The 61150-nt window shown below is 40.7% G+C and overlaps 1 protein-coding gene across 2 annotated transcripts; it reads right to left on the bottom strand.

Annotated features, from left to right (window-relative positions):
- Positions 1 to 4866: 4866 nt before the first annotated feature.
- Positions 4867 to 34735, bottom strand: MOCS1 (molybdenum cofactor synthesis 1). 2 transcript variants are annotated; one of them, XM_059841239.1, is made up of 11 exons: positions 34658 to 34735; positions 26870 to 27002; positions 26070 to 26237; positions 21101 to 21265; positions 16592 to 16653; positions 16235 to 16346; positions 15830 to 15942; positions 15093 to 15203; positions 14165 to 14285; positions 12851 to 12898; positions 4867 to 8878 (listed from the first exon to the last, which is right to left on the bottom strand). In XM_059841239.1, the coding sequence occupies exons 2-11, from the start codon at positions 26934 to 26936 to the stop codon at positions 8010 to 8012; spliced, it is 1836 nt and encodes a 611-aa protein (XP_059697222.1). In that variant the 5' UTR covers positions 26937 to 27002; positions 34658 to 34735; the 3' UTR covers positions 4867 to 8009. The 2 variants fall into 2 exon arrangements, with proteins under 2 accessions (XP_059697222.1, XP_059697223.1); XM_059841240.1 differs by having other exon boundaries at positions 8733 to 8878; positions 12836 to 12898; positions 34658 to 34733.
- Between the last annotated feature and the right edge of the window lie 26415 nt (positions 34736 to 61150).

Here is a 61150-nt window from a genome sequence, read left to right as displayed (position 1 = left end):
TTGGTCTGCCTTCCCAGAGAGCTGCCTTCCTCATGGCTGAGGACATGGGTGGCATTTTGCCAGGCTCTCCTGCTGCTCAGCGAGGGTGGGGGAGTCCGGGACCTGGGGGAACCCTGTTCTGCTGCTGTTGGGAGCACAGGAGTGCTCACTTGCTTGCTTGCTACTCCATCCAGCTGGGTTTAATTTTAGAAACACTGTGCTATCTTGGGGCATCTTTTTCCATGGAATGCAAGTCTTTAAGTAAATAAATAACAGCTTTGTGGAGGCGGAACGACAGCCCGTAACCGCACTGCAAAACACGCACCGAGCGAGTTGAGCCCCATTTCACTTGCATGTGGAAATACTTTGTACAGAAACAGTGGCTGCGTTGCCTCCCTCTCTTGGTTCAGCCCCCTCCGGAGCTGGCCATGTGCATTGATTAAAAAGAAATAAAAACACCTTGAAATACCAGCCTTGGAGAAGTGGAAATGAAAACCCCTCCAGCTGCTGGGGTTCAGCTGGAGTTCTCTGGCACAGGTTTGCTAAAGCTTCAGTTTCCTGGTGATGGGCTATTACTGATTGTGCCTTTGCTGCATATGGGACATCCCAGAGGGATGTGCTCTGGGGCATCCTTAGCAACCCAGGAGAGAAATAGCAGGCTATAAAAGATGGCAGGCAAGAAAATTGTGTTTAAATGCCCCTCCCAGTCTGGCTGGCCAAGAGCCTTCTGCATGCAGACATGTTGCTGATGGTTGAAGGTCCTGGGTGTGTGCCTCAAAGGATATTTGCTGGCTGGAAAATCCCATTAAAGCCATTTTACCAGAGCAAGAGCCCATTTTCATTGCTCAGATCCAGCAGCTCTGACATGGCATCTGCTGCATGAGCTGCTGCTAACTTTGTTCCCCTGAGTCAGCAAGGGAGGCTCTTCGAAAGCTCCCAGTCTGAGTAAGACTTGCCACGGTGGCCTTCCTCTGATGTAGGGACTTGGAGATGCCCCAATATATGCAAGGTGGAACAAATGGTGTAAAAATAACCCAGGCTGACAGCTACTCGCTCTGCTCCACTGCTGCTGCACATTGCTGCTGCTGGGACAAGACAGTGCTGAGATGGCAGGATTCTGTGCTTGTAATGAAACTGGGTCAGGAGCACCCATCTTGGGTGCATTAGGAGTTGGCAGTGTTGATGCTGGTTGCCTCCACAAAGCCAAAAGGGTGGCTAGACTGTGCCTAATCATGGAGATATGAATGAGCTCTGCCAGGGTCTTTGAAACAAGTGGGCTTGAAGTCAGCAGCTGTGGCTTGGAAAAAGCATCATGTAGCATCCTGGTGCCATATGCAGATGGGATGCCTGAAGAGGTTTTGCTCTAGTCTCTCTCTTCTAAGATGAAAAACTTACCTTGTCCTTCTTCCTGTAGCTCTTGGCAAGAGCAGTTCTGGGCATGACTGTGATAGTTTTGTGTGTTTGTTCAGAGATGGATATAGTATTTTAATTCACTGCAGGACCTGGGGATTACTAGCTGTACCTCAGCTTTTGCTAGCTGTACTAGCTTTTGCTAGTCTTCCCAGCAGGCTACAGGGACAGGAGGATTTTCCATGTGATGTGGTTCTGTCTCCTCTTCCTCTGCAAACTACCCAGCTAAGCCATGTCCTTTCCTTGGCCTCCTCCTGCTGCTTCCACTGATACTCTGAAGGGAATTTTATTTTTTACAAACCCTTGTGAAGGCCTTCTCTTGTGGGGCTGGGCAAGCTCTGCCCATGTTCTCTGTGAGCCCAGGATCAGGGCGGCCCTGGCAGCAGCTTGTCTTTTCCACTGATCCCAATTAAGATTCAGTCTTGGCAGAATGAAGCCTTTTGAGCTGCCAGCTGCAATAGGAGAGATGAGGCTTCAGGGGCAACAGAAATTATTCCCTTCCCTCAGCTCAGCTCATTTCTTGGATCTGGGCTGAGGATGGCCCCAAGGGTTGATCTGCAGAAGCCAAATGAGCCACACAGAGCTAAAACATTTCCATTCAGCGTCAGGCCCAGGGTGGGGAAGTGCAGCTCTCTGAAGCACTGAGACTGTGGGTGGCAGCTGGGGAGGGGATGGAGGGAGCGAGGGATGGACGGGTGGTGTAACTCCAGGCACTGCCTCACATAACAGCAATTCCAGCTGCAACTGTGCATGTGGGGAGCCTTGAGTGCCCAAATCACCCCAATAATGAAACCTAAGTTCATTAAGGCTGCAGTAGTTGCAGGTCAGGGCTGTGCAGCTGACCCACCCCCCCAACTCCCAGCAGCAGATGCTGCCTGGTGTGACACTGCACAGCTCTGCTGGTGTTGACAGAGCTTTGCCACAACCTGCACCAGCAGGTAACTGGCCTAGGGCACTACCTATGGAGCAGCCGTGTATCTGATAGCCTGTGTTGTCTTCCAAGCATAATATTAACACAACTTTACAGCTGCCTGGCCCTCCTGCTATCTCCTCCTCTTCCTCCCCTACCTCCTGTCCCACTGCAGCCAAGATGCCTTTGACTTTGCAAACACAAACTCTGCTTTCGCTGGCCTCGCATCCTTTCAGCTGTGCACCCTGAAAGTATCAGGGGTATAGAAGAGAGTGTTTCTGTTGAACTTAATTTTAAATTCATGCAGGAAGAGCTTAGTAGTACTAAGAGTTCCTGGTTTTGAGCGGACTGTCCAGAATTTGAGATCATGCCCGCTCTGTTGGAGTCATTGACAGAGTAATTGTGTCTGCTGTTAATTTGGAGTTCTGGAAGCAAACCTTAAGAAATCATGAAACTTTATTCTGTGGAGCAAGTGTTGTGGACGGCATCTCAGAGAGCCATGGGCAGCAGGCAGCTTGCCTGATGGCCATGGCTGTGCCATTGCTGTTGGCTTGTGCACACACAGCTGAGCAATGCCTGGTTTGTTGTGCTTCTCTGCTTGGAGGAAAGCTCAGCAGTGTGTCAGGGCATCCATCCCGTCCCTTTCTGTGGACTTGCACTCAGCTGCAATTTACTGCTACTATTTTGGGTACCCTTTACTCTCCAAAGGAGCAAACAGGGTAAATACAAAGATAGAGATGCTAACTGGAAGCTTTCTAAACATGGCACTGACAGGGAGCATGGAGGGACAGGGGAAGGTAGAGACAGCTGGATTTGTGTCTCAGCCACCCACTGTTTAAGCTTGCTGTTTCCAAAGTGAGAATCTGCTCTTATAACAGAGTGCACTGAGTTCACCCACAGCCCTTCAGGCACAGCCTTTGACAAAGGATTCAGCCCTTCATCCTGTGCCTTTCTGGCAGCATGCCAGGGTGTTGCCTGCCATCATCTTGACTTTGCAGAGCTCCTCCCATCCACTAGTTTTGAGACCTAAGTTGAGGCTTTTACCTGACATCTCTAAAACCTGAAAACCTGGCCAGCCCACTTCAACCAGCAATTCCTCCAACGGATTTTAGATTCCCTGAAATGCTGAGCTTCTCTTGGAGCGAAGCTCTGGTGCGTGGAGGGAGGTGAACTAACTGTGTTTCCGTTTAACTAATTAGCAGCTCTGTCTTGGCCAACGCACACACGATGCACCAGCCATTTCTCAGCTGTTCCAAGCCTGCCTCACTCTGCTGAGGCAGCCAGAGGGAGACGAGAACCAGCAAAGCGCCAAGGAAGGGGCAGGACCCAGGGCCAGATTCTGTTCAGTCAAATACCATGTAAAGCTGAGTAATAGGGAACTTACAGGGAATCACTGCAGTGGCTGAAAATGGCTAACAAAATTCATTGCTCTTTTTATTGTTCAGCTGTTGTTGCTTTTAGAATCTGGTTTTGAGCACTTCCCATTGAGAAAAAAAAATGTCCCTCCCTGAGGTATTTCAAGCTGTCTTTCCCCCATGGCCCATTCTCCTTCCTGAAAGCACTGCTCTTTTGACATAGATTTAATCTCTTTAAGAATTCCTAATGACCAGCTTCTGCCAGCTTCTCCTTTATATGCTGCATCCAGTTTTTAATAGGACAGTGTGAGGATGGAGTAGTGTCAGGATGTGGGCATGAAGAAAAGCCAGGCTGAGATGCCCCAAAGGATTCAGCCTGGATTAGCAGTGAACAGATTGTAACACACAAATGGGCCATGAGCTGGGACAGCCGAGTTTCCAGCAGGCAAAAGCTCAACTGTGTATGCATTGTGAGGGTTGCCATGATCTGCAGTATTTATATTTTGAGCTGTGTTTAACATGCACAAAAGTGCAACTCGAACTCTTATGGCACCCTTCAAGAGAAGGAGGTGGTAGGCTTGGTGCTTTACTCTGTTTCTGCCCCTAGAAAAATGATGTGCTTATTTTAGGACTGACAGCATTTGGAATCTTAAAATCTTTTAGATTAGAAAAGACCTCTAAGGTCATTGATGTCTTCTTGGTAGCAGGAGACTTGAGAGCTTTCTTGGAAGTTCAGATGGATGAGAACGGGAATTTCTCTTAAGGCTTATTTGTGATACAGAAGGGATGAACTTTTATACAGGCACTTCTCTGAACCTTGGTTTCAGTTGTGGTCACTCAGACTAGAAGGAAAATCTCTGAAGGCCCAGTTCTGCAACAAAAAGCAATGATGTTATATACAGCCACTGGCTCAGAACAGGTATGTGGGAGAAACTGGAATAATGACAAGAGATGATAAATTCTGACGTTAAACCCATAGGATTACACATTTTAAGAACAGCCAGATTAAAATGAGTTTCTCTCAATAACAGCAAAAAAAAATAGGTTCTTTATGGTAATAAGTTATTATGACTGATCCCTTGCTAATCGCTGACTAATCATGCAACTTGCAAAGTCTGCCTTGTTGCTTGTCCTGAGTAACTATTCATAGAAGCTTTTGGGTTAAAACCTAAAGATAAACAAAAAGGATATTCAAAGTAATGCAAACTACACTCCATTGCAACTAGTATTTATTAAAATACAGTGGACAAAAAAAGCAAGCCTCCAAAAAGTAGTCATCAACATTATCAACATATATCACACCATGGCCCACCCAGCACCACAGAAACACAGAGCGCTCTCAACCCATTTCTCTTGCAAAATGTTGACTCATGTTTGGTTCATTACCTATAAATGTGCATAGTTTAAAGTCTTGATAATGTAACATGAGCATAAAATGGCACCAAAGTCAGTTTGCCCTGCACTTCCAGCCACTCTCAAACCAAGGTAGTAGTGAAATGTGCGTAAGTAGCAAGATGTGTGTGGTGGTCATGCGTGTGCTCAGTAGTCCCTGGTATGGCCCTGAGTCCTTTGTGTGAGCATTACAGCATGACAGCAAACTTGAATCATATGCCCAAAGCATTGTTTTATTGCTACTGAGTACACTGAGTTTCTTTTTCATTTTAAAAATTAGCTAGAGCCTGGGGTAGGCCAGGAGGGCAGGGTGTGTTGTGCGTGGCGAGGGGAGGTAAGTGCTTGTATCAGTCAGTAGACTTAGCAGGTTACACCTGTGCTTCCTTTTCCTGGCACTTTGTTTCCAAGCTGAGCTAAGGAAACTTTTGTGCTATGGGCACAGCATTTCCACAGATGAACGCAATCTCTTGTACCTGCAGGATTGGGTGGGACTGTTGGTGTCAGTATGGCAGTGCTGGCTACACTCCTGGGAATGACAGGCAGTCAAGACTGTAACAATGCGTGTAGATTGTCCTGGCCCTGGCCAGAACATGGGTAATTTTTGCAGGAGCCAAGAGAGGGAATGGCTAACAGCATGGGGGGTTATTATGGGGACCAGGGGAGGGGCCTCTTCCAGTAAGGGAGCGGTCACATAGTGCCTGTTCTCTCTATTAGTGAAGGTGTTCCTGCTCGTTTCCTTATTCTATTGCTGCTTCCAGTAAATTGCTCTTATCTGAACCCATGATCTTTACCTACTGTGCCTCTAAATTCTCCTCTCCAACCTGCCATAGGGAGGGAGGAGTGAGCAAAAATGGAACACTAAATTGGGGAATACCATTCCTAAACCACATCATTATTGCACAAATGCTTATGGATTTTGGGCACCAAGCTTTCCAGATTTCTTTCCCTTTCAGGTACAGCTGCTGTCTGTTGTTCTCTGCACCTTTCTCACAATGACAACAAAAAAGAATCAAATCAATTCACCTGCAATGGAAAGAGTGCCTCTTGTTGTAGCGAGTGAAGGAGATTTGTGAAGGATCCGTAGCAAAACCTATTGCCTCCTCATCTGAGACCTGTGCTTATTTTACATGAGCAGGATGTGCATGGCAATGTGGTGTGCTCACAGTACTTTAACCACTTAAGCTTAAGATGATTTTTTGGTAGTGTCTTTGACCTAACTAGAGCTGTCTTTAACCCTGTGTGTATGGAGGGAGCACCCTGAATAATGTGCAGCTTCACATTAGCCATAAGCAACTAGTAACACCCTGTTTAGAGCACTTAAAATTAACATTTGAAAAGCAGCCATTAATACTTACAAGAATGCTGAATAATTTCTTCTCTAGGACAGTAATTACCAAGACTAATTAATGCTACATGACTGTGGCCACTGCTACATTTATGGGGACACTTAAGTGCTCCAAGGCCAGAAGACTTCATGAAAAGCAAATTAGAGAAACATGCAGGAAAACACTCTGGCAGAGGCAATAGTAACTACCTTCATTTTCCAAGTGGCCACTAGTATTAAAGTCTGTTTTATCTGTTAGAACTACACAGGTTGCTGGTTACTAGGAGCTGCACCATAGCATTAAAAATTTGGAGTCTTCTAGGGCTTGATGCAACATCCTCTAAAGTCAGGGAGAGCTTAATACTTACTTCTGTGCATGGCAAAATTAAACCCTTAAGCATGCAAACAAGGCATCCATGTATTTCAATGCTAAGGTCAAAATGCTGGAACATGCTTCTAACATTGTAAAATATATCTTTCAGATTAGAAAAATAATTCTTCCAAACCCAGAAATCCTCTTTCTGCATCATGTTTTACAGAGCACAAGGCAGAAAACTGGGCAGCTGCCTTTTTTTTTTCCTTTTGAAACTGATTATTTGGGTATTTCCCATTGCATGTGTCTCTTATGATGAAAGGCTGAGGGAGCTGGGCCTGTTCAGCATCCAGAAGAGATGACTGATGTCTCAACGTATATCAGTGTCTCAGGGGAAGATGCCAAGATTATGGAGCCAGGCTCTTCTTGGTGGTGCCAAGCAATAGGACAAGAGGCAATGGACAGAAACTGGTGCACAGGAAGTTCCTCCTGAACTTTTTTACTCTGCAGGTGACTCAGCACTGAAACAGATTGCTGAGAGAAGTTATGGAGGCTCCCTCAAGGGAGATATTCCAGTCTGGAGACAACACTGTGCCATGTGCTCTGGGTGCCTGAGCAGGGAGGTAGTTCCAGGTGACCCACTGTTGTCCTTTCCAACCTTAGCCATCCATTCTGGGATTCTTTGATTCTGTAAAGGGAAGCAGTAATACTGCAAAGGGATGGGAGCTGCCCCTTAACTCAGACTGTTCCATGTTTACAATCTCTATGGTGATGTTCCCCAGCTGTGTTCTTCTCACTGTCACCCTCTAAATTCAAAGAAGAAGATAAGAGGAAAGACAAACACAATTCTGAAATCTTAATCCGTGACTTAAAAATAGTTGCCAAGTAACAGCACTTTCAGCAGTGGCTTAATTTCCAGAGCTCACAGTTGCATGGTGTGATGACAGCAGGTGTATTTCACAGCAAAAAGCAAAAAAAAAAAAAAACACAAAACAAAAAACAAAACCCAAAAAAACCCAACAAAACCAAAAAGCTCTGTGATATAAGCAGGAATCTTTCCTCAATATCATCATGAGGACACTGAAATGGGGGTACTGGCAGAGTGGAGAAGTCTGTCCTCTAGAAAATACGCATTGTTTTCAACAGGGATAAGTGGCTCCACTGTTCAAGTGAGCTGACAGAGTAAGGCAATGCTAGAGGCATGGGGTTGCTGTACTGTACACACCTGCTGAGGTCTCCAAGCCCACCAGCTGAGCAAAAGGACTTCTGTAAGAGGCTGAACAGAAACAGTGGTCACTTGGAGGGCTGGAGGTATCTGAATATTATCTAGACCCTTGAGAAGTCTCCCCTCTGCCCACCTGTCTTACTAATCAGTTTGAGCTCTTGGATGATGATGTCATGAGTGACTGCTTTGCACATGTCGTACACCGTCAGCGCAGCCAGGCTGGCAGCTGTGAGAGCCTCCATCTCCACACCTGTCCTGCCCCAGGTGTGACAGGAGCTGCGAATCACTACTGCATGCCTGGCCTCATCCAGGCTCAGAGAGACCTCAACATGGTACAGAGGGATGTTGTGACACAATGGGATCAACTGGCTGGTCAGCTTGGCTCCCTGAATTCCTGCAATTTGGGCTACTGCTAGCACATCCCCTTTCTTCACCTGGTTTTGCTTCACCATCCCAAATGCCTTCTCACCCAGGAGGACCACGGCACCAGCAACAGCACTTCTTCTGGAATCTGGCTTCGCTCCAACATCAACCATTGTGGCCCGTCCTTCCTCATCAGTGTGAGTCAAGTTGTCAGAGGCATGAGGTACCCTGGTGCAGGATCCTGATTCCCTGGCATGGAATTCAGATCCTGAACATGCCTCTTTGGACTGCCAATCCACAGGAGCTTGGCCAACAGAAGCATCAAGGCACTTTGTATCAAATGTGGAGCTTGGGTCCTTCTGGAAGACACAGTAGCCTCGGAGCTGGGTTTGTAGAATTCCTGTTGCTATGTGCCACTGTTTCTCTGGGTGAGATCCTGGTAGGAAAATTTGTCCTGTGAATTTATTTTGCATTGATGCTCTTCCATTTTGTTTGGGTAAACTTGCTCTCAAAGTTAGCCAATGGCTAAATGTGTGGCCCCACTGTTTTGAATTTGGGGAATTCTGTAGGGCATCTTGGCATAGTGGGAACGACATCAATGCAGGCTCTGGGGACAAAAACAAAAAGTAAAATGAGAAGAACATCTTATTAACTGGAAAGCTAAACTGCCTGTAGCATCTGAGAACCCTGTCAGAGAACTGCTTGGGACTTCCTGTTTTGCAAAAACCTCAATAAGCCTGCAAATACCCTACTTTTTTCCTCTACCCCCTTCTCTTCCCTCTTATCAGTTCCCTGCATTGCCTGGTTTGCTATTAAAAATGACAAGACTCAGACTCATTTCAAGGACCCTGACAAAAAGAAACAACTTACTTTCTAAAAGCATCAACACCTTTTGAGAAACAGTAACCAAGAATGCTTATAGGAGCATCAGTTCTGAAGAAAAGTGAATCATGGCATCTCAGCATCCATTTGGGAGCATCCCAGCACCAGCCTTCTTTCAAAAACTTGGCAGGGTAGATAGGAAATTCTTACACTCAGATTCTCAGCTCTGATTTTCCAAACACCTCCCTCCCAGCACAGGCAGCTGCACTTCCTCCTTTCATCTCCTTCTGCAGGGAAGGGTCATGCCAGCACTTGAGGACAGCGGGGACCAGAAGCACTGCAACTGCACTGTCTACAGTCTCAGAGGGTGATGGGAACCTCTCATATTATTGCCAGCTCTTAACACGTTAATGACAGCTGAAGTTTAAGCACTGGAAAAACCACAGTACCCTCACTGGCAGACAGATTTTAAATCTACTAAGAAGCATGTTTCAAGTCGAGCTGGCAGAGCTCCCAGCTGGCAGAGAGGTAGTAAACCCTCCTGCCCCTTTCTGCCATTTAATCCTTTGGTTTTGGCATTTGCACTGGGCTAAATGCCAGCTGTGAAGACAGAAGGAGTCTCTAACATAAAAGTGAACAAAATGTTTTGTAAGTAAAGAAAGAAGTATAGAGGTAAGTGGCTAAGCCCTGGTTCAACAGCACCACTGATAAGCATGTTTCTCTTTTTCTGAAGCTCCTCCTCCCCTCTGCCCTGAGAAATGTGGCATTAGGCTGTGCTCAATAACATTCTTTGGTAGCTCTGGTATTTAAGGATTCCCTTTTCAGCCTATCCACAGTGCATCAAGGCAGCTTCCTGCCCCTCTGCACATTGCTGAGCTACCTCTGCTTCCCAGGGACTGTCCACATGACAGTAATAGACACAGTGTAGACAAAGGTCTAACTGTGCTCCTCCATGTTTTTTAAAAAACAAACCCACCAAACTCTTCCTTGTTAGTCCCAGCCTCTGCTAAAACAAGCCTGATGCACGTAACACCATTTTCATCCAGAGTGCCCTCCAAACACTGGTCTGAAAGTACCATTTCTGAAGCTTGAATCAAATACAGATTTCACTATTATAATCACTGCAATAACTTAAATTCAGGCAAAGGCCTTTTTTCATCTACAGCTGATGGCCTATAAGCAAGATTCCTGCAAGTTTGAAGGCATGTGTTTACCTCAGAGGAATGGGATTAAATGGACATAAATGTGCTGAGTGCAACATTTCTCTGCTTTAGAAGAGAATAGAAATTCATTTTCTTATTCCTCTTTACTTGCTCTCTCTTTCCATAGTGGGCCTAACCTGAATATTCCTTTTAGAATCCAGGAACTCAAAGCACTCTGTTCTTCTGGATTCCTTGATAAGCTTTAAAGCAGATGCTAAACCTCTGTGAAAGTGTCTTGTATTCAGGAGAAGCCAGACTGCAAAGGCAGACAAGTACTTCCTTCCACAGGGTAAACACACATGGGTGGGAGCAGGGAGAAAAGTTTGCTCAAGTAAAGTGGGAAGTAAACAGACTGCAAGAGACAGTAATGAGTGCAAAGCATCTTTGCTTTTCTGAGCAACCTACGCTTCTTGAAGGTCTATATCTAGTCATCTCTATTTGCAACCAAATTGCTCATATACCAACCAAAAAGAGAAAAAAAGGGTAATGGGTTTTCTACTGCACCATATACTGAAACTATCTGATAAATTCCATCTCTTTATATCCTATTACTGTTTCTCAAGTTTCATTGTATCAGCTTCCAACTAGCACGATCTCAGGGGAGAAAAGAAGGCAGGAGATACTTAAATTAATGAGGAAATCCCCATAATTGAAGTGAACCCAGGAGAAAAAGAACCTGCTGAAAGGAATATTTTGATTAAGGGAAATAAGATACAAACCGTATAGCAAAGGATTAGACAGCAGTGCAGAGAAGACGCCAGGATTGGCTTACTGCGCCTAGCAAAACCAATTAGTGATTTCCACAGCATTCATTAAATTTCATTAAATTAATTCCATACACACACTCCCCCAACGACTACTTGCACGCCAGCATTATTTGATGTTTGTAACTAATTCAAAACACAATTAGGAAATCTCCTAATGATTCCCCATGTGACACAGTGGGATACTCTCCACTCATCTCCAGTCTCTCCACTGATGCGGCGACTGCCAGCAGTCAGTCTCAAAGGGAGATGGAACAGCTGAAGGAGGAGGACCTGGACAGGCTGCCTCTTTCACTGCATGTAAGACAATGTTAAAGCACTTTTCAAAAAGAAGTTGGATTGTTCTGGAGACATCCAAACATTGCTATGAATGCTAACTTTGGAGTGTGGGAATTCTTTCAAAGAGAACTTGAAAAATTATGTAGGTCCCAGTGAGACTTCAAGAGTTTAATATAGTATTTTTCATCTTAAAAAAAAACCTAACAAAATTTTTCCTTATGCAGCAAGTCAATACACACTTTAAAGGGTCCTCCTTGCCCTTTTTCTGGAACACAATGCAGCAGTGCCCAAATACAAGCAAGTAAAGGCACAATCTTGCACCAGCCAGCATGGAAAATTATGGCTCTTTTTTAAAGTGAGTCACCAAGTGAAAAACATTCCCAGTGAAGACCTATGTTAAAGACCTCTGTGGATCCTATTTCCTAATAATGGCAACATAAGTACAAGCCCTGGGGGCTTGCTTTAAAAATAGAGTAGCTGTTATTATAATATCACCTGTTGCAAAGACCTGCAAATTAATGCATGTTCCCCTCCCCCAGAGTACCTGTTTTAAAACCTGTGTTTTAAGCTGCCCAGCAGTTAACCTGCTCCAAAACGTTAATAGGAGGATGAGAGTTTGGATTTAAAGCATAATGTTCATGTCTTTCACCCTTGTTTGTTTTTTTTTCCCCAGACCTTGTTGATAAGGAACAACGAAATATCTTGCAATTAACCTCACAAAGCCAACTCTTGTAACCATTTCTTAAGGTTTTTTGAAAGACAGCTATCTTACAGAATAGATAAATATAGGCATGGATGAGGTAAAATCACACTGAAGAAGATGTTAAAAATCAGTAAGAGAACCATAGCAGTACTACATCACTCATGAACAGAACTTCAGGCTCTGAGTGTTCAGGGAGAGTTAGCAAACAGCTTCAACAGACACTAGAAGGAAAGGCTCTTGGTTCATAGGTCTTTGATGACTATGTTCTGAGACTTTGCAGCAATAAGAGGCAAATTTAAAAGAATGAAGCCCCAGATGTCAGATTCTGAAGTAGCAGTGAGGTAGGAACACTTGCATTTCTGTCAGCTTGATGGCTCTATGTATATTATAAGCAAAGCTGAATTTCTTAATCCATGGATTAACTCCATTCTGCATCCATCATATTTATATGGCAATACAGTCAAAACTCACCTCAAACTGTCCTAGAAGTAACTATACTGGTTTACTTAAGTACAAAGGAAGATGGTAGGGAGGTTGATTACCTCTTTGGAAAATGTAACGAAGTGTCTTAATTAGAGCAGACAAAACCAGTGCTGTCAATTGGTAAGGCTCAGTAGGGATACTAAACCTTTCCTCCTCATCCACTTCAGCATATTAACTATAACTGTGTAATTAAGAAGCCCATTTCTTTGCCTAAACCTAGGGCAAAACCACAAGCTAGACTTAGAAGCCAAATCTTCTCTGTTCCCTCTAAGACAGAAGTTGAACAAAATCACTGTATGTTTTTTACGTACTGATTTGTCACCCACCAATCAGGACCATTGGCCGGTTTTTCATCCGGGAAATGTTAAACATGCCTAGAAAAAAAATAAGGAACACATAAAAATCCCAGCTTTTTAGGTTTTAAGTCATGCATCTGGTTTACATGTTTAGCTTTCTGCTCTTCAGAGTCCAACCTGCACACTAGGAAAAACAAAGCTCAGTAAAGACCAAGGGAACTGGAGGAGGGGGAATCCAGCATGGTATAATTTAAACTATTAGCTGCCTGAGTCTCCAGTCATCCAGCTGCTGTGGGTCTAACACACTGCAGAACCCTTTCCAAGAAAGCTTGCTATAGTATGAATAACAGCCTACCTACTACAGAATTTAATCTATTTGAGACTATCTTGTCTCTAACAATGGCATTTGACTGTTCTAGTTCTATAGATAAGCTGTTAATACGTGTTCCAGTTCAATCACAGAAAGCCCCAGGGACAATAATGAGATTAACACAAACTGAGAGAAGATAATGTCAGGTAAATGCTGATGATGGCAAAATGACTTTAATAGACTCTTCCCCCTCCACTCCCTCCTTTCCCAAACCAGAATTCATAAATAAAAGGTCTACAAACAAAGGAACTAATCCCTCCCCACCTTCCCTTAGGTTTGTAAAACACTATTTTATCTGGGTCAGACCAATGTCCTTTGCAAGTTAGTCTACCCTTAGATTTAAAAGCTACCTTTAAATTTGTTTCACACATTAGGAGAAAAGGGAAAAACCTACTGTTAATTAATCTGTCAGAATCTGCAAGAAAACAAAAGGGCCAAAGCGTATTTTTAGTGTACAGGGGACTAATTCATGATTATAAAACCAGTTCATGTACAAGAGGTCAGCATTCCCAGCTGGAGCCAGATTACAAAATTCAGATTCAGATGTTAATGTTTATATCAATATAAATTCAGAAAAGACAAATGCAGCCTGAGAATGTGACTGCATGATCATGGACCTTGTGTCACAGCCTTCTGCAGAGCACTAGATGAGTACCCAAAAAGTCCTGAATGGCGACAAAGAGATTTGTCACTTCTAGAAACATGTTAATGCAGTACTTGGATCGACAGCTCAATTTAGTCCTTCTTTTACAGTAAACTAATTTTTTTTAAAAAAGGGATCCAGTACAACTACTTAGCTTAACACTTTGCTGCTGCTGTTATGAGCAGCGGTATTCGCATCTATTTGAGAGCAGAAGTCAGTCCAAAAGTTTTTCAAACAGTTTGGATTCTAACTTTCATGGAAGGTTACAAGTACCAGGACATTGTTTTCCCTATCACTGCTGTTATTTCTCAACAAAGTACAACAAACATACCAGCATGCTGTTTCTTTTTTCTGCCCACTGCTGCTCCAATAATTTGAATCAACTCCTCCTCTGAAGCACCTGACCGTAGGTGATCCCTCAAGGACACTTCTGAATTCCCAAAAAGGCACACCTGCAGCCAACCCAGGGAAGCAGAGGAGGAGAAATGAGAAAGAATAAAATAAATTACTTTTACAAGTATCTTGTACTAACCCCAGAGTGAAGAGCTTTGAAGAGGCCTACCCTATTGAAGGGAACATTTATGGAGATTGTTTTCTTTATCTCTCCTCATGTACACACGGACAGCCTGGGATGTTTATGCAGCCTAAGCTCATTGGACCTTCAGGCTGCCTCGGTCATCTGATGTTAGGCAGCAGCACAGCTGTTGTCAATATCAGGTGACAACGCATAAGTGCCAATTTTTAATTGAAAACTTTAATTTTCCCCCAGAAACTGCCAGTTTCAACGTGGCAGGAAATGGTTATCCCTCCTTGTTCTACGGTCATTGAGTAAATGTACAGGCTGCTCTTGAAGGAGAAGAGCTAGCTACAAGTTGTTTGGGAAACAAGACAGGATCCTTGTGGAATGCAAAAGCCAAGCCCTCACAGCTGCTTGGACCCTTTTTTAATGAGAAATCATCTGCTTGTCACATGTTTAAGATGATTTTGAATCAAAGATTGCAATAAATGTTTATATTTACTGGCCTCGCAACCATGTTTTACAACTGAAGTTTATGTTAGCAAAACAGAGAAAACAAAAGAAGGTGATGTAACATCTCCCTAACAGCCTGACAAGATGGAACAAGAATTCATACAGAATAAATAAACAGGAGCTAGCTGGTAATAATTATGCATCTTTACATCCCAGCTACTTTTAGGGCACGAATTTCAACACTATTTTCACTGCATGAAATCTAAAAGAATCCTGCTTCACTACCAACCTTTAGGTTTCCATCTGCTGTTATCCTCAGCCGATTGCAGGATCCACAGAAGTGCTCTGACATGGAGGTGATAAAGCTGATTTGTCCCTGGAAATGTGGCACCTTGTAACTCTAAAGAAATGCAGAGGAGGAAAAAAAAAAAAGTGTCAAATATAGACTTCTAGCTTTTATAGCTCCACTTGCCTAAAGACCAGAAAATCTTTTTTAACAGATTTTTTTTCAGGCTTAAAATCATATCAAAGAAAAAATAAAAGTAAAGTCAGTTTTTTCAGGTGTCCCAGTCTATTCTGCCCTGTTCCTAGAAATCTCAAATTTGTTAAATGCTTGCTCTTGTAGTTTTCAACTAACAGGTGATGCCTGTAGGAGCATGAGCTAGAAATTCCCCATTTGGCACTGTACAACTCTTTTTTCACTGAACAACTCTTCCATCAGGATTGTTAAAAGTGCAGACATAGACTGACAAAAGTTTCAAAACTGCAAATACAGGATACAGGCCTGGCATTCTTTATATCTGACTGAAAACACATCTAGAAAACACACTGTATTTGTAAAGCTACAGACTATGACTAGGACTTCAGAAGCATCAAGTCTCCTGCAGGCAGCTTGAACAAAACCCAAGAGTTACCACACTGAGTATTTATCACTTTGGTTGTCAAATATCAACACTGAACTTGGGGAGAATTTGGGGCAGGGAAGGAAAGGGGGGCATGTTTCACATGTTCTTTGTCTAACCCCACCTTGGCTGTGCTGGAAGTCTCACAGGGTAATTTCTCCAATTCAGGCCATCGCTGTTTAATTGTATCAAGCATTTCTTTGTAGCTCACCATCTTCTTGAAGTTCCATTTATTGCCTAGAATTAACAAAACCAGCCTAACCTTAGACAGTGGATTTTATTTTCTTAATTAGAAGACAACCACTTTCACATTCTCTGTAAGTGTCACTTAAGGTGACACTGAGGTGTCCCAGCCCCAGTGAGTCTTTCTACACCTTATGGAGGGAAGAAGATAACCTGCAAAAAACTTCAGGCAATTCCTAATTCCCTTAAAGAGCTTACCAATACTTCCAGAGATAAGTCTATGGTGTGAACAACCACCAGCCAGCTCACTTCTGTCCAAGAAGAATCTCAAAGCAGCAATACTTACCATCAAAGGGCATGTATTCTATGAATCGCACGTCAAGGGGCAGATCCTTTGTGAAATCCACGAAGTCCAGCACTTCATCCTCATTGAAGCCTCGCATCACCACACAGTTTACCTGCAGGTAAAGCAGACACCTGAAATTGGTGAGCAGAGTGTGACCTGCACCCCCAGCTGCACAAGGAGATGATATGAATTCTCCTCGTTACTTCTTGATGAGATCTTCAAGTTTTTCTCCAGTTTTACTAAAAATTATTCACAGGGTGGGGTGGGAGGTGAGATGGACTATAAAAATTTCCTCATCGGTGATCTGTATGTATGCTAAAACAAAACAGTTTCAGAGTAAATAAACACTGGATTTACCTTAACAGGATGGTAGCCAAGTTCAGTGGCTTTGTGGATTCCTTCCATTACCTTGTGAAAGCCTACGATACAAAGAGAGTGAAAAATAATTTTTATTGTTTCAAAGCAGACTGCAAAAGGTGGTTATTTAGTACAAGACAAAAAGATGACAAATAAAAAAAATCTGACTCAGTAGACAGGGCTGCAAGTAAGAACAGCTGCAATGAAAAGACTTTAATTATACGCCCCCTCACAACCCTCAAGACTACCAAGTTACTGTGCTCAAATCATTGAGATCAATATTTAACTGATATTTGAATGATCAACGATACTGGTATGATTTTTTTATATCTTTGGATATCCACATATTATTAGCATAAGATTCTGCACTTCCCTGTAAGACTCTTTTCCTTGTGTTACATTTTTCTTAAAGAGAGTGGAAAGAATTTATGAACTGCCTCCAGATGCACTGAAGAAGGAATAAGAAATTAATGTTTATTTTGTACTAATGGTTTGTGTCTTTTCTACAATGACAGAATTTCTCTGTTCTGAATCAGGCAGCAATGTTGCTAAGTGAATTTTAAAAGGATTTTTCTAAAGTACATTTGGGGTGGAATGGGTTTAGGAACAACAAAAAGCCCCTTGATTCCCTGTTCAACCCTGGCTACAGATGTAATTGGCTTCCCGAAGCTACTGACTATCCATTAGTCAGAAGATCAGAGGCAGCATTTTTCAGGATCATCATTTTTATGACTAAACACAGGAAATTAGTGAACGAAATGTGGCAGGGATTAGAGCATTTAGGAAAGCAATTCAGTTGGCCTTTGACCCTTGAAAACAAAGATGTAAAAAACTACAGTAACTTCAAGGAATGAAGTGCCCAGTTTCGTCCTACCATTTAGTGTGGCCTACACCTGCCAGCTGCTCTCAAACAGAAATATATAGTTAATTTAGGGCAAGTATCTTTGCCCCTACATGTACCTCTTCAAGCCGGAAGAAAAGCAACAATGCAGTTTTAGAATTCCAAGGTCATCTAGGAATGTCTCCTAATGATCTCATTCAAACCCCCTCTTCTGTCAACTTTCTTTAAAGTTACGGCCTTTCATCCATTCCATATTTTGCGTATTATTCCCTCCCTGCCATGCTCAGCAGCTGGCACAGAACAGAGGTAAGAAGAATGAGACAGCAAACTCCTGAGCTCTGGGCACACATTTCTGGTGGACAGGGGTGCTCAGCTGCTCGCTCCATGTTTGTGAATGCCTCTTCTCCCCGGCAGGTTCTAGACTAAGTTCCATTCCTGTTCTGCACATGAAACTCGGGTATGAGAGACCAAACACTCCATGAGACTAAGCTCCTTCCAAAGCTGTAATCTTCAACAGCAAATACTTTATACATGCTAATAAAAGGGCAGTATGTCTCAGAAGTTTTGATGACAATCCCCATACTGCTCCTAGTCCTATGTTTTTCTGCACAGGTCCATCACCCTCCTTTCCTTATCTATGATCTACTGGAAACTCAGACTCTCTAGTGAACAGGTCATACCTTCATTACTCTGTAGGTGCTTTAGCAGAAAAAAGCAGTAACTCAGTAGTATTCTGTGTATATTTAATATGGGATGCATCAGAAAAAAAGGAAAACTAAAGAGACAAAAATTTCACTTCACTGCTCTCTGGCTAGTAAAGGCATCATAAAGCATGGACATAGGAAAGCAGAAGATACAATTATTTAATAAGCCAGCTCTAACGCTAATCCTGGCTGCAAAAAGTGGTGAAGAGCAAAGTTATTTCACACAGTGAAATAACTCTTGCAAACAACTGTTCACAGTTATGGCCTGTCACGCTTCTCAATCACCACCTACTTGTGCATGTGCCCAGGAGTTTCCAGCACCTGTGGTAGATCTCATTCCAATTAAGCAAGATTGCAGGCAGATTACAGCAACAGAGATAATGATACACTGCTGCAAGCACAACCCAGAGCCATGAATGGCATCAAAAATCTCTGCTACTGCTCAGAAAATCTAATCTGTGATCACAGGATTATAGAAAGGAGAAACTCAATGTAACTAAAAAGGCCAGGAAGCAACCACTTCTCCTCTTTTACCCAATGAAAAACTTCAATACTTTCATCATATATGATTTCTTCTGAAGTCAGAAATTTAGCCAGCTTTATAGTACAGAGAAACTTAGAGCCACCCAGAAAAATCCTATATGGAACAAAACCTCCCCTCAGTTAATCCTTACAGGAAAAAAGGCTTCAGGCCTACATTTAACGATACAATACATTATTTCCTTTTATGAAAAACACATTAAAAAAAAAGGACAGGCCATGAAACAGGTTAGACTAGCTACCTGCATGAAAGCATTTTTCATTTGTTCATCTCTCAGAATGTGGTAGATTGGAAAAAGTATAAATATTATGGTACTCTAAAATACTTTCACACGTCAGTGAAATCTCTGATGACCTCACATTTTGTCTATCCCAACCATCTGCAAGTAGGAGCAGATATGATTCAGGGCACCTGCAACAAAGAATAAATATTATGGTACTCTAAAATACTTTCACACGTCAGTGAAATCTCTGATGACCTCACATTTTGTCTATCCCAACCATCTGCAAGTAGGAGCAGATATGATTCAGGGCACCTGCAACAAAGATACACATTTTCTGCATCTTCTTCAAACCCTACATCAACTTTCCAGAAAAAGAGAGAAATTATTCCAAGTTTCTCAAGTTCCTGGTAAGCTCTATAATCAGATGACACCTTTACTTTCCAGAGAAGTTATCAGCTAACACCAGGGATCCCTCTCACCTTTACAGAGCTAAATCTTGTTGCCTCTGGAACTGCCATAGGAGACAGGGTAGCTCAGTAGGGCAGGCATTCTATTCTCTGCTCACTCCATACTTGAAAATCTCCTATTAAATAAAAACCCTCAAAAAAAAAAAAAAAAAAAAAAAAGGCATTTTACATAATTTCAGCCTTTAACCTTAACAAAAGGAAAAAAAAGGGGGAACACCCATAGTGATAAAACTCAATGTTACCATTTTTACCTGATCTCTGCTTAGAAAAAATATCTATGATTTGGAGACTTTTTCTCCTCTTAAAAAATATTCAGTAATAGAAATTTCTCTGTTCATTGTCTATGCTGTTCAGTTGAGCAACTTCTCTCTTTGTTGGCAAAAGATCTTTTTTTCTTTAAAGGCGGAAGAGAACATTTATATAAATAAAAATTACCTTCATCCCCTAATAACTTTTAGTTTACTTTATAGGCAGCACATCCCTTACTTCTTCTAATCAGATATGAAGATCTCTGGCCTTATAATTCAGGAAGCTGGAGGCTCAGGTTTGCCACTTCAGTGGCAAAAGAAGGGCTTGTTCCTAATGAATGTCACAAACCAGGTAATACTCAAACACAGAGGGCAGAAGGAAAGAGCACAGTCAACACCTGTTTGTGATTAGTTACTCCCAGATACCACTCTGGGAGCCAACTATGTCACGACACAACCAGATCAATGCAATAGCCTACACTGGAAGGATAATGCTCCAGCCAGCTTTATGACAGGAACTGATTTCTGCACCATGACACAGAAACCTGAAGTAGTGCTCCCATAGAGACTGTTGATAAGGACACCTTTCTGCACCTGCCAGCAGAACTTTGGTTTGCTAGCAGTGATTCAAACGCTGGCATTACTTCTCACAGCATTTCAGATTTCTACAATCCTTTCCCTACAAGTAGCTGAGGCTGTTGCACCATCTGGTGGCTACTTAGAGGTTTTGTCAGAATTAGACGTTCACAGACTGCTGAAGTTACAGTGCTGGACAGGAAGAGAATGATACAACATCAAATCAGTTTTAGTTTGGAAGGAAGCCCAGCCATGAAGCTGAGCTCCATCAGCTTTAGGATTCATTTAAACCAGAATCTCTAAGACTGAGCATATCCAAGCATTTCTTAAATTTTACTTGCAATTACTTGCTCAGTAGGAGAGAAGTTACAAAGCCAACAGCCCTCCTCAAATTACCTCAGCCATGGTTTATGTTTATTCCTATTAAAAAGCAGCGGATTCAGAACATCACTAACCACAAGTGAGACCACTGCTAGCACACCCCAAATATAACTTTCAGAAACTGCCACTATTCATGACAAGTTCAGTTCTTGCGGCATCTTTGTTCCCAGGTGGTACAGCAGAAACATACTGGTTTTTTAACACATTATTAAAGAAGAGCAGCACACAAGACCAACACAAGATTTGGAGAGTCCTCTTGAGAGTTATGACTAACCACATGACTAACTGTGTTAAGTTGAGCACCTTCCACTTCACCAGCTCCAACAAAAAGGGCTCTACCTGCTAAGCATTACAGAAAGGAGGAAAAACAGTCACTATTGAATAATCTAGTACAGACTACTTTTCCTACCCTCAGAAGGATAACAATTCACTTCCTCCCTCAAAGTAACTGACTATGAAAGATATAGCAAGCAATTCAGGACATTCCTGCAAGTATTAACACAGTTGCCTTAGAAGACAAGTTTGTACCTTTCCTTCGGACAATGAACTCAAATTTAGCTGGCACCAAAGTATCCAGGCTAATATTAATGGCATTCAGTCCTGCTTCCTTCAGCCGGGGCAACAGTCTGGTTAAATTGATCCCATTGGTTGTGACAGCAATGGTTTTCAGCCCTTCTAGCTTGTACAGTTCACCTAGGAAAGAAAGGTAAAAAGAACACTTTTAAAAAAGTAGTTAAACTAAAAGGTTTAAAGGTTATACAGAAAACCCAGAAGATTTGTGGAATGAAGAAAAATGTATCACTGAATGAGTGAAGAAAATGTGGACACTTCAGCCTTCTTAGAGCTGCATTGGTTTAAGAGACCAATTGTAGCACAAATCCATTTCAAAAGATAGAGAACAGTTTATTGCAAGCGAAACTGGTGGCAAAGTTTTGTTCCATTAAAATGCACACTAGTTTTGTTCCTAATTTTTAAATACCTGCTCTGTTGCTGAAAGGCAGCCCTTGATTTTGTGTACTTTCTTTTCGCCATCTACTTTTGCAAACTGAATTTTATGTTCTGCAATAATAATAAGCAGGAAGCCATCCCCTTCACAACTGACACCTGACCTGTTTATTTAGCAACTTCTATCCTACAATGCTTTACCAAAAACCAGCTCTAACCCAGAGGTAGCTGCCAGCAGTAGAAGTTTAAACTTCTACCACATGCAGTCCTAACTAAACAGAAAAAGGTCAACATACTAGACTATTTCAGAGAATCCAAGGCAACAACATCCAAAGGGACAAAACATTTGCACTTGACAACTGAAATATTTCCATTACCAGTGGTAGCCTGGCCGACTGGAGAGCGCTTACGCAAGACACTAAAAAATGGCTAACAAAAGAAAACAGCATAAGAAACAGCTAATATAATGAGATTAAGATTAAGAAAAGAGATGCTTCCTCATAAGCCAAATGCAGAAATCCTCAGCATACCAGATCTCCAGAGATCAAGCTTTCAAACCTCCAGTTATCAGTACAATAACAAACAAGGAAAAAACCCTCATAAACAACTCGCAGAAGCAGAGCCACAGCAAAATAATTTACTTTGGTTTTTCCTTCCTCCCTCCCTCATAGCCTCCACCCTAATTATTTAAGAAATATTTGAAGAACCCTTACTCTTGAGGCAGCTGTAATTACAGCACAAATATTTCAGAGTCCCTTTGTCCCTCACTATTTTACCTCTATTTATTCAAGTTGATAAGAGCTTTATTTCTGCTTTTTCTCATTGTTCAGCTCTTTTCAAAATATTCACCCTAAGCCAAGTCCAGAACACTGGGTCAAGCTAGGTCACAGCAAAGATGCTGAAGTTTACAGCAGCAGCATTTTGGAACATGATTAGGAGCTCCACGAAGACATGAGATTGTAGGGAAAGAGCAATCTTTACTAAGAGAGATTTTTTTTCCTGGCCTTCAGCTCTCAAAGTCCTCCCAAATGACCACGAATAACCTCTTCCTAGAGGGTAAGTGCTAGTGGCTCAATTTTGCCAAAGATTATTTAACATTAGCTATCACTAGCAGCCTAATCTTTGTGAGAGTAAAGGATACATGCTACAGAGAGAGAATAGTTTGGGAACATCACTATTATTTATAGACTCAGAACACACAAAATGCTCAACCTCAGAACGACTGGGAAAAAAAGTCTAGGCGCCATAGAGGTTTCATTGCTAGAAATGTAAAATGCATAAAGGTATTGAATAAAACTAATGTCATTTTGCAGCCTAAAATAGAAAAAAATTTAAGAAGCAGCACCAGTTGATTAGATCACCACAGGCAACAGCTGATGTCCATGCATCTTTGTCCTTATCAGACAGGGTGGGATACAGGATGAGGCACTGGAAATACACTAATACATGGAATCAACTCTAGCAACAAACTGGACAGTAGACAACTGAGAAGTTAGAGATGGAGGCTTAATACTAACACCAACAAGTTAAAAAAGACCAGTGAGAACACTATACCAGGTGTAACTTTCACAGTGTCTTGGCTTCTTAGCTTGTTGACCTCTAAAATTAAAAGGGATTAAACAGACTTCATAACTTTGTAACTCTCTTCGCACCTGTGCTAAACCTGTTTGCTGACCTTTGGTCACTGCTTTAGCACCAATCAGTACAAGCAAAGGCAACTGACAAAAACTAACAAGTAGAAAAGAAAACAGAACAGATGCTGTTAAGTCCATAGCATGAAGCTAAAACTTTTATGTCAAGCTTAGCCATGAAATAAACCACTTTACACTTATGTTTTCCTTCAGGATATGGAGCATCTTCTTAAACAGACAATTTTTTTACATATTCTCCTCCAATCATTTCCCTAACTGGAGTCAATTCTCCCAATTGACTCCAGGAAAGGTGTGCATGCTTCCTAACACATGAACTAAGTCTATCCTACACCACTTAGCTCCTGAAATGGGTATAAAAAGTTGCTATGAAAAGTCATTCAATATTCCACCCTCCACCCCATGAAAAATTATTTCATCAGTGCAGATGTGTAGTCCTCAGACTACTAATAACAGATAGATATCAGAGAGTTTATATCTGGTGCTTATTTAAATTTTGAGTATCTCAAAGAGGATGGATTCTATATTCCCCAATTAGCTGCTTCAGAAAAGTCTCAAACATATGTTTTCAGCAGTCTCCAGGACATAATTTGGCTTTCAGCAAGTGTTAGATGCTGACTCACAGTTTATGTACATGCATCTGTTAAAAGATTTTAAATAATCTAAAGAACTGTAGCAGGTCTCTGAATAGCATGGTCTCTTACAGTAGCTTCAAATTACACATGTTCATTGAAACAACTAAAAACCTTGAATTTATGTATTAAACAATTTGGAAACAGAAATCCAGCATTAACATTCACAGATCATTTGTAGCTTGGATAAAGACTTGCTGAAAGTAAACCTAACTTAAACCACGACCCAATTCAGCACCAGAGATATTGTAGGCAGCTTCTTCAAAACCATCTAAAAAAGCAGACTAACTCTATCCCAGACCAAACCAGTACATTGTGCTAAGATGGCTTCAATAAAGACGCTTGACTCAAATTCTGCAGAAGACATTTCTGGGCTTGATTTTCCCTCAATGAGTTTTCCCATAGTTATTACATTGATATCTTTACTTTTGAGTCTCTTATCTTGATCCTGGACTGGGGCACCATAGAGTAACACCAAAGTCTGAGAAAACAGAAAGTGCTTGTAGACCTAATTCAACAATTTTCAATGGCCTTAAAAAAACCCCAGCCAGTCTAATACAAATCCACAACAGCATGAACTAATACAACATGACAAACATCTTGACATCCCTTACCTTCACCCCAAGAGCACTATTGTTATCCACTAAAATGATCACTATGAATCTGTCAAAGTTCAGCTGTGAACAGGAACACAGGCAGAATAATGAAAATCCAGTCATTCAAAAAAATCCATTTCTTCCTTTCAGGCACAAAAATAAACCTTTGAGAATTCTATCATTGGAGTAAACCAAAAAAAAAAAGATGTCTATCCTTCCAGTACCAATACTTCTGGATTGCAGCAATACAATAATGATTTTGCAGTGACCTGACTACTCCACTTAGACTATCAACATAAGATCTGCGTTAAGTCATCAGCTACCACTGATAAATAAAAAAGGTGCCTACAATACACTAAGAAAGAAAGCTCTGCACTGAACTGATGACATGGCTGGTTTCAACTCGTTTTCATGCCAATATTATGTGCTGAACTGCAAAGCTCTATTGTATTTTAAATTGCAACCTAATTTATAAAACTATTTCCCTTTTACAGAAGCCAATAATTATACCTATTATCATTGGAAAGAATCTATTATCTTGAAAGAAACATGTCTCTTGAAAGGCATATAGCTTCCTCCAGGACTAAAACCACCCCAAACCCATCCTGCATGGGCAAAATGTTCCAGACAATGATATTTCAGAATTCTAAAATGTTAGCGCAATTTCAGAATTCACAATCAAAGTTCAAGAAGACACACCCCAGCTCACTCCAGTCACACCTTTTCTAGCTATGAACAGGTCACTTCTACAAACTACAACAGCTCTGCTGCTTCATTTAGAAGGTCTTTTCTTTGGAAAAGGTCTTCCATCCAAATCCTGAACAAAACTGAGCAGAGGCAGAGAACATTTTCTGCATAAAAGCTCACTGCATTGATAGGCAATTTTTCTTCTTTCAAGATGTTCTTCTTCCACATGAATCTTTTCTTATCTTCAGTACTTAGAAGAGTATATGCCCAGAAATAGACAAGTTCAGTTGTCTGCAATACACCAAAGTGCACCCACCTACACAGCCTTCATTGCCACCACACAAATCTACTTCAACATATGAGACTTTGGAGAGAGCAAGAAGCACCTGATTCAAGAAAAAAGATCCAGGCAGTGTCATTTAACACAATACCAATCAAAGCAAACAGACTTCTAAAGTTTTACCCAGTAATTTACCCTCCATTGAAGTAACAGTCTTCATCAATAAGTCTAAAAACAGGTTTTTCCACCATTCCTTATTAAACACAAGCGAGTGACATCTGTTATCAAGGTAACAAAACAAAACTACCAAAAAAACAAACTCCTAAAAAAACCAAAGAGAAAGCTTGTTTTGTTTGTAAGCACATTTCACTTGTTCCTCCTCACTGAGGACCTGATCATATGAGTTCTTGATTTTTCACCGTCAGGCTGCACTATTGCAAGCTACTGCAGTAGATGTTGAACATAAAAACAATGCTAAGTTCAGCTGGTATAATACAAAGACACGTAAGCTCCATCCAAGCAACAGAGCAGAACAGGAAATTTTCTGAAAGGCGCCTTGCATTTCACAATGTTGGGAAAAGACACCACAGAAAATGCGCAGTTATTCTTCCAGTTGCCAGACTGTGTCAGTGGATACCTGTAAGAGCAATTCTTGCATCAACACACACCAAGTCACTCTGAAACACTCTGCTCTGATTTGGAACTCACCCACAATCTCCACCACATCGGGACGGATAAGTGGCTCTCCACCTGTCAGTCGGATCTTGTCCACACCTTCTTTCACAAACAGTCTGGCTAAGGTGATTATCTCCCGGGCAGTTAGTAGCTCTGATTTTGGAGTCAGCTGAACACCTTCCTCAGGCATACAGTACCGACCTGAAACAAAGGTTACAGAAATACATGAGGCAAAAAATAACCCGCAACAATTAATCTAATATTGATGGGCAAAAAGCACCACGGGCAGCTGTCTTTAATGGATGCCAAATGACACTAACTGTGCAAAAATTTTACAATCTTCTAACAATTACCTGGCTTACTTCAGAGGAAAATCCAAGACTAATTTGATGTGCCTCAAAATTACAATGCATCCACTCTGAAGAAAAAGACGACCTCACTTCTATCTAAACTGCATTCAAACAGAGACAACAAGTTCAAGGCGCAAGCACTGGGACATCACCAGACTTTGCAGATGTAATTGTGGGAATGCCTAGGTATGAGCTCTCCTGCTTTTGGAGACTTTGAACACACAAGCATCATTATCTAAACCACACCAAGTCTGATAAAAGATCTGTCACTTCCACCTGTCTCTGGTAGATCCCTAGGCTTGCTCCAGGTTTCCCATCCCACCAGTAGCTCAGCCCCAATTAGTCCCTGTCTGTCATTTATTGTTACTTTGTGAAGACAAGAAGCAGCACAGGGCCAACACTGTAATAATACCCTAACCCAAACCTTGGCTTTTGTGCAATATGTGCAGAGCAGTTTTGTGCAAGGAAAGAGCAGACACTTACACCTGAGGTTGCATTTCTCAGTCAATGAAATTCGCAAGTAATTGTGCTGCCGCCCAAAGCTGTCCATCAAAAAAGCAGAGAATGGAGCAGCATGTTCTAGTACAAAGCGTTCTCTTCCTGAGCTTTGTAAGTCCTGTAACAAAAACAAGCAAGTGTTAAATATTTGAATAGTTACCCTGTCAACTTGCTGTATAAATATCAACTCTGAACTCAACTGATAACTACTATTCCATTCTTCCTCACATAGACAGCTGCCCAAGGAAAACCATTGTCAAAAGTGGCCATTTATTAAGTTTCACAACTTAATCCATTTCTACAATTTTCCCTGTCTTTGCCATAGGTGCTTCAGGCTTCTTTTGTGCAGAATAGAAGGTGGTTTTGTTCAACTGCCTGTCTCTTCCCAGAATCAATGATCCAGGATCACCTACGTTCACTACAGCCCTTGGGTAAATGAAATTATACAGAAGGGGCCCTTCCTGCACTTGAGCACAAGAGAACCTGAAGTTGATGAAACACTGCATCTCTGCTTGTATTCCTACTATATCCCTTGTGCAATATTAACATCTTTTTAACAGCAAAACCGAATTATTGCTATATACAATTATGTTTCATGACACCTGTCTTCATTTCCAGCAAAGGCTTCCTGCCTCAAACCATATAACAGAACAACCCCAAAAGGCTTGTCTCAGTTAAAAGATGACAAATAATGCACAGCATGGTGGAACTTGAAAAGAAGTGTGTGATTTTGAACACCTGTTCAAACTGAATAAAAATGATCAGAATTTTAAAAATGTCTTTATTAACTGTCATGAAATGAATATTACAAGTGATTTCTACTTAAAATTTTGGGGTTTTTTTAAAGCATAATGCAATACATTCTAGAACAGCATGATTTTTAGGAGGTATGAGTATTTGCCCTCTAGAATGAGGGCATAAGAAGATGAGGAGCTGCTGGAGCAAGACCAGATGAGGCCACAAAGCTGCTCAGATGGCTGAGCTCCTCTCCTAAGAAAACAGGCTGAGAGAACTGGATCTGTTCAGCCTGAGGAGGAGATGGCTTTGGGGAGACATTATCACTTTCCAGTATCTAAAGGGGACTTCTTACAAGGGTATGTAGTGATAGAACAAAAAATTGAAAAATAGTAGATTTAGATATTAGGAAGAAATTCTTTACTGTCAGGGTGGTGAGGCACTGGAAAAGGCTTCCCAGAGAAGCTGTGGATACCCATCCCTGGAAGTGCTGGATGGGCTTTGAGCAAGCTGGTCTAGTGCAAGGCATCCCAAGGGAAGGGGTTGGAACTAGATGATCTTAAAGGCCCCTTCCAACCCAAAACATTCTAGGCTTCTATGACCACATTACATATCAAATATGCCAAATAGTAGCTGCAAACAAATACAGTTCAGTTTATACCAAGTAACTTAAAAATATCAGTACCATCAATGCCAGAAAGGTTAATTATAGCAAGGTCTAAATGCAGGGAGTCTTACTGCCTTTAGCCCATGACTCTCCAATTACAATGTTATAGCTCTCTTTTTCTATACCTGTAAAGCACAGATGAAACCACTCTGCTACCTTTGGAAAATATTTTGGTACCTCAAGTGAAACTTACAGTAACTAAATAAACTCTTATCACAGTACTGCAGAAAAGCAAGAGTTTACCAACATGCCTTTATCAGCTGGTGGATACTTGTTTCAGGCACTACATACAAACATCCAAAACCAACATAATTCAAACTCTGCTAAGTATTTTCACCTACTACATCAGAGTTAAAGTAACATTTTATAGGAGGTCAATTTGGTAAGTTATGAATAAGGCCAGCTGCCTAACATCACTAAATAAACCAGAGAAAACAAAATAATTAAGGGAACCACCTTCACTGAGTCCTCATTAGTAAACAACATACAGACATTTAACCATCAATGAATTTCATATCTAGTGAAAAGGGACATGTCAGTGACTTTTGCATCTAGTGAGAAGGCACATACAAAACCATTTCCTGTATACATGGTGTTCACAAAGTTTGTGTGTGTGTGTGTGCATGTGTGAACCAGCTGCAGAACTGTGCCTCAAGTTAAAATTGTGCTGACTAGTCTCGATAGGCTGCAGCAGTCAAAGGATTAAATAAAGTTGTGACATAAATTTAAGATGCAGAATTAGGAACCAAACAAAATGACACATTAGTGGGTTATTTAAACTGCTTACCTAAGCTAAAGTCATGACTCACATCCAGTGAAAAACAGTCATGAAATCTCCAGACATACCAAAATCAGAATGTATGGGATGATGCCAAGGGACCGGGCAGGAACACACATAGCCACAGCCATCAGCTCTTTGGCTCTGGTTATCACTAGTAACCAAAGGAGCTAATCCTGCACAGGATTTCCCTACAGCCCTTGCAAGAAATCTAGAAATGGCCAGCTAAAATGTTGAACCACCCAGGTACGCTTCCTCAAAACATTTTATTATGAAAACATTTGTAAGAAATATTTGTGGGTGAGTGGAAGCCATAGAGGACCCTCAGTGATCAAATCAGCCAGTCAGCAAAGGTTATCTGGGGAGAGACCCAACTTCAGCCACCAGCAGCCGCAGCAATTTTTTTTCCAGCTGTGCTAACACCAGGCTCCTGCTAAACTTACAAGCAGGAGTAGTCATTCTTGGCAGCACAATCTTTCCTCTAACCTTTAAACAATCACTATACTTGATCCAAACAGCTTTGTGGTAAGATAAGAAGACCTTACTCTAAGAATATCCATAGCAGTGAGGAGCTAGAGTAGACAAGGGAGATACAATGTGGCTGTTTCAAAGCCCAGAAAACATCTGTTTACCCCTGATAAAACTGCAGTAGTAGTTTCCACGGAATTGCTTTTCTGCCGGAAGAAAGCAATGCCTTTTAGTTTCAGGGGCTGCAACAGCAGAGGTGAATGGGGCACAAGGCCAGCCCTGCCAAGACCTGCCCTTCCCTTCCTGACAGCATCAGAAGTGTAACTGGCAACCACTCTGCAGCCACACCCACTGCTCACACACTTCACCTCCCCTTCCTGCAGCATTTGGAACAAGTCATCTGGTTTTTAAACTCCCCAGAAAAATGCTCCAGCCTAGGGGTGTGTGGGTAGCAGTAGAGCTCTGCCCAGCTTTAGGTTACCAAAAAAATCCTAAGCTGGGAATCCCTTGTTTTCATAGAAATGCTGGCTCTGTTCCACTTACTGTAAGTAAGTGTTTCTCCAAATACAAGCCAGGTAAATATCAAGACTTAATTTCTTCATCTTCCTCAGTCAGAAAATTCAACCCTGAACAGACTAAATCTAAGGATATTTTAAATCTCCCAAACTCAGAAAAACTCAACACAAAAAAAAGTGGTTTTTTTCTTGAAAACTATGCTGCTTTCTGGCCTGGCTGGATATCTGATGTTCTCCTTCTATTATTTTGGAAAGGTATTCACATTTGAGAGGGAAAGCACTCCCAGGTTTATTAAAACTATCTGAGCCCCTCTTGTGGGAGACCTCCTCTCCTGTTTCTTTCCCACCAATGCTTTTTTCATCTTTTTCAGGATTGGGCTTCCTTACCACTCCACTTGAAGACAGAACAGTACAAACCTCCCACCTCCCAGTTTTAGAGTGTGCATTACAGGCAGGGAAAGAAGGGAAAAGTTGTCCTCCCTGGAAGAAAGGCAGGGGCAAATGAGGGACACTTTAATACTTTTATGCAATGAAAGACAAAACTGCATACTTTCAAAGACAATAAAATGCTTAAAATAATTTCCTGTTTTCAGGAAAGAGCCCTCACCGGAGTGGGACACAGGAGACCAGTTCTGTAGCTGGTCTATCATCCATCTGCATGGCTGCTATAGGTAAGGTAGCTAAAGTAAGAGGAATAACACTGCCCTTTATTAATTACTCTAAAGTGAACTGTAAAGAAGCAGCATTAAAAGAACAGGCAGTGAGCAAAGACTGGTCTCAAGAAATTTAAAAGTTTCTATTGGAAATAACTAACTCTTGCTGCGAAGTAGTGGGTTTTAGAACAGGGGAAAGAAAAATGTTTTACACAGCTGCTAGAACTTATTTCCATCCTTTTCTTGCTGTGTATAGAAATGGGTTTGTCTGGGAGGGAGAAGGAGAGGAGATGGAATTTTTAAGCTATTCAGTTTCTGACCAATTAGATTTCAGCACAGAGGAATTAGGAGATACCCATCAGCTTGAACTCCAGCATAGGTGGATCCTGTGCTATCAAAACTGCTACTGCACCCAGCACCAGCTCATATTTTTATCAACACCACAGAAAAGGCCAATTACCAGAGATGAAAACTCAGCTGCCTTCCTGGTAACTCAGGACAAGGATGAAACATTCCCTTGGGTTGTTGTGTAAGTAGGATTCTCCAAAGGGTAAGAATAGGTTGAGGTTGAACCTCATCACTTGCAGCCTTTGTGAGAGCTATTGGAGCAGGAAGAAAGAAAAAGCCTGCTGCAGTTTCCAGGCTACAGGAAAAAGGTTATTCAGTTTCCTGAAGTAGGAAAAGGTAGATGGTTGCTGGTATTTTAACATATCAATGCCCAGTTAGGTAACTTTTTCACTCAAAAGGGATGTCTGTAAGTCCCCATTCCCTTCTCTCCATAGTTGACAGGAGACACTTCTGCACATGGGAGGAGTATGCCCTGTCACACAGTGTGCTTTATCTGATCCATGAAAAAAACGGGTTCATTCTCTGGGCTGTCAATCCCATGTTCTATACTAGTACTGAAAGAATGAGAGTTTAGATGACTGCACCCAGCAGCTATATTTTGACAAGCTGTCAACCCTTCAGACCTGACAAGTCACCTGTGATTTCCAGGAGAACTATTTTAACAATGCAGCAAAATTGGAAGCTGTCAGCAGAGGTATCAATAACTACCAGGAACACCACAAACTGACAGATGCTAGAAAGGCTCAGTTAAACACAAGGGGGCAGACAACAGAATTCTTACCTACTAATCAAGCTGAAGATCAAGTACTATCCTTGCTCTACTCTTCCACCTTCACTTCATCCCCAGTGATATTTGTGCACTATAAAGCTTGCAAAGACTTCTGCACAGGCCTCAGGGATTACCACAACCTGTGTACCCATGACACTGTTAGTGCTGCTCCTGTATCCACTGGCTCTTCAAGCTCCTGCAATCCTGCTGCGTTTGTGCACAGCACTGCTGTCCCAGTGTAGCACCTAACACTGCTGCAGTGTCACAGACACAGCTCAGCAAGAGCTCTTCTCTTTCAAGCCTCACCTTTAGCATCTTAGTCTGTAGGGAAGTGGTGACATAATGTCCTTGGTTCAACCTGGAAATCAGACAACCGCAGAGGCTGAAATGGGTCTAAGTAGGCCAAGTGCCAGAATGAGGTCTGAGCTGAGATGTCCAAGACAAATGTTTTTGTGAGGGCTCAGCAGCTGCTGCCCAACAGCTGACCCCAAACAGCAGGCTACGCTTGTGGGTACTGGCACGGAGAGCACTGCCCAGGGACTGCCACTGGCTACCCACAAAACAGAGCAACAGCACACAGGGCGTTTCAGACACGACTGGCCAAGAATTAGGGCCATGTGAGGTCTTTCTGGGCAAGCTGGACTCTCCACTTTATCCCAGCACTGAAGGCTCCATTGTGGCCACATAAATTTTCAGGTGGTTATGTCTGGATTACAGGATCTACAAGAGCAGATGAAGTGAAACTTTGTATCAAGACCCTTACTGAACATGATACATCTAGAGCAGAATTTTAAAAAAATATGCTGATTTCCAGTTTTGTAGTTGAAATAGGTCATCCTATCTGATCATTTTAGTTCAGAATAGAATCTGGACATATATTATCACGGGTACAAGATAGCAGAATGGCACCAAACTTCGTTAACTGTGAACTAGTCAAGAAAAATTCAAAGAAACGCTTGCACACAACAGAACAACTGTGAAAATGCTGCTTTCAGACTGCCTGTAGCTTCATGTCTTGTTCTAGTCTTAGCATAAGGAACTCCACTCTGTGCACACCTCTGAGACTAACAACTGTATCTCAAAGATCAAGATCCAAACAAGTAAATTGTTTGCCACACACCAGTAGTACAACAGCTGTACTGACCCCACTATTTGCAACCCAACCAAAAGACTTCAAATGGATGGCCTCGGACACAGCCTCCCAATTGTCTCTTGAACTGCCTGAGTTACAGAGTTCTTCCTTCCACAGCTGGAATGACCATTTTAAAAGGGACTGAAATATAGTCTACTGCTCTCTTCTCCCCTTTGCACACACCTCCTCCCCAAAACCTCAGGAAATTAAACAGAACCCATGAATACTTGCAGCTCCAGCACAGAAAACAGTCAAGCAGTATTCGCAACTGTTCCGAATGTTTGAATATTCTCTCATTTGAAAGCATATTTCACTGTCCTCTATGGCTGTAACGCTAATTACTTCTCTCTACAGATGAATCCCAGGAGAAACTGAGAACAGAAAGGAGCAATGAGTGTATTATCACTGTATAGTTGCTAAGTCTGCAGTGCCTTTGTTTTTTACACTAGCTTGCTTCTCAAGCCCTGCAGGATATGAGCCAGTGTCCTGACACACTTCTAATATTTACTATGACACAAATGCATATCCCCCAGCCCATTCTTCCAGCTACCCTGGCTTTTTGCCCCTAAGGGAGGTAGGGCTTTCAGATGGTTGTTGTAATCAAGCTCCTTCAAAACTATTCCTGAATGTTTGGTACAGCTACCTGATGTAAAGAAAGTAGTGAAAAGTAATTCTGATCAGAATTTATAAAAATGTTTATAGCCTAGGAAAAGAACCAAACAAAACAAATTCAATAACCTTTCTAGTTTTTGGAGTCAAGTAAGCATTCAATAAAGCAGCGCACGAGTCCATTTGGTTTCCTGTAAATAAGTAAGTGGTAGTGAATGCATTCAATTCTGGCGACGTGGAGTCTGTCACTAGTAGCTTTAACTGATTTTCTGTTTGTTAAAGCCAGCCATGCAATTGCAAGTAACTCAATAAATCATGTTCCAGCTGGGATTGCTCTGCGCGCCATGCCCTATTTTTGCTAGACAGTTACAGGACCTTGCCTTTCCGTGTAGCTTTTTCTTCTGAAAAACAAGAGACACCAAGAGACTGAATCCACCCGAAGCACGAAAAGTAAAACCGGGAGAAGCTGTATCATGGCAACTCCTGAGTTGACTTCACGCCACTACCAGAACAAACAGGTTCAGTGCGAAGTTCGCACGACCATCGGAGCACAACCACCGAAAGCTGCCAAACCACTCGGGTTTTGACCCAGGTTGACCAAAGAGAGTTGTGTAATCTCTCCTTTGGCTGGGCAGATGCACAGGACCGGCTCGGTCCATGAGACCGGGTGTCCCTCGTACTTCCAAAGTATGAGTGACATTTCAACAAATGAAGCATACAGACCATTATGTATTACTACATGTTTTGTTGACTCTTCCCTCCCCCCATACACAATCAGGTCATGTTCATCGCACAAACCACCGGTCGGTCCGGGATACATTGCAAAATTCTATGGGCAGGTTGCATTTCTCGGGAACGCGCCGGCAGCCTCCGCCCGCGGCGCCCAAGCCCCTGGTTACCCCGCCGGGCGCTGCCGCGGTTACCAGCGCGCCCCTCCACGAAACACATCTTCCTAGGGACGAGGCACCTGCCCGGCACTCAAACTCCCAAACGCGACCTCCGGCGGCACGGCACGGCACAGCTCACCTCCCCCGCGCCCCCGCCCGCGAACCCTGCCCGCACCGCGGCCCCCCGGGCCGGACCCCCGGGCCCGCCTCACCTGCGCGGCGGCCGAGGCGGCCCTGGCGCGCGCCCCGCTGCTGCAGGCGCGGCGCGAGGCCGCCCCGCGCGCCCCCCGCAGGAGCCGCCCCCACGCCGCCGCCGCCGCCATGCGGCTCCCCTGCCCCAGCGCGCGGGGGGCGCCGCCGCCAGCCCCGCGCCGTCACGCGGGGAGGGCGGGGGGAGGCAGCCAATCGGAGCGGCGGCCGGCGGCGGGTGCAGTGCTGCACGCCGGGAGTTGTAGTTCGCTCCCCTCAGGAGAGCGGGCTGAGGGAAGGATAGAGGTTTCCCGCAAGGTCCCTCGGCACCGCTGTGTACTCCCGGGGCAGCGGTCTCGGGCAATTCACAGAATCACGGAATATCCTCAGTTGAAAGGGACCCACAAGGATCATCGAGTCTAACTCTTTGCACTGCATAGGATCATCCCCAATAGTCACCCCATGTGCCCAAGAGTATTGCCTCTAGAATTCAGACAGGCTTGGTGCCATGACCACTTACCTGGGGAGCCTGTTCCATGGCCCAACCACCCTCTGGGTGAAGAACCTTTCCCTAATATCCAGCCTAAGCCTCCACTGACACAGTTTAATGCCATTCCCTCAAGGTCTGTCACTGGTCACCGGAGAAGAGGTCAGTGTCAACCCTGCTTCCCTCTCTCCCCTGACATGGAAGATGATGAGCTCTCCCTTCAATCTCCCCCAGGCTGGTCAGACCAAGTGGCCTCAGCCGCTCACAGTTTCCCCTCAAAGGCCTGTCCCCATCTTTGTCAGTTTCACTTCCCTAAACTCCTCCAGGAATGCAAAACCATATTTTTTGGTGACTCATGTCCCTCAGCCCCATGTCCCTCAGCAGCAAGGGCAAAACCTGCACTGACAGCCTTTGCTCTCTGCTTTTCCCCACCCTCACCTCAGCCCTCCAAAAGCCAGGTGTGGAGCCGGAGCTCTGACTGCTGGCTGCCTTCAAGGGAAATGCGTGCATTGAAGGACATGCACGCGAGATAGGTATCCCACCAAGGCTGCCAGAGGATGGAAATCATGAATATCATTGGTTGGGGAAAATTTGTGGTGGAAACAACTCCTCTAGTCAGCACCAGTCTCAAATAAAATCTGTGCAACCTTGTCAGAAGATAGGCACAGTGACTAAATGAGGCCTAATGGGATCTTACCATTCATAAGAAAGCAATATTTAAGTTTTCCTGCCTTATATAGATTTTCCCACGCTCTCAGTGTTTCACAGACAAGGGGCTCATGATGAAAAGTCCAGTATTCTGATGTCCATCTGCAGGTGAGGGTCTGCACAGCAGGGTTGCTCATTGACAAGCTGAGCTGGAGCCACTTGTTCTGAACGTACTTTATACCTGAAAGGAATGCTTGGCAGGGTGCCCAAATTTTCCCTGGATCACCTTCCTTGAATCATGTCAGCTATTCTACCAAAAGACATGTGATCCCCTAAATGACTTTTATTGCTCTCAGACTTAGAACTGTGGAGTTGTTAAGCGTAAAACTCACAATTTTATAAACCGTGCTACTGTATCATCACATTTCCATTCTAAAAGAATTTTGTTTTCCATTACAAAACTGCTGTGTCAGGGGTATTTCATTTGCAACTACCGATTGAAAACACATTAGCAATTCTCTGCACAGTCTTATCCTTTAGTGTTTGACCTGTGCATTACTTGTTGATGTTTGAGTAACTATTGCTTGTGTCAGCCATTATTTCCAGACAAAATTATGAGTGCTGGTACAGGTTCAATTGTTTAGTCAGGTTATACATAAATCTTTGCTCTGTAGCAAAACCCCTTCTGCTGTCCAATTCACTCTAGACTTTAGACTTTATTCAGTCTTTAAACTGAATAAAGTCTAAAGACTAACAGGAAAACTTAATACCATATTGCTATTTTTTTCCCCCCAAAGCTTAAGCCATTTGAAAAGAAATACAGACTTGACCGATCTACAATGTGGCTAAATATCCAGTCTGAAGCCATGTCCACCAGGGTGATGTCGAGGTAACATATACACAGACCAAAACAGTAGACAAAATATTGGTTCAAATTACAATTTTCAAAAGGTGCAGAAACAAGTTTGATGTTGACATTTACAGTAGCTTTATGAAGCGTCACTTCTCCCTGTAGAAATAGAAAAACTGTAATTAAAGGATTTTCTGGATTTATTTGAAGAGCAAGTGATAATGACAGTTGTAATACAAAGGCACTTTAGCTTCATATTAAATGTAATAATTGTTCAATTCAGTGAACTTCTTAGTTGCAAAAGAGGTTTAATTAGATGTGCAATGAATAAAGATAAAAAATTTGTTATAAACTCATCAAGAGAAAAAAAAATATTGCTTGCTTCATCAGAATCTGCAGTCTAGTTGAATATGGTGATGCTCAGCATATGTGGAAAGTTTAGAAATTAATTGTCTTTGCATACTTGAAGCCTTTTGTTTTTTCAGTTTTCAGGTTGTACAATTGTAGGCATGTTTCATTAAACCAGCATAAAATTAGCTTTTATACCTCCAAAGGCAAACTTTTACTCTCAGGAATATCTACTGCTGGTTTTCAGAAACACTTGCGCAGCATTAAATGAAGCCATGAAATAAGTGTAATGAAATAAGAGCACCTGCATAAGAGATGATTTCGTTTCACTTCATCGGGGCACTGTCATGTCATGTCATGTAATTTTGTGTCATGCTGTGTCACAGGTCACGAAGAGTAAGCACCTGAGACAGCAGCTGGAGGTTTGATTTCTTTGCTTTTTTCAGCAGCTATCCAAAGGACTAGTAGTCAGAAAATAATGAAGGGTTTGAGGTTTGTGTATCTACTCCCAAGATGCTGTGTGGTGTCACACCCCTGTGTTGTAACCAAAGTTGGGTGTGACATTCTATCCTGGCAAGATAACGCCTCTCTGCTTCTAGCTGCAGAGACCACTCTAGTGAGGCTCAAAACATTTAGGCAAAGCAAACTCTTGCCTCTGGTGTTTCAGTTGTCTTCTAGACATCATGAAGACATTCACTGGTCTTTGGCACAAGGTAATTATTTAGTACAAATTCCAAAGAAAGACATTTCCTGCTCTTCTGCTGCTGTCTTCTTTTCTGACTTCCAGGGGTCCTAGATTAGCCCTGTTTTATTTACCTGCTTATTGTTTCAAGATTTTGCTGAATTCATACTTTATTCCTTAGGGGTGGGTCTCTCCCAGCACTCATACACATGCAGGTATTAGCTAACTTTCCCCAAAAGGCTCTGCACTGTACTGTTTGTAAAGGTCTGTGTGCCTGCCAAGGGGTGTTAAACCCACATGGGCAATTGAAGGGCAGAGTCCTGTCCATATCCTCTGGGAGCGTATGCCAAAACAATATAAAAATGCAAAGTACTGGACTACTTCCAGTGTTATTCATGCTTCAAATAAGCACTGAACAAAGTTTTAGAGATATGTTACTAATAAAATAATAATGACTTAAAAGTCTCAAGAGAGAGTTCAAGCTGTGAGCTGGATACCTCTGCCACACTGAATCACAGCTGCCTCATTGTAGAAACAAGTCATCCATCAAGAGTTACTCAACAGCTTTCTGAAACTTTGGGCCCCATGCCTGAACAGAAACCAGGGCAAAGCGGAAGACCTGATCCTGTCCTCACGTGGAGCTGGAACATAGTCAGGACTCGTGCTGTGACTGCTGTTAGGAAAGACTGCATGAATGTAAGCCAAGGGAAAGCCTCCATATCCAGCTTCCTGCAAACTGAGCCTGAAATACCAAAACTTGCAAAACACATTCACTGTTCTGTCTATCTCTTGCAAGAGTGGAACAGCAGAACATATCCCTCGCCCCACTTGTTGCTTGTGAACAGCATAGGCCCTTCTTAAAAGAAACTACTACAAAGAGATTCACTGTCAAACTTCAGGGCACATGTGAAGTACAAATGACCACCTTAGAATGTCTCACTCTTGCTCAGGATCATCATGGCATTTAACAGTTCAGAGCACACCACTGCATAATTCTTGTCTACACTTAGAAATCCTAGGGAGCTGATTACAGCAGAGGCTTCTGTTACAGTTTCTTTCCTCATTTCCTACAAAGAGGAGTGAGAGCCTTCCTAGCGTTTCCTCCTGGTAGGTGACACAAAATAACATCTGCAGTTCTCTAGATCATGCTGCTTCCATGGAATTAAAAGCATGTGTTGCAAACCACACAGACTTACAAATAGGGATTTGGTAAATACCACTGCCAAGGCTGCCACAAAAATAGATGCACTCTCACAGATGCAGAAGAAATCAGAACAAATTAGTCTGAAAATAATTAGTACGGAACCAGCTATGCTGGTTAGAAAATATGTGTCAATGCTGTCTTCTCCTTTTCCTCCTTACCTTCCATGTGCTGGAGAAACCCTCTCTTCCCTCATCTTATTACCATCCTCCTTTGCTGCATTTCCTTTGATATCATTAATCTTTTCTGCTCACAATCATGAGAAAAGAAAAACTGGAAATTTAATATTTGTAAACCTGATGTTGAAAATGTTTGCATTCTCTGTTTGAGCAGTATCCAGCAGTGTCCAGAGTAAAGGTCTGTATAATACAGAGAAATTCAACTGATCCTACACATTAAAGCAAAGAATATGTTTAATTTTCCATGCTTTTGCAAAGCCACACAACAAGGGTATTAAGGGAATTAAGAAATGTATAAAAAGCAGAGGTTGATGTAATTAGAAAAGGAGAGAAAAGGAAAAAAAGGGCAGAAAGGGAGAAAAGGAAAAAAGAAAGAAACAGAGGAAGGAAGGGAGGGAGGGAGGGAGGGAGGGAGGGAAGGATTTTTGAGAGAGAGGGAAAGGGAAGGAGGGAGGGAGAGGGAGAAAGAGAGGAAAGGAGGAAGGAAAGGATTTTTGATGTGAGTTTGACCTTACAATTTATGCATGGTCATACCCTTCTCTCTTGGCTTCCTTCCTTTACATGAAATATCAACATCTCACCTTCATTATTACACAATTTAGCACTTTGTTTGCCTTTTTTTTTTTTTTTTTTTTTTTTTTTTTTTTTTTTTTTTTTAATCTGGGAGATGTGTGCCCAACAGCTGCAAAACTTCTGTTTATCTGGAACAGGATTGCACAGTTCCACCCTTACTCAACATTCCTTGTAAACAGGCTGTTTGCAGCCTGATAACACTTTTGCTGGTCTAACTGTGTGCTTATTGCACATTAATGCCTGAGTGCTGAGAAGAATAGGGTCAAAGAACAACCCCATCCAATCAGATTGACATAGACATAACCAAAGGAAAGTTTAGACAAACTTTTACATTGTCTTAGCCTAACTCTGGGTGGGCTTCTTCTGCCCAGGCAGCTCCAGGTGTAGGACTGCATTTAATCTGTCAGCATGCCTACATTTTCTTGCATTTGACAGAATTTGAGGGCATGGTAAAAGGAGGTACCTGAGTTAGAAAACACCAGGAGAGTCTTTTTCCTTTTCTACAGATGCCCTCTACTTCTGGTGCTCTGCCCTCTCATCACATGAGAAACTCCCATCGCTCCCTTCTATGTTAAAGAAAGGAAGCTTAACTTAATGGATTGAAGTTAACTCTACTGGTTGTATGTGATGGTCCTCCATGCAGCAGCACAACTGACACTCCAGTAGTCAGGCACAGGGTCAGAAAGATGATTCTGAAAACTGAAAATTCTGTGGTATTTTGGACAAAAAAAAAATCATGGTCCTCCATTTTCCTTGAAGTACAGATCCGGCTTTTGGTCTTCATCTACTCTAAGAGAAGGAATTATTCCTTCACTGCTCCAAGAGAAACATACTGGTCCTTAAGCATTATGGAAAAAAAGGAAAAAAAATCTTTTCCAAAACTGGTCTTGTCTTGCTCTCTTGAAGCTAGTCCTGTACTTGGAACAGCAATTAATTTAGATAAACAGCTGGATATATGACCTGATGAAATGTGATTAGCATTTCTCATTTAATTTTCATCAAAGCAAGAAGTTTTATCAATAACAACAAAAACCCTTTTCCAAATCCCAACAAAACAATAACCAAGATTACAGACATTCAAGACTTTCTTGTGATGGAAGAGTTTTATGTGACTTGGAAATCAATTAAGTTTCCTTAAGGCTCTGAAGTATACCTGCCTTGCATTGTGCCTTTCAAAACTAGGTGGTAGTGTTTATAGTCAGATTTTTAGTTTACCTGAGAGTCAACTTTTTTTCTGCTTGTTTCTTAGCTTAAATTGATGTTAAAAAAAAAAAAAAAAAAAAAAAAAAAAAAAAAAGCAGATTTCCAGTCTGGTAAGCATCTAGTCAAGATAAGTGAATCTGTTACAAAAACTCCCTCTGAGAACGTTATTTTTTTATCCAAAGAGATGTACCATGTTAAAAAAAAAAAAAAACACAAAACAAAAATACAAAAAAACATCATGGCATCTTTTTGGGATGTTGGCTTTTTTTTTTTTTTCTAGATGCTTATATCAAAGACTTTATTTTTCCAGATACTGTTAAGTCACTTCCAGATTCAGCATTGCACTTTAATTTCTCTTTGTCGTTTCAGATTCCTTAAGCACTTCAGTTCTTTTGAGTTCTTGCAAATCACAATGAAGAATTGTGATCCTATAAACCAAATCTCACTGATTGCTTCCCTCTTTTACATCTTTGGCTGTGATATTGTAAAAGAAAATAGAAAGGAGCTGTTTGTGTATTCACTCTGTTCTCTCATCTCCTCTTCCCAGTATTTTCAGTATTGCCAGGTTCTAAGCTGTGTTTCCAAAAAAAAAGGTGAAAATGTGACAATACCTTGGAAGAATTTAATTTGAGTTCTTGGAGAGAGGATTGTTACTTTGCTATACACTGTTTAGTCACTTGGATGGTGGAAAAGTGGGCCCAGAGGAGAAAAAAATTCTGCTCTCCTGATTCCTGCCACTAACTTTCACATCTGTGATTACAAATAACCTCTAAGATAACAGAAAATCAAGCCCTTGAGAGGTATCTGTAGTGTCAGAATAATGACACTCACTAACCTCAGAGAAACCATCAGGCAGGAGGTTTCAGAGGTTATGACAGCTATGCCTCACTGCATTGGAGAGGCATTAGGCTTTTTCTGTCATAGTTGTCCTTCTAAAGCCTTTCTCCCACTACAGTGGTGGCTGCTCAGCCCTTGTGCTGACTGACTACTGGGCCTCTGAAATACTCTCTTGTGGGGAAAGGAGAATGCGTTATTTATTTCATGGGAAAAAGGCACGCCAGACACTCTACTGGCCTTTTATTTCCTCATGGATAGTGAAGTATTCATTGCAATCCCAGCCTTGAAAATCTGGTCTCCTGACCCAGTTATTTCAACTTCAAATGCTGTGTGTGTAAATAAAATTAATCATAAAACAAAGCACAAAAGTGGAACAGGATGATTTGATGCTGACCTGAATGGGCTCTTTTTTGCTGAAAAGTCTTTCCATCTTAGCCAGTGGAACACCTTTACTTTTTTTTTAAACTTGACACTTTGAGTCATGGGGTTTTATGTTGCTGCTCTTTGCAAGTTTTTTTTTTCCTCTAAAAGAAAAAAATAGCTGTGTCATGATGAAATCTTCTTGTTCCAAAAAGCATCCAACAAAGTTTGGCAGTACTGGCCTGACATTCTGCATCTTGCAGTTGTGCAAGTCCTTCATCTCCACATGCAGCACTCATGAGATACTCATGAAGAAAGCTGAGCACTCTGAATACAGAATGGCAGAAAATGAAGAGAAAAGAGAGAACAAGGCCAAGGAAGAGAAGTGGCACTGAGATGTCTGATTTTCATATTTACTTTAAATTTCAGATATATGCTGAAAAAGGCAACTGCAATCAAGAAACCTGGAGCCAAACACTCCTAAACCTGATCTTGAAGTTTCTAAAATTATTTTGCATGTTTTCAATTAATTGTAATTGTTCTGTTAAACTTTCAGTGTGTTTTGACTAGAGATTGATTTCTCCACATAACGTCAGCTGTCTCTGCAGTGCAACATAGTACCTTCTGAAAAACAGTGAGGGTACTTAAGACACAAAGGAAATAGGTACAAGAAAGACCATCAGTCCCAAGCTACAGAGGAAATTAGCTGAAAATCCCAATGCTGGACATTCAAATCTATCCTCTTGGATAATAATGTTCCCCTTTATTTTATTTTAATAACAGAGTTATAGGGTATTCCCCTCAACAGCCAATCCCTATGTTTAAGCTGCAAAACCAAGTACTTTGAGACAGAACAAATAGTACCAGTTTTGGCATTCATCTCTGCACACTCTTAAATCATTCCCTTACATGCATATCTTTCTCAACTAGTGTGTGTCTTATCTTTTCTATTCTCTTAATTCCTCCTGAGACTTCTTGACCACTTGTCCTGCTGTCCATCTCCTTTTCTAGCCTTCTAATTTCTAATTTTCTATTTCTCTTCTTTAAATTTCTTCCCTCGGATCTACTTGCTTTGCATCTGAGATGGGGGAATGAGAGATATGTGTTATCATGCAGGGATCTATTAGTGAGCAGAAATAGATAGTCATAGTGAAAAAAAAAATTAAAACTCACTGCAGATATCTGCAGGACAGATAGCTTTCAGCCTTGCTGTCTGAAACATTAATGCATTTCACTGGTTAGGAATTCTAATTGCAATCCTGTGATGCCCCACTACTGTCACCTGAAAAAGTGATATGTCTTGTGTGCAACCCTGCTTCTGGTAAAAGGGATTGTTTATAACCTCATTACCTGTAATTTCAGAAGACCGCACTCGGAACATTAATTCCAGTCTGGAAATTTGACTTTCCCTGTCATATCTTTTGTTACAATATGTATACCAGTCTCAATGACAGTTAGTAACAGCAAAAAGGACTGTTACTAAACAAAGTATCTCCCTTACTGGGTCCCTTCTTTACCCTAAATTTTCTAAGGTATCATGATTTAAACAGTCTGATCAAATTCTCACATTTCATTATAATAACCTAATTTATTTTATATTCACTCCTCTGAGTTTCATTATAGTTTTTTTAATATTTGACAAAGTAATGAAGAATACGAAATCAACTTAGTTCAGATTACTCCTTTGGTACTGAATTTGAAAAATATGTCTTTTTGAAACAAACAAAAAAGTAACTCTATGTACCATTTCTCAGCAGTCCAGAGGAACTCCTTTTTCAGTTTAGACATCTTAAGAAAGATAACTGGCTTGAAAAGCAGCTTGTGGTGTTGGCAGGGTTTCCAAGGAGAAACTCTACTCTTTACAAGCTAGAGAACTATCTATACTGCACAACACAGCAGGGCTAGGACCCTGCTAAGCTGAAGCTAATGGAGCTGATACAATTACAGGGTACAGTGCCTGGATCTGCAGAGCTACCAGATCAGATCACATCAGATCAGATCAAGAGAAGCACAGACATAATGCCACAGCACCTGCATCCTAGCAAAGATAATTTGTGTGCATGCAGCTATACTCTGATGAAATTGTTCTTCTACTGGAGCTACCACCTGACTGCTAACCCAGGAATTGTTGAATTGTGCTTATGTGCTGCTAGGATAGTTTTGGAAGGAGTTACAAAATAGCTGTAACATACACCAAATGATCCTCATTAAGGATGTGAACTAGGAATACTTGCTTAATTTTGCTGCAGTTCTTGCTGCTGCCTGCCTCATAATTATGACCTGACATGTGGGATCCCCCAGCCATTTATTTATTTAGCTCCTGGGGGTGATGAATAAGTAATGTTGAAGAGAAACTGACAAAGCACTGTCACAGAGCTAAGGTGTATACTAATGCTTCACTGCTCCAACAGCTAGATATGTGAGAGTGCAGGGCAGGGAACAGAATGTCAGTGTCTGCATCCTTCACTTCCTCCTTTAGTAATGTGATCTAATGACCTTGCAGTCTAGACCTACTATAGCACATCAGCCTGCAGGACCTTAATCTGTGGGCTTGTACTTTGAGTAGCTATCTGGACATATTCTGAGGAGGCAGAAAGAGACTGACCTCTTGGTTGGTGGTAGCAGCACACAGAACTCCCATAGAGAAGAAAGATCCAAGCAAGAGCAGAACAAGTCCTGCTAAAATCCTATTACAGGGAAAGTCATACTGAAGTCTTTGTGCTATAGAACGCTATGCCCGTATCAGAGGATTCAGTACCTATCATGAATAATGTAGTTGTGATTTAGCAAGATGCATGATGAGAGAAGGGCAAGGGAAGTGGGGGGGAGACATAAATGAAGAAAAAAAGAAGAGTGACCTCCAAACCTGCAGGATCTGGTGATAATCACTGTATTTCTGCCTAACTGGAATGGCACCACCTTCTGTAATCACAAACTAATAGTGAGTCATGACTGTTACTTCCATGTACTGTGTTTGTGCTATCAAAACACTTGACTGGCACAGAAAATTCTAATCTAGAACATATCCTTAATAAAGCAGTCCCTTGAAGGTAATTAATAGGTGAGCAAAATCAAAACCAAATGAAGCTTCTGTTACCTTAAAAGGATAAAACAGAGCCATAGGGTTGAATGAAACATTCTGACCTTTGTCTCATTTGAATATGTTATCTTTGGACTGTAAAGCCGGATGCCTTGAGAGAGTATTTGACCTTCTCATGTCTGTAGTGACACTTTGAATGTTGTGAGTGTTTGCACTTTTGCCTGCAACATTTTTGCTCTTCTTTTCTTTTTTTTTTTTTATTTTTAATACTGTTGATAGTGAGTCCTGGAGGCTCAGCTGCCCACCAGGGCTTAAACTCTCAACGCCATTAGACATGGCATATATTTTGATCAACTTTCTACATGACCCAGTAATTTCCTTGCACATTATCCAGTATTAAGAAAGAAGAAAATCCTCTTCTGCACCTTGGTAACTGGGTAAAGATTCATTCTAAGATACCTCCTTCCAAAAACTCAAGTCCAAACTTTGCCTTATGTATTAAAAAACATTCTTTCTCAATGCATTGACTACTGGAAATATCTTTTCTGATATGATCCCAAAAAGTATTTTTTCTTTTGAAGACTGTATCATGTCAGTAGTATTAGACAGGCCATGACTAACAAGTTAACACAAGATCTTCTGTCATTTCATCACTAAAGAAATAATGTATGTGTGATGATGTATGATATAAAAGCATGACCTGCTGTTTTCTGTGATTTAATTTAATCTCATTTCTAGTACTTAGGGCCACATGCTAATCCAGTTTTACCTTCTTATTATCTATTATTCAATATCTCCTATGGTTTTTTAATCACTGCAAAGTGTATGCAACAAATTTCATCGGAGCACCAGATTACAGAGCCAATATTATTGGTGAAAATATTTAACCAGGGAAATTAGAAGACATATCAAAGAAAACTCCAGTAGCCATCTCTTTCTATGTCTTTTCTTTCAGCAAGATGTTGTTTGTTGTTTTTACATAGTGCTTAATTAGCTGAGATCAAGCTAACAGATCAGTTGTCACCAGTAATCATACCACTACTCCCTTTTAATATAGAAAATATAAATAACCTATTCTCAAATCTCATGGAACCATTTAAGACTAGGACGGATAGCATTTTGAATAACTTTGCCACCACCCTGGGATCAACTATTTCCTGTTGAATATGCAGTTTCTGTATCTATTCTTTCATTTTAATAGTCTTGCCCTTACTGTTCTTTCCATAGAGTAGAACAGAGAGCAACATACTACTGACTATTTGCTCATGTATCAGTTATCTTTAGTCCATGCTATCCTTATATATAGCAGCTCCACTTGTTTCATGTGTTAGTTTTTATTTCTACAAATAAGCAACACTTTTCCATTTATTATTGTAAACACTTCACATTAATGTTTTCCAACTAATTTTCTACTTTCATTTTTTGGATTTCCAAAGCATAACTTTATTTTCTGGTCAAAGCTTTCATTCTCACAAAATTCTTATTCCCAATATTCTTGCATATCTTATCCTAAAAGGTCATCCTTATGGATTTTTCCCATTTATTGGGATGTAAATGACTCAGTTTGGATAAGGGCTATCCAAACTCACCAGAAACAATTGTGTCAGGTAAGATATTGCAGGAGTAGGTACAGAAGGGAAATAACAATTGTCTTACTTCCATGAGTGAATCACTTTTCATTTTTTAAATCGGAAAAAAGTCCTTTATATTCAGTATATTGTATGCCCATGCTTCAGCAAATTTATCTCTAAAATCTGTCTTATTAAAATAAATAATTAAGGACTTCATTATTAAATAATTGCACTAATGATCAGTATAAGCAGTTATTTGATAATTTTATAATATCCATATGGAAACTAACTAGGAGCAATTGTTGTTTTAGGGACTTGTGGCAAAAAAAAAAATAAAATCTCTCGTTCATCAGATTAAGAATTCTAGAACAAAGTAATATTTAGGTCCTGTTGCTCTTTTCAATGGGGAGCGTACTCTGACATTTTGGTCAGCGTCTGCCTCTAACCAAGATTCAAAATATAGAATCTCTTCCCAAATCTCATGGCCAAGTGTCTTTTTTTGTAAGATTTTACTTTGTTGTGGGTTTTTTTGTTTGTTTGGGTTTTTGTTTGTTTGTTTGTTTTGGTTTTTTCTTTTTGTTTTCTTTTTGTTTTGGTTTGGTTTTCTGTTTCTTTAGATTTTTTTTTTTTTAATTAAAGGCCGTTCTGGTAAGGCAGCATGGAGGAAATGAAATATCAAAGTACTTTCTGAGAACACAGAGGGCAAAAAAAAGAAGGGAGGGACATGATGCATTTCCCCTTCCCCTTTTCTTCAACTATACTGTTTTTTTAGGGTGCTCTGGCACATTGCATCTCTGGCCTGAGGAGGCAGGAGTCCAGAGCTTCCCAGAGCTTTCAGGATGGAATATTGCATTAAGAAGGTAGCAGTAACTTCCCTAAGCTTTAGAAAAGCCTTTGAGTACAGTGAAGTTAAGGGAAATCAGCACCGAAGTTTCCAATTCATTAGAAACATTGAAATGCAGAGTAGTGTTATCTCTCTGGTTCAAACAGCTCACCTTGCCATACTGCAAAAACATCAGTGTGCTTAGTGAAAATTTTATAGCACTCAGGTTAATTGCTAATATAAAACTTTCTGGGGGAGAAAGTTTGCATCTTGCTCATGTCTGTGGTAGCATTCTTTGAGGCATGGAGAAGATTGAAGGTGCTGGTACAATGATCTCCTTTTCACCTGCTTTTCCTTCCTTCAGCTTCTAAAATAAATCTTCTGAAGTACCAACCAGAGGACATGTGAAGAAGATAGCTGCATGCTGAGAAAGCATGGCTGACTGTGCTATATCTGTCATTTTGACTTTTCTACAAGACTTTTGATAATAGAACAGAAAGAAGCATCTGTACAGTTTATAAGGCTAAGTAATTCTGGGCAATGGCATAAGCGCATCTTCTGTGCATATTGCAAAGAGACAAGGAAGCTGATATCTCTAAAATGCCATCTCCAAGGAAAAAAAAACACACCCAAGGTATTCTCTGTTCTCTAAAGCATGTACTGCATTTTTCTCAAAGGAATTTTTCTAAACTCTGCCTGAGATGAACAGTACCAAAGAAAAACATCAGCCTGCTGTTCTTTCACCAAATATAACTTTTAATGGTATAATGATCACTCAGTCATGAAGACTTTTCCATTACAACTCAAGCATCTTTTCTGAATGGAAATGTATAAAAGGCCATCAAGTTCATAAAAGACTCATTTTGTAAATGTCAAATTCCTCTTCTTTTATGCCAAGGTTTCTGGGAAACATATAAAGAAATGAAGATATAAATACATTTAATGTGTCTCCAGACTGCTCTGTGGAGCTGACCAAATGACAAGGTATTTGATTCTGTTCAATGACTGTGACAAACATCCTAGGAAACAGAATGAAGACATACTGGCTTAGATTAACATAGAAATTACGATATTTTTAAAGAAAACAGACAAAACACCCTTCTGTATAGAGTAAGAATGTTCCTTTTGACACCAATATTGAGGATATTCTGTAATTTCTTGTTTCATTTTTTCATATAAACTTGGAAAAAAGTGTTTGTTTTTATAGAAAAATATTCATGTTTTTTGAGAAGCTGCAGTAAAGAAGAGACAGTTTGGTACACTAATTTGTCAACTTTTTCTTTTCTCCCAAAGTGCATCTGTAATTCCTTCTGTAATTCCTGTAAAATAAATATATTTTCTTGGTGGTTAGTTTTAGATTCCTAGGGTTTTTTTTTCTGTTAAGGGTGATAACACAATTTTACAAAATAACTTCAGGAAGTGTTCTCGCTCAGAATGAGGAAATACAGTTAGGATCTCAGCTCAGACTTGTACTTTGACATGAGCCTGAGACAGCTGAGTTCTTTCCAAGAACTCCAAGTTTTCCAAGTTCTTTCCAAATCAGTGCCTTTAGATCAGCACTAAGGCACCATTCTATAACAAACTAGTGAGATAATCCAGAACATGCAGAAGACTTGGAGCAGGTCTGGGGAACTATAGATCAGATGATAAGTACATTTGTAGTAAATACATATCCTCCTTTTTAATTAAGTGCTAGTGAAATTAAAATGGTGGGTTTGAAGTGAAAAAATAATAAATCCCTAACTGCAAGTGTTTGCAGCTAGGTGGTGCCATAGGCTAATGCAATCCCAATGAAATTAAGGATGCTTTATAAGAGGACTTCCATTCTACACATGATGGTCTAGGAAAGCAGGCTGTGATTTAGGAGTCAGAAGCTGCTTCAGAGGACGGGTTTTGCTGTCTCTAGTACTGCAGGAAAAGTAGTCACTTCTGATTTTTTTCCTGTCTCCTGACACCCTTAAATCAAATAGAAATTACAAGATCCTGTTTGGAGCATCAGAATTTAGGTAGTAATGTGTTCCTTCCATATAATGAAATTCTGTATGAGCTTTTCCCCAAACTCATGCATACAGGTGCTAAATATGAAATAAGATCTACCAAAACCACATGAAACATAGACTGGAGTTGAACAATAGAAAATTCTAGGAGAAATTACAGACACCGATAATTCAATTTAATGCTTGGTGTCTTCAGCTAGTAGTGTACATGGAAGTACATGCTCTAGTGATACCCTCCTGAATACTACTTTCAAATTTTATTATTTACCCTTAAATAGTAATCCACTTGTTTCCTTTACTTTTCCTTGACTCTCCTAAACACCTCAAAAATAGAAAGTATTTAATTATGAAACTCAAACAGAAATCTTATATAGCTGGGGGAAAAGACAAGCTAACTACATTTATAAGACTTGTTTTCCAGATGGCATACTTTCAGACCACTCTTGAGCTTCACAGAAGAAATTTAGATGAATCTTTCCTGTGCTTCCTAACAATGTAGATTTTGAGGTCAATTTCTATTTTTTACATTACTGTGCGGCACAGTATAAATGATAAAGATTACAAATGCATTATCACTACATGAATGCATTTGACAGAGCATCAGAACTGTGTGCTCACTAGCTTGAACCCAATAGCGCACAATTAGTGCAATGTAGCGTTCAGCTGAAGTAGGCAATGTGGTTTCCTTGAATCTCTTTCCATAACACATGCATCTGTCTGGAAGTCTGGTTCATTTTGCCTGTTGCTCAGTGCTTACTGCAGTTCACATGGTCACAGTGCATTTGGAAATTGTGCATTAACAGACTAGGAAAGGGGACTCCATCTGAACTGAGACTTGTCTGCAATTTAAGTGCCAAAAGATTCAGTGAGCTATTGAGACCATCTGACTTCAAGTGCTACCTGAAAATTATGCCCCTGTTTTGTGCCATAAGAAGGACCTTTATAGTGTCTAACCTTGAAATCACTGAATGGATTAAAATCTTTGAGTTCCCCCTGCACATTCATTCATGACTGAATTTCTTAGCTGAGTTGCCTTTCCTCTAGTTTATGCATTTCATTCTCTTGGAGAGTTGTGTTCTTTCCTCCTCTTTCTACTTCTTTTACTGTCCTCATCCCTTTGAATCACCACACCATGTGGAACTGTATCGTCAGCAGAAAAACAATTTAGCTTACTGCAGGTGATCCGTTCTTTACTGTTCAGTACACTCTTTACAGTTCAATAGGTACAAGTCGTATAAGTTACAGTAAGAGGGCTGTTCTATTTATTCTGTGCTCTTTGCTTATTTGTGCCTTGATTATACAGTTCTTACAGTGACATTTTCAGTGAAAATGTGTACAGAGCAATTGTATGGAAAATTGTTACCTACTGCTTATCTGTATTGTGTCTTGTTTATTTTTATGCTTTTACCAGTCAAAACCCACCAAATGTAAAGAAATGACTAATGCCATGAGAAACTCCAGTATTATTATCATCACAGGGAACCTCAGCCAGACAGGTTAGCAGTAGGAATGAGGAAGGTTTCCATTAATATTTCTCATAATCACACTTGCAAGCTAATGTGTGACAATCAGGTCCCCTGATGCCTTATTCTGAGAAGGCTCAATCCAGTGTCTTTTACCTCTGGAGATGTAGTGCATACAAACCTGGGAATGCAGCCCTTCATGTGTCTCAGTAGGATGGGATATGCCTCTGTGGGCTGTGACAGACTGCCCCACCCCTCTTTTCTGTAGCAACTCTTCAAAAATGATCTCAGCCACAGCCAGAACACACAGTTTAGTGCTGTGCTAGCATCCTGCTGGGCACTCTTATAAAAACATCCATCTTTGAGGTGGCAGGCTGATGAAGCGTCAAGCAGAGCATGTATTGAGCCTTCTCGGAGTCTCTTCGTCACCATGTAGCCACCAGAGGATGATGCTCTTTTTCTCAGCAGGACTATTTTTCACTGTCATCACACAGCCAGGCTGGTCAGATGGCTAGGTCATTGGTTATGCCAGGTCTTTCATAAACAGTGCTTTCCATGAGCTTTTGGCAGCTGATTTGAAGGAGTTAATTGTACATGTAAGGCTGTCAGTACAGAGTAAGTCAGTTCAATGTGCGCAAGACAAAATGGACAACAAGGACTATGTTCTTTTGTTTTTTCTTGAAAAGAAAAGAACCATCAGGGAAGTCTGGTGGTTGGCAATGTGCTCTGTAAATGACCTTCCTTGCTTCTCTAAGTATGATATTAGATTAATGTTAACTCATTTTAATGGAGCTGGCCAAGTGCACTGAGCCATTTTGTCATAAATGTAGTCAATTTCCCTGTAGTGCAAATGTCTGGGATATCTGTAAATATTAGTAAGCCTTCAGAGCAAACTTGTAGATACCCAATAGTACATACACTGTTGCTATAAATAATGATACAAAGACTGATTGGAAAGTACATACCTTAAATAAATCAAAAGCAGTCCATATGTCTGAATGACAGATACTGTTTTTCTCCTGCATTGAAACTTCAAGGAATGACAAACATAACTTGCCTCACTCTAGCCAGCATTTGGGATTATCACACTCTGCACAGCGTAAGCAGAATTGAGACTCGAGAGTTCCTTTGTATTACATCTTGCCAACTACACAGAAGTGTCTGCCAAGATGACCAAGGCATTTTTATGAAAAAGTAAATTAACTGAAGGCAGAATTCCTCAGCCTGTATTTGTAGGCAGCAGAAATACAGTAACAAGCAGCAAGAAGGTGTTGCACATGATGTCATACCTGTTGCATCCTCCTTGGCCTTCAAGGACAAATATTTGAAGTCAGCAGTAATGGAGTCATTGAAAGACTTTCAGGGAATGACTACTAGGAAGGTAGAATCAATTTCACATCTATAGCATTTCAGAAGACCAACAAAACCCTGGCAAAGGCAGTTCTTGCTTGAAGGAGGATATGCAGACCCACAAAAACAAACCAGAGAAACTACTCAAAGAAACAGGTATGGAAAAGCTAACAGTTGCTTACAAGATAGGATTTGTAAAAAAAGAGACAACTGTTTAATTTGTACAGAGTGCCAGTTTTTCTGCCTCCTCTATAATATTTCTGGAGCAGCAGCAAATATTCTCTTGTCTTTCTGGCACACCTATTGAGAGGCTATGAAGTTATTTCTCTTTAAAAATCTTTTGTATTTTTCCTTTTACTAAAGCTCTGGGTTTCCAATGGACTGTGCAAAAAACATCAGGGAATTTTAAACACACATTTTATGTGGCATTCACATTTTCTGGAAAAATCCCTTCACCCAGGATTTTTCTCCTGGGAAGCTGAGAAGCCTCAGAGAAAAAGGAAAACACATTCTTATCTCATTTGTATCTCCTGTGTTGTGCTCACATGTGGAATGTGTTTGGAGATTGTTTATCTGACAGGTGATTGTTTCATTGGTTTCTGCTGTGGGTTGTTTTCACTCTTTGGCCAATCAGGGTCAAGCTGTGTCGAGACTCTGGAAAGAGTCACGAGCTTTCATTATTATGTTTGTAACCTTCTGTAAGTATCCTTTCTGTGTTCTTTAGTATAGTTTAGTTTAGTATTCTTTAATATAATATAGTATCATAAAATAATAAATTAGCCTTCTGAGAACTTGGAGTCAGATTCATCCTTCCTTCCAACCATGAGGGACCCCACCAATACAATAATTTTATAAACACATCTGGAAGTTCCCTCCATATATAATTTATAATTTTTTACTTTATCTCTGCTACCTCAATGCAAAAATTTTCTCTACCATCATGTGAGAGCTGAAAATTGGTTTTTATCTTTCGATATCATCAGGTGAAAAAAAAATTCTCCTAATCTCCTTGCCTTCCTGGCTTTTAATTTTTGCATCTTTCTACCCAATTTAAATTCCATAGAGCACTTGAAATCACATTTACATCAAAGACACTCCACAGGATACCTCTGAATTGTGTTCATGTTCTGCTCATTCATCAAATACTCGCCCACTCCATTTGGAACATACACTATCGAGTTCCTCCTTCCTTTCAAAACATTAGGAGTTAAAGACAGAGAGCCTGCTTTTTAAAGTCCAAATGTTTTTGTGTTTTCAACAAGACACTTTACATTACTTGGATGGTTTCTCCTGTTTACCAGGAAGGTTTGCATCAACTGGAAATGAATAGAATATCATGCTCCAATGGATTGAGATGGTGACAAAAAATTGAAAGAGATAAAGAAACAGTAATAAATGGACCTTTCTACCTCTATAATTTGAACAACTCTGTTAGAAGGCTAACGTATTTTCTGTGCCCAAGCCCTGATTAGAATTTTGTTTTAAAAGGAAATAATCAGGTTTGAATGGTCCTTGCTCTTATTTTTTTCTTTTCCTCCCCCTACAGACTCCATGAAAGTAATTTTCAGCATCACATATTTGTAAATGGCCTTCCCTTCTGCCCCCACATTTGCATCATGCTATGTTTAATTCCCTGGGATCGGTACACCCTAGAAGTGCAATAATAAGTCAATGTTTTATTTATAAGTGTGGCAAATGCATATACCATTCTATTATCTCAGCTGGGCTAGTTCATTTCATTTTACCTCATTTCCTATGTAACTCTGAAGTTTTGTTTCCATCTACCCTCCAATTTTAGCAGCTGCCTCTAATCACATCTCTTTTGCTCTAAATTTCCTGTGGATACATAGGAGTCCATAAGAAGCTTATCAGAAGCAGTTGTTTGTGTTCCTATTAACATTCATATTTTGACAGAATTTTACTTTTAAAAAAGAGGACTGGTCAGTGGGGCTTCACTTTGTACTGCATGGAAGTTTTCAAGTTACCTTATAGTGCATCTTCCATCCTTGTCTTGCAGTACTCTATTATTCAAGTCCAGGGATTTCTCTCTGCCTCAGTTGTGATTTGCATATTTCTGTTATTTATGCAGTAAAAGTAACTCCTCTCATCTGACTGAAACAATCCATAAACTGTTTTAACCTTCCCCTCCTGTAGACTACAATTTTCATCTCCATTTTAGAGGTGGAGAATATCAGCAAGAGTGGAGAGCCCCTATAAACCCTTGGGAGGAGGCTCATGTGACCAAATGCATTGATCATGATCCTGTTTTCCTCATAATGGAAACATGGACCATCAAGAAGACAGTACACAGAATTTGCTGACTTTTTAAGAAAAGATTTTCAGTGAGCTGCGGTCAGTAATGAGATGATCAACAAAAGAGGCAGCAGAAATGAGAACTGCAAGTAAGGGAAAGGAAAAGCCTGCTAATAGCTGGGCTTATTTCAGTTTAATAGAAGAATGGCACAAGAAATGACTAGCTGACCTGACAGAATATGATGAGAGTATTCCAGATTCAGACAGAAAACAAGAAGCACAAAACAGAGTACAATAATTTAAATATATAGAAGCAAACTGTAAGTCAATAATCAGAAGGAAGAGAAAATACTCATCTCTAATGGTGAGAAATAGGATATATGATAGCATCATACATAAATTTGTAAATTTAGAGTATTTCTTTATTTCTGTGTTAATACACCTGATCTTTTCCTTATGGTTTGTCTCTAGATAAATGGCTGACACTCGCAAAGACATACAAGCGAGAATGTATTTCACTGTCCAGTATTCTAGGAGTCACCATTAGCTGACGTAAAATTCCCCTGTCAAAGCAGATCCTCACCCACTTCAACTTGAAATGAGTCTCTGTAGAGTCACTTGTTGCATATTTAAATTACACTGCTATGTGTTAACACAATATTCAGGCTGGAAATGTATGATGAAATATTTCAGTCTGGTGTCCCTAATCCATGTAATTCAAAGAAAAAAATAATTGAAAGAATGGAGCAGAGAAAAATATCTTTAACTGAGTACTATTTATTCTGTTCTGTACTAATCACACCCTGCCTTTGTTAAGTGACTCATTTTTTAACACTGTGCTGTTACAGTCATGCTGCTTCATACTGTATGTGGCCAGGACCTCGCTCGTGTTAGTCATGGAATCCCAGAGAGTGGAAGTGACTGAAATCCAGCAATGTTCTGCCTGTAAAATAAACATTTATTAATGTATCCAAATATGCAATAAGAGGAAACAAGCTTGATTCTGATGCAAATTCAATGAAATCAAGAAACTGCTCCTGTGCAAAACCAGCCTGCAACCAGAACAGGAGCTCTGAGCACTATTTCCTCATCAGATCAAAGTTCCAGAGCACACTGCATGGCTATTTGGTCACCTCTTGGGTCAGATTCCACTCCAGGGTAAGTTTAGGGGTGTCGGGGAGATTTCACACAAGTTGAGATGATAGGAATGTAGATTTGCTGACTAATACACATTCTACATCAGGTTCCACTGCTTATTGATGTTGAAAAGAACACATAGGACTCTTTTTAATCTATCACGTGAGTGCACGGGTATGTATGTAACAAGCCAAAAACATTCCAACCACCAACTCTCATACAAGTCTAACTAGCTGGGAACCATCCTAAGATTGTTTGGCTTCTCCTTTAAACTACTGATGAAGTAGATTTCACATTTCTAGACTGCCCAATGTAGTACATCATTAGTCCTTATCATCCTTATATTCAATCTAAATCTCTGCTAAAATTGAAGAAATCTTTTCTCATTTTCCTGTTGTATAAAGAGAGAATATTTTATTCATTATAAAGGTAATATCTCTCTTTATATTTTTCTAAAGGATGAAAATACACATTTTTCAAGGATTTCCTCATAGTTATTTTCTGAGCCTGAGATAGTTTTAATAGTTTTATTTTGCCTCCTTTATTCTCTTCATCACAACTACCTTATTTAAGATTATCAGTGTTTTTGTGATTGCATGTAACGTGTTGGATGAATATAATATTTGTTATGAACAACAACAAAAAATACTTGATTCACTTCCTCTGCCTGTGGTTGGCAGGATTACAAACAGATAGGTGCAATTTTTGTAAGAAAGGAAGAAGGCAGCAAAATTAGAACAGGGATGAGAACACTTTGCTATACTTACAAGCTGTATTTCAAAAATATCTATTATGAAGAGTCACAAGACACATGTAAAGGATAACCTGATTTTAATCTCAGTTGCTTTCACTTCCCTCAAAATATGGGGTTGCATATATTGGTATGGTCTGACAATGCAGTATCCATCTCTTTTTGCAATTGTGTGATCTGATGTGTGCTGAAGACCTTGGCTGTGCTATTTACATATTTGACCTGTTAGGTGGTCTCCATTACACACTGGTGAGATTTTATGAAGGAAGGCCTCTCCTTCACAGGCAAACCTGCTACAAAACAAGTAAAAAACTAGAATTAAACCTTTTTCCCATTATCTCCAAAGTGTACAGGCCCTTGCTGTTAGATCTAAGAGATAATTTTTAACTTTGGCTATTAAAATTATCTTGGTGACAGGGACTAGGAGAGGGCATCATTTATAGTTAGGAGGATTGACATCCTTCCACAGCCATGGGGATAAAGTCTGATAGAGTTTTTTCTCTCTTAGCTTGTTCACTGCATGAAGGAAAAGCACATATTCGTTCTGGATTCTGACCAGGATCTGCCTTTTTCTTAACACCTCTCATGGAATTTTAAAAACCCATGGATTTGTGTCATAGGTATCAGTAACCCTTACATGCACAGGGACTTTCAGGTTAATACATAAGCAGATGATATTGAAGACAGCATGATATTATTACATGTACAGGCAAGCATGTCATGCTTTGTTTGCTTTGTCTGAATTATGATGATGCATCTACCCTCACAGTTTGTTGTCTCTCACATAAAGCAGGATTGGCCTTGAGAAATTGGCCTGTTTATCCCTCAAGATAACAATGCTTTGAATTTCCATACAGACCCGCAGCTGAGGCTTTCAAAGAGCTTTACAAATGTTAATCCATTAAGTATCAATGTAAGGCATTCCCTGAGGCAGGTGTTAATTACCTCCATTTCACAGAGCTCAAGCAAGAGAGGCAAGGAGAGATCCAACCACCTTATTTGTGAGGTAATACAGCAAATCAGAGCACGATCAGAGAAAGAATAAAACAGTTTTGACACTCAAGTCTGCTGCATAGCTCTCTCCCTTTCACCAGTTTAGATTATTTTTTTCTTAAAAAAGGTGAAGGGGATGAACTGGTTAGATTTTGGCGTGAGGTTACAGAGAGGAACTGGACAGTCTTGCCTCATGGATTAGGTCAGACTGCTACCCTGAATGTCATTAAGGCTGTTGGACTAAAGGAAAAAAAAAGGGAAAAAGAAAAAAAAAGAAAGAAAATTTTAAAAATAATTATCTACATGATTTCCCTAATAGATGATGTAGGACTAGGCCTCTATTCTTCACCTGATGCAAGTAGGACATATGTTTGGAGTCAGTTCACTCACCTGACAACAAGACTGCCATCAAGAAACAATGGCATCCATCTAACCCTTGCTGTGAGGGCCTTCTAAAGCAATCTCTTTTGATGCTGTTGTACAACACTATGATCCCTTTTCTACAATTTCACTTTCCCTGTGCTACTATCAGGAGTTTTGTGTACTCCAGAGGTGGAAAAAAAAAACCTGAAACTGACACATAATGCAGTTTATGTGTTTACAAGAAAGAAAACAACACAACTTTAATGAAGAAATGGGTCTTGGTTATCTTTTCTTAATATAACCATTGTGAGGTTCTTTTTCTCCAGTGTCTGTTTCCATTATCTTGTGGGAAAGTAGATACGCCTGTGTGCAAACAACTTTTTTTTTTTCATTCAAGGACTAAGAAATTGCCTTACAGAGCACCTATTTGAACCTTCACAGACACATTTTTCAGAACTCCTCAAACAGCTCTGTCAGGGATAAAAACAATGCTGCTTCTTATCTGAAATTACTGGAAAATTATTAGCAGAGTATTCAAGTTGGAGTTATGAGAAGAGGACACTAAAACTTATCAATATTTAGGATATGTACAAGGCTTCCTCGGAAAACTGCTAAATAGGCATGAATAGTTGTGGGTAGGATAGGTAGGAGTACTCATACATGAGTAGAGTATTCTTGTTCAGTGATCTTTTGGGGCTTTTTTATAAAAACAATTTTGCTAGCTATTCTGGAGCAAGGACACAAACCTTTTTCTCTGTTTTCATCCTGGCAGGAACATTCAGCATTAAAACACACCTCTTAATAGTGCTATTATTCATAAAAATTCTGAATGATCTCATTCTTTATTATATCTGTCACTATTTAAAATCTCTGTTTTCCTCAAGTAGCTTTCCTGTGATTGAATTACTAAACACTGCACAGCTAGAATAACTTTTTTCTTTTAGGTCAGTGTTTGGTTTCTTAATGCCCAGAATACTTTCACTTTGAAATTAACTCAAGCACTCTGGTTCACATGACATTGTGTCTCTTTGAGTTATTTGCCATCAACCTGGACTTGGTATCCTGAATGAGATAGATATGTTCCATCTCTCATGTGCTGGTTTTTAACATGGCAGAGATCAATCTACTGAGAGACATTTAAATTGGAATAACGTTTCTTAGAATTACCTACTGAAAGTGCAAATCTACCATCACCTTGGGAATTCAAGGACATCTGTCTTGTGTATTATTTCAAAGAAAGATCACATCACTGACTTATCTGCTCCAAGAACAAATTGCTCTTGAGAAAAGTTGTACTAATTGCTTTTAATAGAATTAGCCATCGCTACTCATCTTTAATCTGCCTACCTTTTCCAGGCTATTCATCCATGATATATCTTGTCCCAGGACCAGCATTTAAATATTTTTACTTTGGCAACCACCAAATATCACAGTATTTGTATGTTGTTGTAAAGCAATGGCCAGCAGCATTCTGTGTGGTAGCTGGAACCCAAAGTACACCAACCATGACTTCCTTTACATGGAAATGTGTTCTGCCACTGCAGATGATGCATTTGCTAAGGGCCTCCAAACATTTACACATTAAGTTGTTCACTGTCTGATAAGCACATTGATCATACACTTCTCTTTCCTGTTAGTTTTAGAGGACTTCTGATACACAAATGCAATTTTGGAAAATTCTGCATATACATGGATCAGAACTCTCACCTTGTTCAAGTGAACTACAGGCATCTCATTTTTGCGGGTGTTACTGAATTCATTGTAAATCTCTCCAGTAGCTGACAGCTTCCCTGCTAGTTGCTATGCATTATTTTGATGATCAGTTCAGCCCAGGCCTGCAATATATGTCAGGGGGCTGCTGAGAAAAATAGCATATAATCAAGAAACTGAAGTGTGGTGTAATAGAGACACAAGAGGACTGAACCAAGATTCTGCACACCTCAACTATTTTGCCACTTTCTAATATTGCACTGTGAAGTTACAGCTCTAATAAAATGTTTTTCACTTCTTATAGTGTAAAGGTCTAATTTACAATCAAGGGAGAAATGTACCTGCTGCTTCCTCAGTTGTGGCATTTAAATCAGAGGGCCTGTGCTTTATTTTGTACTACATTAAAACATAAGGCAACACTTCAAGGCTGGGGGGAGATCTTAGGATGATGGACATAGAAGTGACAATTGGTTTCCATTTACTCATCCTCCCTGCTCATCTCTGTTCTGTTTCCTTGCACTAAAATGTCTGTTTCTACACATGAGCTGCCTCCCCTTTCACCTCAGTTTCTCTCAGAATTTTAATTTGTACCCAGGGCTCTCTTTCATATATTAACTCAATGCTTGGCACAAAGCTCTGATCTCAGCTGGGCCCTCTGGAAATTTAAATTTTAACTGTTGCCTGCAAGATGCAGAGTTTAGAAAGAAGCCCCTTGTAGTCTAGCTCTAGGCCAAACATTGCCCTTAAAAAGTGGATAACAGTCTGCAAAATGATCACAGTTAGCCAAGCTATTTACACTTTAATGGACAAAAATAAGGTTTTAAGTGATATGTGTGTGACAGTGATAGCTACACTTAATCTCCTGTGCTGCTGTACTCAGAGTGACAGTTCTTGTGGGAGTGAACAGCATTTTCATATTGTAAACACACAATTTTTAATCTGTGCCATTAATACAAGGAAAATGGAGGCATGTCTTTGTATTCTTGGCTTTGTATTCCATTAATCACAAGGGTAGTCCTCATTTTTCCTGCTTCATTAGGAAAGATCTGATTTATCACTGTTTATGAACGGGTGAAGAGAGCAAACAATCACATCCTTGCATTCCCCAGCCTGCCTGGTTCCTATCAGCATCATCTAATGGTGATAATGAGGGTTGGGCACTGATGCATGCAGAGACGCTGAACTTGTGTGCCTGAGTCCCAAGGGCTGGCCAGGCTCGGAACAGGTGGCAGCATTCCCCCGCAGCATTCCTCATCTCCTGCTCCCCAGCTCTTAGTTCATCCCCGAGCCTCTGGCTTGCAGATGCAGTTTTCCCGGTGAACCACTAGATGCCCGGAGATCTCTTTGATTCAACATTTGTATCAACAACCAAAGCTGTTACTAGGGCAAAGAAAGGAAAAGAATCTTAGCTAAGCCATCAGAACAATAGCGTGTTCACTGGTGGGGAATATTTTCCAGATTAAAGTAATATCTGCCTTATAAATCTATTCAGTTCAAGGACTGAAAAGGAAAGCAGTATACGTCTTAGGGAATTTATCAATATCTCTGTTGAAAGAAGTTAGATGACTCCCTAGGGCCATGCTGAAAGAAGCCAAGAAATTAATATTACAGAGATGGAGATCTCTCAATTGCCCCAAATAATAGACAGTTCAGCAGAAATATAGAATTTCTGGCAAAAGTATCTTCAGAAGAGCCGA

The sequence above is a fragment of the Haemorhous mexicanus genome, chromosome 3, assembly GCF_027477595.1.
Source record: "Haemorhous mexicanus isolate bHaeMex1 chromosome 3, bHaeMex1.pri, whole genome shotgun sequence".
Classification (NCBI taxonomy): Eukaryota; Metazoa; Chordata; class Aves; order Passeriformes; family Fringillidae; genus Haemorhous; species Haemorhous mexicanus.
The sequence above is the reverse complement of the archived record's forward strand: the minus strand, read 5'-3'. Positions and strand labels throughout refer to the sequence as shown.

Bases quoted from the DNA above. Each gene is read 5' to 3' on its own strand.
- MOCS1 (XM_059841239.1), bottom strand. From the start codon at position 26,936: ATGGACAGCTTTGGGCGGCAGCACAATTACTTGCGAATTTCATTGACT. The intron at 16,654-21,100 runs GTACAAACTTGT...TTTGTATCGTAG, and splicing joins GTTCATTGTCCGAAGGAAAG to GCTTTCACAAGGTAATGGAA. The intron at 14,286-15,092 runs GTTGGTAGTGAA...GGTTGGCTGCAG, and splicing joins CAGCAGATGGAAACCTAAAG to GTGTGCCTTTTTGGGAATTC.